General features: G+C 36.1%; 1 protein-coding gene across 1 annotated transcript; it reads left to right on the forward strand.

The window, feature by feature from the left end:
* Window positions 1-3,389: 3,389 nt before the first annotated feature.
* On the forward strand, window positions 3,390-20,524 carry LOC145093402 (ubiquitin carboxyl-terminal hydrolase 14-like). The gene is made up of 4 exons (XM_079031521.1): window positions 3,390-3,504; window positions 3,574-3,692; window positions 3,915-3,977; window positions 20,395-20,524. Exons 1-4 carry the CDS (start codon window positions 3,471-3,473, stop codon window positions 20,422-20,424), a joined length of 246 nt encoding a protein of 81 aa, XP_078887647.1. The 5' UTR covers window positions 3,390-3,470; the 3' UTR covers window positions 20,425-20,524.
* The last annotated feature ends 51,565 nt before the right edge of the window (window positions 20,525-72,089 follow it).

Below are 72,089 nucleotides of genomic sequence, written 5' to 3' on the forward strand. Positions count from 1 at the left end.
CCCGCACTAGACAAACATTACTGAAGATGAAGTTTTGGAAACAATAAGGAGTATGTGAAATTGGCAAAATAATGACTACATATGTCGATGACACATCTTGAACAGTAAAATGAAGACTACATATATTGTAGACACATCTTGAGCGGTGTGGCTCACTAATAGAAAAATACCCTTTAATGACACACGAACCATGACACTCGATGTTTTATGATACGTAAAAGTGTGTGCCCAAAAAATAATGTCAGTTCTCCTAAAATTTGAAGGATTTAGGATGCATATTTTTGCGTGCCCTAAAATTAGTGTTACAAAAAAAAACCACGGAGGGCACCTATCATAAAAACTGTGACGTGAAATCATGTCGTTTGATTTTAATGAAACGCGCACATCGTCATCTTTAGTAGCATCGGGAAAAGGAATTCCCAAAAAATTAGAAAAGTTGAAAACCTGTGATGGCGATTTAGGGTTGGTTCCGTCTCCATCTTTCGTTCACTTCCACCTCCACTTTCTCTTCCATCTACAATATCTCTTCCATCATCCACCTCGCCGGCGATGAAGGTTTCTCGTGATTTTTTGTTGTAGTTACAATCCCTAGGTCCGATTTCAACCAATATCTCGTTCGATTAACACAATTCATCAAACCTAAGAATCGTAAAGGAAACCTAGCCCCATAGCTTTCAGTTCACCTCCTCAAAGATCCTTGGTTTAAAAAAGCATGCCTTAAAAAAGAACATCTGCATTGTTGTGATGCGTGAGGCGCTCTAAGGTGTTTCAGAAAACACATCATGTAAGTGATGTGATGCGATTTCCAAGATGCACCCTAATGCAGTCCCTTTGCGTGATGCGTGTGTATCTTGCACCTGATGCGTTCTTTGGGTTTTTTTTAGGGAAATCTTCAGAAAAGTCCCAGTATTTGCGGAAAAGTTACATTTTAGTCCCAAGATTTTTTTTTTGAACGAAAAAGTCCCGAAAACCGGCAAAAATTTGCAGTTTGACCCTTTTTGACCGGTACCAAATTAATTTGGGACTATTTCATAAACTAATCCAAAATATTGGGATTTTTCTGTAAACGAAAAATATTAGGACTTTTCTATAAACAAAAATATTAGGACTTTTCTACAAACAGAACCCTTATTATTATTATTATTATTATTATTATTATTATTATTATTATTATTATTATATAAATAAGAATACTATTTTTTGAACTTGTTATTATTAATATTGTTATTAATACATATAAATGCATTAAATGAAAAACTAATATTAATGACATTGTTTAAGGGTTGAGGTGAAGGAGATGGTGATGCTTTTAGCATTGAAATCGTGAATGTCTACTTGTATATTTTTACTTTGTATATGGTCATTTCATATTTGTTATTATTGTTTTCAATTTAGAATATTAATACTTAACAATTTGAAAGAAGTTGCATATTAATAGTTTAATCTCACTTTGTATATAAAATTGTTTAAGGTAGAAGAATTACTTTCCAAATCCAACAAATCCACTACAAACATCTGCATAGGTTACCCATATCAAAATTCAAAAGTATTAATAACAATATTTTGTTTAATAAAAAGTAATAGGAATAATTCAAAAGTGTTAATCAAAATTCAAAAGTATTAATCCAAAAAACATGTCCTATTACTTTTTATTAAACAAGATATTGTAATTAATATTTTTGAATTTTGATATGGGCTACCTATGTAGATGTTTGTAGTGGATCTGTTGAATTTGAAAAATAATCCATCCACCTTAAACATTTTTATATACAAAGTGAGAAATCCTTCTAGCTTAAACTATTTATAAATAATTTTACAAATATGTAACTTCTTTTAAATTGTTACGTATTATTATTCTGAATTGAAAACAATAACAACAAATGTGAAATGACCATAACAAAGTAAAAATATACAAGCAAACATTTATGATTTCAATGCTAAAAGCATCAACATCTCCTCCACATTCACCCTTAAACAATGTCATTAATATTATTTTTTTTTCACTTAAATTCATTTATATGTATTAGTAATAATATTAATACTAACAAGTTCAAAAAATAGTATTCTTATTTATATTTCTTTAATAATAATAATAATAATAATAATAATAATAATAATAATAATAATAATAATGGTTCTGTTTGTAGAAAAGTCCTAATATTTTTTGTTTACAGAAAAGTCCCAATATTTTGGATTAGTTTACGAAATAGTCCCAAATTAATTTGGTACCGGTTTCAACCGGTCAAAAAGGGTCAAACTGTAAATTTTTGCCGGTTTTCGGGACTTTTTCGTTCAAAAAAAAATGTTAGGACTAAAGTGTAACTTTTCTGTAAATATTGGGACTTTTATGAAGATTTCCCTTTTTTTTAAGCAATTGTGATATAGAGAAAGAAGATTTTTTATTGGTAATTTTCGGCACAATTCAAAACAAAGGAGGCAGTCCTGTGTAAATTCTTCGTATCCACTCAGTAAGTTAAATATCCTTTTATTTAATTAGTGTAATCTCCAATCAAACAGATCTAATTAACTTTTTGATTGGGGAAAAAGTGCCTCAGCTTTCAATTTTCAGTAGATTGATTTAGGGTTTTGAAACTATCATTCGATTGGATTTATTGACTTTGTTAAATTCTATTTGATGTCGAGATTAAGAGATCCGAGTATTTCCAATATGAAATTATTGTTGCTTCTTTTGTTACAAAGGTTCAATTTTTATCACGCTTTCCGTTATTCGTTATTGCTATTTGTAGATTAACAGCAGTTCAATCACTGCTTCGTGTTTGTGTTTCCTCACCTACTTGATTTTATTATTTCCCAATACATCAATTTTGCGAATAAGAATCTCTATATGATTCATAACTTGGTAATATAATAATCATATTCCTACATGCGATTTCAGTTGAAAAAGTTTCTTACTTGGTGGTGATCAAAGAAGAAGAAGAATTCAAGAATCTTGATAATAGGGTTCATTCAGGGACACCCAAAAGTTTTCCATATCTTTTGGCTTTAATTCAAGAAGACATGTTGGAGGATCGATCTTTTTTTGTTTCAAGAACCTTCAAAAACGACTGTAACACCACCTGGGGTTTTATGAGTAATTTCACAATCAAAAACACCGATTAAAAATTTAGATGCCGACAAAGAATATCCTACCAACGACATCAATTGTAGAGCGCGACTCTTCCCTTCTTGTACAACGACCTGTCAACTCATCCATGCTTCCTCTTCATCGCTGCAACGAACCCAAATCCCCTTGTCTGCCAATGATTTCCCCATGGCGTTCTGTGTGCATTGATTAAGGTTTTCACATTCATCCCTTCTACTTTGATAGGTCTGATACATTCCTCGAAAAAAGGAAGCATGGGAGAGAGTAGTTAAGCCAACGACTTTTTTTTTTTCTGAAAAGATATGGCAAATAAAGACATTGCCAAAAGGCTGCAATTAATACTTCAAATGTTGGGGTGGAAGAGTCCATGGACTGGTTGCTCTCCCACATGGATGATCTAGGTTCTTACTTTTTCTTAGACAATTTCACCATCTTGGTATTTCTATAATTACCTTTTTGCCATTTTTCAGATATTGATGCCCCAATTCAGAAAGAGGCGGGAAACAATGATGTTGATCCATCAAAGATTGCTATGTTGGTTTTGTATGGATTTGAAGAAGTATCTAAGAAGTCTTTAAAGGCATCGGTGGTAAATATCTGACACATTAAAAAAATACTAATTTAGTTATAAGTTACAATTAATTTGGAAAAGGACCATGACATGATGTAACAAAATCATTGTGAAAAGGTGAAAATTATCATAAAATTTTATGGTTTGATTGGAAAAAGATAAAAACAATATTCTTGTATTTTCATTCATACAATATAAAAAAAGTTAGTCAATCTGATTTTTGTAATTCTTACCTGACAGGGTGGTGATATTGAGAAAGCAACATATTGGATTTTTAATCACCCTTCGGGCGTATACAAACTAGTAAGATTTCTGTGGGTAGCCTACTCTAGCATGCATAACACATCATATAATATCTGATAACACATAATATAAGAGTATTTTGGGAAATCACCGTTCGGGCGCTGGCTGATCGTACACGCTGCTCCTTTTTGCTTTACTCAAAATCTTTTACTCTTTTCAGAAAAATTGTTTCTTTTATGAAAGATTTTCTCAAATCCTCAGTTTGAGTTCACATACGCCCGAAGGTGCATCTGAATACCTCAAACCAAGGCTCTGATACCAACTTGTAATAACGTGAAAATTCAAAACAATTTGTCATTTTTCAAACATAACATGTCTCATACAAATCATCTCAAAACTCAAGTGTATCAAATGTTATCACGACAAAACATATCCCAGAATCTCAAATACAAAATCGTCTATCAGTGTGTACAAATCATGCCGACACCTTCCCGTGAACCCCGCTAGTACCGAAAACACATATCACATAACACGGTAAACATAAATGCTTAGTGAGTTCCCCAAAATACCACATACAACACATAAGCCACTCGAGGCTATAACTCGGTATGACCCTCCGGTCATTGTGTCTCAGCGGGACACTCCAGTCCCCTAGCTCGTTGAACCTTGCGGTTCGGTCTGACTCGTTGGACCCTTCGGTCCGGTCTGATCGAGGACCCTTAGGCCTCATCAGTCGTTGGACCCTCTAGTCCGGTCTATATAACACATAGCATACATATAACACAATGCACATAATTTTAAACATACACATACATATAAGATCCTCCGGTCTACACATAGATACCATTCAATGTAATGTATAGTGAGAAGACTCACCTCATATGATGTATAGTAACTCACGTGCTCGATATCCCCGAACTCGAAACAATGACCTAGCTCCCGCCTAATTACATAAAGTAATTATCTCAAATCAATAATGCCTCTCAAGGCAAGACCAATCCCTTCCTATGTTCTCTCAGAATGCTAAAAGACCATTTTACCCCTCTAATGGTCCAAAAGTCCACACGTTGACCAAACCCTAAAAGTCAACAAAAGTCAACTGTAGGGAGTTACGCTACGCGTACTGGCTCTGTACGCGGGGCGTACTCCGCGATCATCCAGAATCAGGGTACTCGACCCCCTACGCGACGCGTACTGGGATTACGCCCATCGTAAGTTCCAGTTTCATACTTTCGTGGTTTTTGGTCAGAATAGATTAATACATAAGCTCAAATCTCAGATCCAAGCACTCTGCCGTCTCTTAAGCCATAAAGTCGAAACCTTTAAGCCTTTGCATGGCTGTAAAGGTCACCAATCACATCAACACAAAGTACACTGAAATTGGGTAGATCAAGGTCCATGGAGTTCCTTTGCTCAAAAAGTCTCCACCATTGGGACTTAAACCCTAAAAATGCTCTTATATGAAGTTCATAACCAGAGAGTGGTAAACCTTGAAGCTTTTTACCTTTGTGAGAAGCTCCCTACTCAGTTTAGCTCAGATCTAGAAGCTTGAACTCCAAGATTTCCTCTTCAAGGCCCTCTCTTCTTCTTCACAAGCACACATAGACACTTCCAAGCTAAAAAAAACACACACACAAGCTTAGAACGAAGGTTTAGCTCTCTTAGGGTTTCACTTACTGGAAATGGTGGTTGGGATGGAGGCCGTAGCATTCCTTTTATACTGCTCAAGTCCCATTTAGGGTTTCATGTCTGAGCCCAGTACGCCCAGCGTACTGGGTAGTATCTGCATCAAGATCACGCTCATGAGTACGCGCAGTGTACTCTTCAGTACACCCAGCGAACTCATTTGCTACAATATTCTTCCATGGACTAGTTTTGACAACTTGGAAAAGAAGAGGGATTAAATAGTTATACCTGATTTCTGGATGTTAGATTTAATGGATTAAATAGTTACCAATTCCTAAGATGACTAGATTAATGTTCGCTAACCTAATCCTTTAGCAAATAAGTTCTTACATATGGTGCTCAAGCAGATAAACTAACAAATTTCCTAGTGTTCGGTTTGCGTTATGTTAGACTTATAATGGATTGATCTATTTGGTTAATTAAATCAATTTAGTATAAGATTAGTCCTCATATATTAGCTCCTACCTTTACATACCCACTTTTCTATATAACCCCAGGTTTTGGTCAAAACACTAGTCCTACATTTTTGCAATTCACAAGATCATAAGATTCAAGTTAATCAAGATTGAAAGGTCATGCAAACTTAATTAAAGTCAACAATAAGTAGAAAAGTAGTTATCATAAACATAGAGAGGTTCTTTGATAATCTAACATAACAAATAACCAACTTATCATAATCAAATTCATAAATCAACTCATAAATAAGTAAGTAATCTAGTCTAAACGGAAGTTAGGGTATTTAGCCCGTAACTTCAGCAAACAAACACGTAAAAACGGAATTCCACTTGTAATCCATGATTTAAACACAAGAAGAATAAGTAAATATAATAAGTTTTGCCTCAAACCTCTCAAAGTCAAGCTTCTAATCGATCTTCTACAACTCCAAGCTTCCAAGTAACGTTCTTGGCCTTCAAAAGTCAACTAAAGCTCTAGCAAAGTTAGTTTTTTGGAGGAATGTGCCTTATATATATATATATATATATATATATATATATATATATATATATATATATTTTCTCGAAGTCGGTTCACCACGTCATGCCAAGTCCACTACGACGTGATCTTTTGGTTTATCACCTAATCGGCAAGTCCTCGAGGTTCATCGTTAGAATTTAAAGCGCCACATTGTGGTAATGTCAACACGTCGTGGTAAGGATACTTTTCTTTATTTTAGCCTTGATCCAAATTCCTAGCTTCCAGCTTCTAGCTTGCTTTTTGCACCTAAACTTGTCTTTTGCTTCTACATCACAACATATAATAGATTAAGTGTCTTTTGTTTTAGAATTAGTATAAAAATGGATAAAAATAAAAAGATATGATGTAATATATATATATATATATATATATATATATATATATATATATATATGCACATATCAAAATACCCCACACTTAATCTTTGCTTGCCCCTAAGCAAACTAATTTTTAACTTACCAATATTGCATAAAAACAATCCATAAAAACAATCCATTTATAATTCTTAAAAACTTCTCATTCCTAAATACTCACAATCCTTATGAACATTCACCCCTTAGTTTATACGACACTCATTTATACAACCCTGAGAACCCATCCTCAGAAATCTTTCTTAACCTCAAGTTATTTTTGGTTAAACTAACCAAGCATACATATGATCTAGAAAGAATTACAACTTCGATACCACAAAGGTGCTCTTCGAATTCATCTCTTCTTGGGTATTTTCTTTTCGATTTATTTGAATTTAACAACTTCTTGTTTGATTTTTGGTATCTTCATTTTTTAATTCTTCGAAATTTTTGGTCTTTTGATTTTCATACTTTGATAGCTCCAAAATTCTTTCAACTTTTTCAATTTTTCTCTTTTTTTTATCTCACTCTTTTTTTTCACTTAAATCCTACATCATTAAGAAAGGATCTTAACTTCAATCTTTGTTGGTTAGAGGTATTAGTCTCAGTGCAATGACTTTCAGGTACATGCTACAAAACTTATTACATCGTACAAACTACTAGATTATCTTTCATATCTCATGACTTTTCACTGAGAATGGGAAGCCACAAATACACTGTAACATGTGTTGACTCAGGTAAACATTTGGGTTCTCATCGGATCATCCCACAGAATACTAGCAAAAATTTTCTGATTGGCTAGATTTTCCTAAATTAAACTATTATTTCAAGTTTATGTGAATTCATATTGTCAAAACTAGCAATTTTTATGATAATGGAATTTTTGTAAAAATCTAATGCTTGTACTCTAAAGCAATCAACCCACCACCCCACACTTATTTTATGCATTTTCCCCATTGCATACTATGCAAAACATAAAAGTAAATAGCTAGAAAAAGGAACAAACTCCCTTGGGATAGAAGTTGCGATCTCGTTCGTGTTTCTTGTGTGTTGAATAGCTCGCCAATATGTGGAAATATAGAAGTATTTGACTGCTATGGAATAGATATTTTATAGTTGAAAATAATGTACTTCATTAGGCTTAGGAAAAGTACTCGAAAATTGAACTCGAGACCATCACCACGTCGTGGTTATGTTGACCAGGTCATGGTATGCGTTAAAAGTGCAAAATTTCGTTCGGAAAGCAGATTTCTTCACTAAATTTTGGTCACTAATGAGTGTGATTCTTCAAATCTTGTGATCAAATAAACGCTCTCTAGGCTTAAATTTGTTTCTCTCACTGTGTTCCTAACCCCTCACTTAAGTTCATCAAAGCCTCACTAAATATGCTCCGCTCATCAAACTTGATATTTTGCGAAATCTAGAGACAATAAACAATAATAAAAGGAAACAAATCAAAAAAAAAAAATACTCAAATCCTAAATAATACCATAATCCTAGAAAACGAAAAATTAAACAAACCAAGCAAAAACAAATAGAAATAAAAATGTCTTAAAAACCACTCAAATAATCAAAATAAATGGATAAATCACTCCTCTTCAGCTCCACCTCCACTTCCTCCGGCCCCACCATGTTGTTCCGCACAAAGTTCATCCTAAGTTGGGATGGAGGGGGTATGAAACCGGATATGCACTTGAACGTTGAATATTCATATGTTGCATCAGTAGATCGCGGTGCATATTGGTGTAGTTGCCACCTCTTCCTAAATTATCAAGATATCGACGCATGGCAACATTATAGGGATTCATCGGTACCTTATCTTCAGTAGAAATAACATGGGGTTCTTCTTCGACATCGCCGGGTCTCTATCTCACTCTTTGCCCTGGTTGCTCTCTTGGTTTATCATTCGGATTGAGTAGTTACCAAACCTCTTATCAACCACTATATTGGCTCTTTTGAGAAGAAGGGGACTAAAAGCATTACCCCTTTCCATAGTAAGAATAATGGATTTGCTTTTTTGGAAAACCCCAAAGACCTGGACAATCTAGTGATCAACATGCCACCATACAAAGGCGTCCCTTAACGATCCTTACCTGCTCGGTTGCCTAGAAAATCGACAACATTACAAGGAATATCCACCAATACCCTAGATAAATAAGGCTCCAAAGATAGAAGACATCTAAAATCGGGACTTTATCTCCCTCTTGCCTTTGATTGATAGTGTTAGTGATTAGCCAATGCAAGAGGCGAAAGATTGGTGACCGAATGTCACTTTCTTGAGCAGTTTTCGATTGGTAGACCCTATTGGCAATAGTGGTCCAATAATTGGATTCTTTGAACTCTTCACTGGAATTGAGACAATGAGAAATAAATTCAGTGTAAGACTTAGTGTGCAGTTCTGATGGTAAGTAGAGCTCCGTCCTCAATGCAAAATCTGCCAAACTCAACTCTCTTTGCTCCCCTCTTAAACAAAAAGTGATATTTTGCCTATCATGAACTCCCTTCTTCTTGCGGATACAAATACTGGCCAGGAACTCCATGCATAACTCCTTATAAACAAGCTCTTGTATCCGAAAAAGTCTTCTCCAACCCGTGCGAACAAATCGCCATGCACCCCGTCAAAAGCCTTTGTTAGGTAGGGTTCCAACGCATCCGATAATCCAACTTCTTCCATCCAATCCCAATTAATTTCAGTTGGGATATGCACTCTTCTTCCTCTTAAGCAAGCCAACTTATCACTAAATTGTACCATGACTTCTGCTGTGACTATATTTGGAAAAGAATACCAAGGAAAATTGGTACGACTTCCTTGGGTTTGATTCCTTTGGTTTGTACCCCTCATGATCTGCACATGCAACAACCAATACAATACTAACAACCAGTTCGGGATTAGAAGGAAACTCAGTTGAAATAATATGAAGGAACGGTCACCATGACGAGGTCCACGACACATTGTCGCGGTCAAAGAACTGTCAAACATTAATTAACCACTAAAATTGAATTAACTCAGATAATTTCAACTAAAATCAAGTTCAGGGGTTTGCTTAGGCCATCAAAATACATGTTTTTGTGAATGATTGATGGAGAAAACGATGAAAACCCACCCCCAATCAAACCAAATTCGGAGTTTTAAGTTTCTGAAATCCGGAAAAACAGTTGAATCAGTAAATTGGTGCGATATACTCACTAGTCTATGAAATATACACAGTTTAGGACTAAAAATTCATACTCTTGTTCCTGTAAAACTAGAAATCGGAAGAAAAATCAGTGACAGAGGTCATGGAGGCGCAAAAACGTTGTGTCGGGAAGACGAAAGTGAAAAATAGTTTACTTTTAGGGTTAAAAACCTTAAAAAAATTTACTCCGTTTAAAACACCATGTCGCGATGAGGACCATCTTGTCGTGGTCATTGTTTGAAAATTATTCAGATGTTAACTGTGAAGTCGCCACGTCGTGGTTTCTTCCACCACGTTGTGGTAAATAAAAAAAATTAGAGTAAATTACACAAATAGTCCATATGGTTTGAGGTAATTTGCGCGTTTGGTACCTAACTTATTTTTTAACTCGGAAGGTCCTTACTATTTGTTTTTGTTATGCGTTTGGTCCCTATTGTTTGTTTTTCTTACGCGCTTGGTCCCTGCCTTACTTAAAAAGACTATTATTTAAATAGATAAAAATGGTGGGGTAGGTAAGGTAAGGTGAGGGAGGTGGGGTTGAGGTTGTGTTTATTTAAAGAAATTAACAAATCACGGGCAAAATAGTATTTTTAGGTAAGACAGGGACCAATCGCATAACAAAAACAAACAGTAAGGACCTTCTGAGTTAAAAAAAAATAAGTTAGGGACAAAACGCGCAAATTACCGTAAACCATAGGGACTATTCTTGTAATATACTCAAAAAATTGTTTGTGGGAAAATGTTCATGAAAACTTCCACTTCCACCGCACACTTATTCCATGCTTGTCCTGTCAACAAGATCCAAAAAAAATTAAGAGATGTGAAAAATCAACAAAACAAAACAAGATTAGAAAATAAAAGAAAAGGAAAGAAAAAAAACACAAATTCCAAATCACAGGTTGCCTCCTGCAAGCGCTTCTTTTTGGGGAGCCGTGAGCTGGGCTTCTTCCCGCTCTACATTGTGGTGGCGACCGCCAATTTCACGATTTCTCCTTTGTTTTCCTCATTTGGCATCCTCTCTTCATGATGTTTCACCTGATGACCATTAACTTTGAAAGTAGTTCCATATTTTGTGATTAACCCTATATCTCTGTGTGGAAATGCTTGCTTCACAATAAATAGACCGTTCCATTGTGTTTGCAATTTCCAGGGAAAAAGCTTCATTCTTGAGTTGAAAAGGAGAACCTTTTGCCATAATTGGAAGTCCTTACATCCTCTCAACCTAACATCATGTCATTTCTTTGTTTTACCTGAATTTGTAGATCAAAGATCTTGTAAAAGTTTCATTTCTTAACTCCTCTAGGGCATTCATTTACATTAGATGATTGGTTTGTAATTCGACTATCTCAAAATTGCATGTCTTCAAAGCCCAATACACATTGAGTTCAATTTCAACCGACAATGAAAATTCTTTCCATAGACTAACCTATAAGATGTATTGCCAATTGGTATTTTAAAGGCGGTTTGAAATGCCCACAACGCATCATCTAGTATTTCCGACCACTCCTTCTTGTGGCTACCGGCTGATCATTAAAGAATCCTTTTTAATGCCCGATTTGTGACTTTGGTTTGCCCAATTATTTGTGGATGGTAGGATGTTGCAAATATATGGTGTACACCATATATTTGTAACACTTTAGCTAGATTTTTATTTGCAAAGTGAGTTCCCCGATCACTTATTAGTGCCTTTGGTACACCGAAACGAGAAAACAATCTTTTTAAGAGCTTTACTACCATACGAGTATCGTTTATTGGTAAGACTTGTGCTTCTGCCCATTTTGAGACATAATCAACTGCTACTAGTGGGCATTTATTCCCTTAAGAAGCCGAAAATGGTTCCATAAAACTGATACCCCAAGTGTCAAATACTTCACAAACTTGGATGCTATTTTGGGGCATCTCGCTTCAGGAAGAAATGTTGCCCGATCATTATCGAGGTATTTGTTAACTTTTCTTTTAATAATTGAATGGATTCAAGACATTCATTTGAAAATTTGAATGTGGCACCTTTTAAAAGAAGTTGGGTTAATGGCCTAGTAATTTTTGAAAAATCTTTTATAAACTGGCGGTAAAATCCCACACAGCCTAGAAAACCTCTTACCTCTTTCACATTTGTTGGAGGTTGAAATTTAGCTATAGTGACAACCTTTTCATGGTCCACCTTTATCCCCGATTTGGATACTTTATGTCCCAAGACAATCTCTTCTTCAACCATGAAATGACACTTCTCACAATTTAATACCAAGTTGGTATTTTCACATCTAGCAAGCATGAAGTCGAGGTTGGACAAGAAATCATCAAAAGAAGACCCAAAAACAGAAAAATCGTCCATGAAAAGTTCCATAAAATTTTCAACCATATTGTGTTAAATAGCCATCATGTATCTTTGGAACGTGGCTGCTGCGTTGCATAACCCGAATCGCATCCGACGATAAGCAAAGGTCCCACTTGGGCAAGTGAACGTGGTCTTTTCTTGGTCTTGAGGATCAATAGCGATTTGAAAATATACAGAAAAACATCTAGAAAAAAGTAATAAAGGTGACCGGATAATCTTTCGAGTGTTTGATCAATAAAGGGTAAAGAAAAATGGTCTTTGCAAGTGGGATCATTTAATTTGTGATAATCGATGCACACTCGCCATCCGGTTACCGTTCTCGTAGGAATAAGCTTGTTCTCTTCACTTGTCACCACCGTCATACCTCCTTTTTTAGGTACCACGTGAACCAGCCTTACCCATTGGCTATCCGATATTGAGTAAATAATTTTGGCATCTAAAAGTTTCACAACCTCTTACTTGACTACTACTTTCATGTTCGGGTTTAATCTTCTTTGGAATTGTACCACTGGTTTAGCTCCCTCTTCCAAAATAATTTTATGTAATTAATATGAGGGGCTAATGACCCTGATATCGGTGATCTTCCATGCGATTGCATTCTTTCATTTCTTGAGTACTCCAACTAGGCTTTCCTTCTCTTTTTGTGTGAGATCAGCTGCCATGCTGACTGGCTTTTGCTCATTTTCTTCCAAGAATGCATAATCGAGTTGTTTGGGAAAATATGTTAACTCGATTTTTAGTTTTTGTTTAGAGACCACAACACGAGCATCTTTCCACGTCGTGGTGTCGTTACTTTTCTCGTCAAATCGAGTAAAATCAGAATGTCACGACGTGGTCTTATTACAACGTCGTGGTGGGTCTTCAATTGCCTTTTTCAGTTCACTATAATCACTTTCTTCTAGTAGCTTCTCTAGTTCTTAAGAATCATGTTCGCCAACAAAGTCACCTTCTTGTAGAACCATTTAACCCTCAGTTTCCATTTCCTTCCATCCTCCAAGCTCTTTTTCAAAACTTTCATCGAACACATCCTACCGAAAAAGCCATGTCATCACTTATTCTTGAATGTTTTATTTCCATATTAACCCTTAAAGTTACAACTTCTTCCCCAACTCGAAGAGTGAGTTTGGAATCTATTTTATCTACCAAGGTGTGGGCGGTGCTCAAAAAGGGCCTTCCAAGAACAATTGGCACTTGATCGTCTTCCTCTATATCTACAACAATGAAATCTGCAGGAAACTAAACAAACTTGTCAATTTTAACTAATAAATCTTCACAAATACCCCTTGTCAAGGTCACCATTTTGTTTGCTAAGTGGATGTCCATGTGAATTGGTCTTGGTTCTGGGAGGTCAAGCTTCTTGAATCTACTAGAGCATAACTTGTGGCTAGATTTCTGAATTGGATTGGAAGTGTTAAACTACATGGATTTCCCATCTTCTTTGGTAGCATGTTCAACATATCCGCTGATCAGGTTTCGTTTAGTACCACTTTAGATACCTCCTCCATCTTCTTTTAGAAGAGCCTTAAGGAAATTTGCGTATTTTGGCATTTGAGCTAAGGCTTCAATGAACGAGATATTGATGTGCTCTAGGAACTTCTGGTAGTCTTTAGCATTTTTATCTTGCTTTCCTCTACTGGGAAAAGGCAGCGGTAGACGTTATGGCTTAACTAGTTTAGTATTTTTATTTTCAGATCTTCTCCACGCCATTGTGTCCTCACCACATCGTGGTGACTGCTCAGTGCTTTTTTCTTGACCTGCTTCTCGCCCTTCCTGCACAACATCGATGTTATTATTAGTAATAGGAGTCAAATGGGTAACAAATTTTCCATTTCTCATTTTAATGGCCTTGATGTGAGCCCCTCTTGGGTTTTTTCGGTGCTGCATGGAAGTGTGCCTAGTAATCTTTCCTTGAATTGCTTCGATAGTTGCCTGATTTCTTGCTCAATGTTCATGATTGAAAATTAATAATTTCTAAGTACTACTTCAGTATCATCATGTCTCTTTTCTGATGCGACAACAAAACGAGCAGTCATTGCCTGAAAATCGAGTTTCTTCTCAGGGGCTGGTTCTTCTTTTTGGTAGAAGCCTTTGGCTTTCTTATACTCATCATAAGGTAACCACTTCTTTTGGGCTTTCTTGGGTCTTTGTCATAACGGTCAGCACTCAAATAACAAGCTTGGGCATTTCGGTTTCCATTTTCATCGAGATCACAATCTTTGGTTAAATGTGGCCTGTTAAAGTTTTCACACCCCACTTGTATTGCATGGACTGTTTGATCCAGTTTTGTCATCCTTTTATCCATATTATGCAATATTGCCAAGACTGTAGCCATGTCATCTAAATTGGAATTCACGATTCCTATAGTTACATCTTGTCGAGGGTTATAATATTCTCTTGAATGTTCAGAGAATTCCTCAGATAGCTGCTTGAATACGCCCGATATTTTCTTTGTGACTGACCCTTAAGAATCAAGTGTTTGCCTAGTTGTTACGTCTACCCTATCACAAAAGATGGTTACTTCTTGTTGGATATTTAGATCGTTTTAGAACAGTTTTTAAGAAATCCCTTATAACGGTCCCATGCCTCATACAAAGACTCTCCCATGTTTTGCTCGAAATTTTCAATGGCCTTTTTCAATTTAGAAACCTTTGAAAGCGGGAAAAATTGTTGTATAAACTCTTCACGTATTTGTGCCCTTGTTGTTGTTGTGCCAGGTGGGAGTGCCTTTAGCCAGTGCTTTGTTGCACCCTTAAGAATAATGGGGAATATTCTTAGTAAAACCGTCTCGCATGGTATGTTGAAGTAGTCGGCGATATCATTGACCACATCAATGTGCTTGTAAGCATCGTCGTGGTCTTTCTAATGGAATCGTATGTTTTTCAATTAAGCAAGTATGTGTCCTTTTAATTCAAAGCTACTTGTGTTGGGAATCCTGGGTTGCACAAGTCCTGGTCTGCTGTGTTCATGAATCCATCTCTTGTATGCTTCCATTGTCATGTCAACAATGTCTGCCATGTTGTTTTTGCGCTCGCTTTTGGGTTTGCTTACTTTGTGTGATTCGGGTTTGCTTTGTAGCTTGTAACCTGATTCCTTTTTGTTAGGAGTCTTCTCAAAACTTTCGAATTCGCTTTCTAGATTCCTTTTGCTTGATTCTCCAAGTTTGGTTGTTTTCTTCTTATGCTGACTCAGTATCGTCAAACGGTGGTATAATTGGTGTTTTTGATCCTCGGGTCATAAATCAATGAAACAAAAAAAATGAAATATGTCAAAAGAACAAAACAAAAAATAAAAAACTTAACTGCTTGATAACCACGACGTGGTGATTAACGACACGACATGGTTACTCCTAAGGTAGTGTACCTAGTCAAAACTAGAATAGCACAAATAGTCGGGTATCGAACATAGGGAACATAATTATTAGCTAATTTTATCTACTAAGTTACCCAAATTACTATTTAATAATAGAAAATGGGTTTTTGTCTAGTTTTGCAAGACTAGAAACCTAATTAATCAAACTAAAACTTAGAAAGAAACTATTTATCAACTAATTAAACAAAATGCAAAACCAAAAGCAAGAAACACAAAAGACGATTTTAATCATGATAAATGAGAGACTTTCGTTTAGATTCGATATACTTGCTATTATGGTTGATTTAATGGAAGTGAAATGGATTAATTCTTCATAGGTTACCGATTCGTAAGATGACCAGATTAATGTTAACTAACCTAATCCTTTAGCAAATAAGTTCTTTCCTATAGTGATCAAGCGAATAAACTAACAAATTTTCCAGTGTTCGGTTTGAGTTACATTAGACTTATAATGGATTGACATATTTGGTTAATTAAATCCATTCAGTATATGATTGGTCCTCATATATTAGCTCCTAAATTTACTTACCCACTTTTCTATTTAACCCTAGGTTTTGGTTAAAATATTAGTCCTACAATTTTGCAATTCACAAGATGATAAGATTCATGTTAATCAAGAGTAAAAGATTATGAAAACATAATTAAACTCATCAACAAACTTAAAATTATTTATCATAAACATTGAAGTTTTGTATTTGATCGAACACTTCAAGTGTGAATAAGAAACGTAAAACTAATCTAAGCAAAATTATCAACAGAAAGTAAACAACACAAGAGTTTTCCAGTTTTTTCCTTTCACCTAGAAAAGAGGTTTTGTCTTTAAAAAGAATATGTGTTTGTCACATAGACAATTGATACAAAGCCACAATCATAGTCACCACATTAGAGTTTTCCCTAATGTAGTATTTATATACTAATCTACACATGTATATTCCTTGATTAGAGGGATTGCGTCTAATCTATAATAAAGATCAGATCCTTGTCACAAAGATTACTAATACGATATCTATTCTCTATTTGTATTTAATAACTGCCTAATATACAAGAGATTAAAATCGAATAACTATACTAAGTACTGACGTTGTTGAACTTGAGACACTGGTGTTATTGACTTGTAGACACTGACACTAATTGATCTACGTGTCATGTGTTTGACTCATCAAATCATAAGGCGTGACATTACAATCTCCCTATCTGATAATGTCAAAACTAAATGTCTTCTCATTTATAAGCTGAATGTTGAAGGCTTTTGGATTGAGCTCCCCCTATAAATAATAATGTAATCTTGATTCTCTTTTTGACATCAGTAGCTAACTTCGAGCAGAATAGCACATCAACTTGTAGTCTAGTAAGATTGTAATGTCTCATGATAGTGTGGGCTTAAACTATAATTCACTGACATAGTATTTAGAGATCTCATCCGCATGTGGTGTCATACGTTGAATCATAAATCTCTTTTATTAGAAGAAAAATGGCAAGAGTTGATAGAGCAAAACAGCGGGTGGACTTGACATCATCTGGGTGATCGTCGACAGATTAACCAAATCCGCGCACTTCCTACCAATATCCATTATCTCCGACAGATAGATTGTACGACTGCATGGTGTACCAATATCCATTATCTCCGACAGAGATAGTAGATTCACCTCACAATTCTGGCAGTCACTACAAAAATTTATAGGGACGATACTAGACATAAGTACCTCTTACCATCCCCAAACCGACGGTCAGAGTGAGAGGACCATCTAGATTTTGGAAGATATGTTAAGAGCTTGTGTGATCGATATTGGTAAGGTCTAGGATACCCATTTACGACTAGTCGAGTTCTCATATAAAAATAGCTATCACACTAGCATCAAGCTTGCTCCATTCGAAGCTCTCTACGATCGCAAGTACATATGACCTTTGTGCTAGGCCGAAGTAGGTGACACGCAACTAGCTAAAGGACAAGTACCTGAAAGCACTCTCACCGGCCCAAAAATCATCAGAGAGACGACCGAGAGGATTCTCCAAATCCGGGAACGGCTAAAAGCTTCAAGAGACAGAAAAAAGAGTTATGCGGACAAAAGACGGAAGCCCTTGGAATTTCAGGTTGGAGACCGGGTTCTATTGAAGGTCTCACCATGGAAGGAGTTAATACATTTTGGAAAATGTGGGAAACTAAATCCAAGGTATATCTAACCATTTGAGATCCTTTCCAGGATCACCCCAGTAGTATATAGGCTTCGATTACCACAAGAACTCAATAACATACACCCTACATTTCATGTGTCAAACTTAAAGAAATTCTTGTTCGATGAGACCCTCGTCTTCCCTATGGACGAAATCGAAATCAATGAGAGTCTCCACTTTCTAGAAGAACCAGTAGAAATCATGGATAGGGAAGTTAAAAGAACAAAACAAAGTCGCATACCCATTGTGAAGGTCCGCTGGAATGCAAAGCGAGGACCTGAATACACCTGAGAGCGAGAAGGTCAGATGAAACAAAAATACCCACATCTTTTCCCTAGTCCATAAATACTTGTCTTAAAATAAATTCCGGGATGAAATTCTCCTTAATAGGGGGATGATGTGACAATCCGATATTTCAAGTCAATGTAATGACATAAGTCAAGTACTGTAATCTATTTTGAATTAATAAATAAATAAAAATAGAATCAGAAATGAAATGTTCAAAAGTCTCAATTAGGATACATAAATTAATAGATATTGTAACTAGGTTTTCAGAAATAAAAAGAACACAAAAATCCAAATTTTAACAAAGAAGTTATGATCAATCGAAAATCCGCAGCAAAACCGGTAAAACACTATTAAGCGTAAAACACTACTAAACGAATGTCGTGGTCATCATTAAACCGTGAAACATACATAAAAAGAACGTCCAAATCTTACTTCGTATGAGGAAGCTAGGATTTTTCTAACTTTTGGAGTAGCGGTAGACAGCTAAAAGCTCGAAATAGAGAACGAGCGATAGTTAGCCGACACAACCTAAACGAGAGTTGAAGATCTTGACAATAGTAATACAACAGACAGACGAAAACGGACATCGGATGAAGAAGTTGTTGATTTGTAACGGACTTTTCGTGTCCTGACTATTAAAAATATATAATTAAAAATAAAGTCAAAATTAGCCGACGAAGTCTAAACAAGAGTTGTAGAGTATATTTTCAACTACGCGTGGATGTAAAGAACATCAAAAACGGAGCTCGTATGCGAAAGTTACGCATTTTAGAAGTTTGTGGCACACAAACCGAGGAGGGTTACGCCCCGCGTAACTTCGGAGTACGCCCAACAAAGCCATACAGGGCCTCGGATCAGCCACGTCTCCCCTACGCCCCTCTACGCCTGTCCCATCGAAAGTCCGACAGACGAGGAAGGCGTCAAGCATGACGTACGCCTCGCGTACGAGGGTACGCCCAACGTACGGGCTGCGGAGGCGTTACTCCCTGCGTAACTCCGGAGTACACCCAACATACGAAGCCTTTCACACCCCTATAAAAGGGATGTGCGGGTGCCGACCATTTTTGCTATTTTACCTCCTTTCTCTCCCACTTTTTCACTTCCGAGCCCCTTCATACTACCCCGACGCCCCTGTTACGAATCTAAGTCCCGATGAAGGTTCAAAGCTCCGAAATACCCGAGAAACTCACTTTCTTCCGGTCGAAGTGCTGCCCGCGAAAAGTCTCGTTTTCTTTAAATCATCAATCCTTCCAGCTGAGTTCATGCCCCCATATTTTCACGCTTTTACTATATTTTTAGTGGGAGAAATACAAGTGAAATGCAAGAAAATCTTATGTTAGAATGCAAATCGTTACATATAGTTTCAAATACTTTATCCATATTTGGTGTATCAATGTTAAATACATAGTATAACATTTTTACAAATGTTATACTTTACAAACAAAGTTAGTCACACATTAAGGTTTATCATGAAATTGAAATACATTTTTTTGGAAAACTATAATAGCTATAGTTTATGAGATGTTCATGATATTTTACACTCTATAAACACTATAGAAAGGAAATACTTACATATACAAGAACAATAGACTTTTCATACGTAACTTTATTTGATACAAACTTTGTGAGACATTTTACTTCATGTACTTTAACTTACGCATTTCAAGTCTTGTATTATATACTATAATCTCTTGTAGGGAGAACGTGATAGTTGTGTATAGATCTATATGGGATTGACAATCCCGCACATAAATTGTTAGCTACCGTTGGACCGACAGGTCTGGGGTGACAAATGTCATATCATTCCAATGCCTGAAGAACGTTGTAACAGGCAGTCTGGTCAATAGTACGGTTATAAAACTCACATGAAGTATTAAAACATTTGATTTATGAGGCTATCAAACGCCTTAGTGATTATATCTACATATATAAAGCTACTTACACTATTTTAGGCATGGAAAATACTTATGCATTTCGTTTTCAAATCATTTAAAAACTACTATTCATTTATGGAAAATATTGGATTTTCTAGATACAAACACAGTCACTTTATACAAAAAGGCATACATTTCTTATACAAATATGCTTATGAACTCACCAACTTAATTGTTGACATTTTTTTTCAGAACTACTTGTGTTTCTCAAGGATTCAGTAATACAGGTAACAACTGCTTTTGGGAAGGGACGCTAATGCGTCAATTTCAAACATATTATATCATCATAATGTAATTTCTTTTGAAATATTTAATACAATCAACAATGTAACTTTTTAAATTATATTTATGATGGTTGCGTTTGCTTTCTTTACTATCTATTCAACTGTTATGATACTATTGAGAATTACCAATGTCTTGCAGAGACGATGTCTTTCGTAGATTCTGACCCTAAAACTACAAATATCCGACTCAAAATATCTAATGGGAGACCATCTAACGAACGGCGACTTATAGTATTCGACATTCTACTTACAAAATCGACATTGGAGTAGTTGTTTTCAATTCTTTTTTAATAAATAAGCGTAACTATGAAAAACAGTGTAACAGGGTATGGAAAAAAAACTTACTTTATGATGATCTAGTCGCGAGGAGTACAGGAGTGTCTATTATTGGAGAAAATTGATTTTAAGAACGATTACCCTTTGACGATTTGGGGGTTTTAGTGTGTGACAACCCGTAATTTATTCTGTCACTTTAAACTGTTCCCGTTAATAAAACCGTTCGTATTCGAATTATTCCGTTAACTTTAGTTTAAATTAATTAAATTGCGACTTTTTATTATGACTAAGTCATAATTACGGCAAATTAATCGGGTAAAATTTTAAACTCCGTTTAACGTCAATATCGGGTAGATTTCCACCAGGTCTAAAACCCAACCCTTATATAAAGGTTGAGTGGTCATCTTTTAAAGACTTTTTACCCACCTCATAAATTTTCTCTCTCTACTCTCTCTCTAAAACTCGAATTTGAGCCAAAAACACCCCTTTCAAGCTTCAAAGTGGTAAGTAATCTATCCTAGCATGTTTCTAAGCTTGTTTATCATGCAAATCTATGTTTAAATCACCCAAAACCATCAAGAACTTGTGTTTACGGTTTGGGAACACCTCCCAAAACCGTAAAGTCCCTTAAAGGGGTTTTGAAGCCCCAAAACCCTTCCAAGTCCCTTCTAGTGCTTAGATATGGCTTAAGGACTTGCATGTACGGGATTTGAGCACCAAAATCACATCATTTGGGTAGTAAACATGAGTTTACGGCCCAAGAACATTTTTGGACCGTAAACACATCTTCAAAGACCATAAACACCTTTTAAGGTGTTAAGTTGCCCCTTAAACACCTCCAAAAGCTTCCATGAGTGCCTAGAACCTTATATTCCTTCATGAGATGCACCAAAACATATACAAATGTGTCACACTTGAGTTTACGGTTTGGGAAGGTCTCCCAAAATCGTAAACATGTTAAATGGGGTGTTTGAGTACCCTTACACCTTGTATGACTTAGATTTGGGTCTAGAACCTTGTATGCTTAACCTACAACCACCAAATCACATGATTCATGGACAAGCATGAGTTTACGGCCATAAACTCATGTGTTTATGGTAGTAAAATCCCCAAGTGTCCTTCAAGAACCGTAAACTCCTTTTCCAAGGTCAATTCAAGTCCCGATCACTTCCTAAGCCATGGAATCAACCCTAGTACCTTCCTTTGTGCATTGTAAGACCTTTAAACATCCAAAAGCACACCACCCATGAGTTTACAGCCGTAAACTCATGGGGATATGGTATTTAGACCGTAAACACCCCTAAGGGCTTACTCTTGAAGAGTAAACTCCTTATCTAGGCCCTACATATCCTTAGATGCTACCTGGGTCACTCTTAACACTTGAAATAGAGTGTTTTCGCGTCTCGGAGTGTATTGTCTTACTTATTTGGTATTTCAAAGTCTAATTAGATACAATTATGTATCTCTTCATATTACATAGGAACCTCGCATGTACTCAAGCCCCGAACTGACACTTAGCATCCAACCGACACATTTCTCGTCCGGTGAGTTCATATCCCTACCCTTTTTCCGTGTTTTCAATGTTTTCAGGGAGATACAAGCAAAAGTACAGGACTATCTTGTACTCAAACTTATTATTTCGTATGAAATGTTTCTTATTTTGTATGCTTTTAACACAGGAAACCGTATTAACCAACCGTTTAACTTGCAGAGTTAGTTTTCACGCTAATTGTGAAACTCATTATAAAATGCTATATTTTATATTTCACAAATGATTTCCACATTATTACTGTTAAAAGCATTAACCTCAGAACTTCTGATACATCCTCGGTAACACTCCCCTTGATACGAGAGTGAAGGACTAATAAACAGGATTTTCTAACGTCCTTGGTAACACTCCCCTTGATACGAGAGTGAAGGACTAATAAACAGGATTTTCTAGCGTCCTTGGTAACACTCCCCTTGATACGAGAGTGAAGGACTAATAAACAGGATTTTCTAACGTCCTTGGTAACACTACCCCTAGATACGAGAGTGAAGGACCAATAAAAAAATTCATTAATCTTAAGATTGGAGACACGTCCTTGGTAACACTCCCCCTAGATATGAGAGTGTAGGACTACCCCTGTAACGAGAATCTCCTGAAGGGAGAGCGTGACTTGAGTGTATAGATCTATATGGGATTGACAACCCCACACCTGGCTGCTAGCTACAGTTGGACCGAAAGGTCCAAGGGTGAAAAAAGTCATAAAATGATATTGGCCCCGTTCTGAGCCTTATCTAGTCTATTGTATGGTTATGGAAGTCGCAACTTAGATTACGAAAACTTTTCTACTTACTTATTAGTTTTATATACGTGGTAAAACTAATGTACTTTTCAAGGATAACCAGGTTTTCAGGAAACTTTTCACAAACACTTTAAGTATGCTAGATACTTGTACACTGCATTCCGGATCGATAACCAACTTTTAGCAAAATAAGGGTTTTTCCTGGGATAACTTAATTGTTCTTAACCAAATTGTGTAACATTGGATAACTAGACTTTTCTTATAAGAAAATATTGGATTTTCTTGGATAACAACTGTTTTCAGAAAACTAAAGCAAAACTCGTTCATTTCCAGAAAACAAACCGCTTATGAACTCACCAGCTTTATGCTGATTTTCAAACTGCTTGTATTCTCAGGTCCACAATCAACAGGTACCCCGCGATCTTTTGGAAAAGACGGAGCGTGTCGAAGTCATGTCTTTACTTTTGTTCATTTTGGATGTATATATCTATAATCATGTATAACTTGCTTTCAAACAAATGTAAATACTTCTATGTAATGTAATGGTTATGTTTACTATGCTTACTATGTACATTGGTTGTGATACTACATGACGTCCTCCGCCCCGGAATGTTTCCGCCATCGGTTTCGGGGTGTGACATAGTGTGTGTGTATGGAGATTTATCGTCCGGAAAAGTTGAGACGTTCTGAATGGCTGAAGAACTGATAACGCCAGTGTGACGTCAGAGGTATGATGGCGCCTTAACGCTTTAGAGTGCAAAAAGACCAAAGTGCCATTGAAATCATTCCAAATATGTGAATACTAAGGATATTTGTGTCAAAACACATTATTCAAATATTATAACCTATTATAGGTAATAGTGGAATTTTGATTCTGGAAATGGAAAAGAAAAAATAACATATATATATATATATATATATATATATATATATATATATATATATATATATATATATATATATATATATAAGCACAAAAGAGTTAGCAATACAAACTTTTTAGGCATTAAGATTTTTGCCATATTGGTTGGTAACTATGACACTTTTGGCTCTTGGAAACAATACTTTTACATTTTGGTAAAAAAAACACAAAAAAAAACTGTAGATTTTTGCCACAATTTTTTAGCCACATTGACACTTTTAGTCCTTATTGTAAAAAATTATACATTTGGCACAATATACTCGAAAAACATTTAGGTTTTTTCCACAATTCTTTAGCCACTTTGATACTCTTGGGCTTTACAGTCAATAGTTTTACATTTTGACATAAAAAACACAAAAAAACATCCCGGGGCGAAGCCCGAGCTTTTTTCCTAGTTTACATTTATGTATTGATATTAAACCAAATTACAAATTAACTTCATCAAAAAATGATTAAACACAAAAACAACTAGTCATTATCTTCTTCCTCCTATTCTTCTTCATCCTCTTCTCTCTTCATTGCTCGATATACTATACTCATAAGTACCCTCGTTGTCAGGAATACCATCATCATCATCCTCATAAATTTCACCTTCTTCATCAATATTATTTTCATTATCTGAACCGTTGCTTGACATTTCGTAATCATCATAATTGTCTGTATCGGCTGGACTTGGTATAATGATTTCATTTTATTCAACTTCATCTTCTTAGAAAACAACATCTTTCTGAGGATGATTTTCATCAGTCCAACCATGAAGTTTAACTTAAAAGACAACCCACCATACAAACATCGGAAAGGTACCTTAACAACGACTCGTTTCACAAAGCTAATGACTGAATGCTGAACAAATCTATAAGTTTTCTAATTTGAATGGTTAGCTTTTATAATTGGATAAAGGCTTATAATATTAGTAGAATCCTTTAATTGAGATCGACACATGCAAAACACATATTCAAATAAAGTGTGTATCGATTAAGGAAGCTTCGACAACCCTTGATTTTAATGTGTCGGATGGATACTAGGTCATATTATTGGGTCGATATTATTCAATACCAGGTTAAAACACATGTATTATATGAGTAATTATAAATTTAAATAACATTCATAATAAATATAGACTTAGATCTACTTAAAATATAAATTCTATATATATATAGTATTTTCCTTAATAATGACTTGATTAAACACTTTTTTTATTTCCATAGCAAAAATGGCGCCTTCACTTTAGAGATTGCAAATAGACCAAAGTGCCCTTGAAATCTATCAAACTAGGTCACAATGAACTTTTGGTTAGTAAAATGAAAAAGATAAAAATAACATACATATCAAAACTAACATATATATATATATATATATATGTATATATATATATGTATATATATATATATATATATATATATATATATATCCAAACTTATGTCAAACATCCAAGCAAACTTAACAAAACATGCATCCCACAAACAAATTTCACAATTGAACAACGAACTGTATTTGTACATAAAAGTTGTTGCATAACTGCTCACAGAATGATGCTTTGCACAACTTCTATGTAAGCCATGGAATTTTATCTGCTTTGATCTCCTTACCAAGTGGTTTTGAACCTTGTTACATGTATGTCTTAGATTCCAACTTCTTCTAGTATTAACGTAGGCATTATTTACCATGATCAGAGCTTCATGCTTCCTTTCAATTCCTTCGGCCATCAATATCATTCCCAAAACGAAGATCGCATCCAGCTGCCCCTGATCGGCTGCATCATGAAGCAACTGTTTCCCTGCTATTTCTTCACCTATTGTAAAATACTTCACATGACATACAATAAGTAATCATACAATTTTAAAAATACAAATATAGAGAACTAATTGAATTCACAATTATCTAATTGCTTAAAAAAAGAGTACCATTCCATCGTTGAAGAGTACGTGTGGGTTGTTCAACGTTCTACATTTGCTTATGACTTCATACTATTGAATACTTAATGGACGAAACCTTAATCGATTCGTGTCTACGATTTAATATATTGCGTCTGATGTTATAGAATCCATAAAGAGTTTGCAACTATAATTCACAAATCAACAAAATTAATCCATTAAACACTAAATTAAATATGTATATAAGTATAATATAAGTATTGCACATCATACTTACACTAACTGGCACTTAAAAGCGTCGATTGGTGAATTTCCTCCAACCGTAGTTACTATTTTTTTCGATCAAGTGCGACGGAAAAGCGGTAATTCTTGTTCCTTGTTGTCTTGTTTGTATTATTTCTGATGAACAACTCACTGCCATTATGTTGAACTGCGTCGAGTGTAATTCAAATTATATAACAACAACAAATTTAGGTTTTATTGATCAACGTGCCAGAATTTTGATTGTTGGGAATGGAATGTAGATGATCACTCGCCGATAAACTAAAACGACAGGATAAGTCTGACTACAAATTATGGCGCCTATGTGTTTAGACTATGAATTGACATAATTGCCCTTTAACGTATAAAGGTTACTATGTAAATGGTTACGGTATTTTTTCAATACCTACGGGTATTTTTGTAACTAAAGTGATATTTTAAACTTAAAAAGACGAAGTTAAATAAAATTATTTATTAAATTTACAGAGACAAACTTAAATAAAATTATTGAAATAAGTAGGATTCGAACTTGTGACTTCGGGTAGGAAGTAAGACACGTTTGCGAGCTAAACTAAATTAACTTCCATTTCTTCTAATTGAAAAACCATAATATTATGTTCATTAATATTGTAGCCCATATGTCATCCATGGACACCATAAGCCACTACCATGTTGACCAATGACCCATATGTCATCCATGGATACCATAAGCCACTACCATAGTGTCCAATGACCCATAAGTGATCCATATACACCATAATCCACTACCATGTTAACCAATGACCCATATGCCATCCATATGTCATCCATGGACACTATAAGCCACTACCATGTTGACCAATGGCCCATATGTCATCCATATACACCATAAGCCAATACCATGTTGACCAATGACCCATATGTCATCCATGGACACCATAAGTCACTACCATGTTGACCAATGGCCCATATGTCATCCATATACACCATAAGCAACTACCATGTTGACCAATGACCTATATGTCATCCATGGGTGACACCATGACACCATAGGTAACTACCATATATATTGACATGATCCGTACATCTTTTGTATATAAATTTTTTGTTTAAACATAAAAGCATAAAGATTAATAGTTTATTAATGTTTAATCATCGTTTATAATTTTAAATTAAAATTATACTATGAACACCTCGTTAGTGTATGTTCTTTCTTGATGTTAGGTAGATGTATATACCCTATCTATCAATCTGGAACTACTTTAATAAATTTGAATTACTAAATATTTAGCGGTAATTAGAACAGTTCGAATTTTTTATTAGCGGAGGTTCAAAATATTTTGCAATTCCTTTCCCTCCAACCTACACATGTTTAGGCTGCATTAGGGTAATTTTATTGTTTAGAAATAGGGTTTACGTTTTCTATAATCATCATCCCCGGCAGCTCATCGATCAAAATATTTGTTCATTATATGTTTGTGCACTGACTTTGGCGATATAGGTTGTCACTCATCTAAAATTAATTTTTATTTAATTTACAGTTATCGTGATGATCGTTTATTTTTCGTTGATCATCTTCATGTATATTATCATCTTAAATTACAAGTAAATTGGTTTTGATTGTATTCAATACTTTGCATGTGTATTAATGCCTTCATATATAATTTCTTTTTATTGTTTGTTTCTCTTTTCTCGTCAATAGTTTATCATATTTAATACATTGGTATTGACTACAATTTTTTGTTACTTTTTAAGCAAGAAAGATGTCGAACTCGAAAGCAAAAGGTGCATCCGGTGTAAAGCCAACTAAATTCATTGCACCGTAGGCTATGAAAACGCAACAGGATATCAATGCAAAATTCATAAACAAACAATTACAAGATGAAGAAATCGAAATCCCAATACCAACAACCACATCCAAAGCACCTATAACATCTACCAATATAACCCCTAAACCTATATCATTAACATCATCGATGACTACCACTTCCTCGGCATCACTTACAACATCCACACCGTCCTTAGAAAATACATCTAAAACTTCAGAAACTCGAACAATACAATCCTCAACACTTACATCAATAACCAAAACTTCAGCACCTACATCATCTAAACCACCATCAACACCGACACCCACTACCACAACCTCAAAACCTGCATCTACACTACCATCCTCCACAACTACAGTAACTACCACACCCTCCTTAAGTAAAGGAACTACCACAACCTCAACATATACATCTATCCTAACACCTACCCCATAATATACCCCATCAACAACACCTATCCCAAAATCTACCACATTACCAACATAACCAACCGTGAATGGATCTGTAGTGGAAAGTGTAGAATGTGAAAAAAAATTCCTCGAAAGATTGTGGACTAGATGGACGTTTAAATGTTCATGTTTGGAAAAAAAACGTGAGTTACCAATCAAATCTTAATGACAACTTTTTCTATTGGTTTACAAGTGCATATCAATTCATAACTTAACACATCACATGATTAATTACTTGCAGGCTAATGCCACCAGGCCCTTGTGCACACTTTATTAGTCGGTCAATTTTTCAAAGAGTAGATCCATAAGGGTACACTTAGTGGAAATAAGCAAAGACATGCGCGAATTATATTGGGAGGAGCTTCAGGTAATTAACTATATGTCATAAATTGTTGTTTGGTTAACATTTACACTTAAACTTATGTTCATATTGTTAATGTGTAGAAAAAATGTTGTTGGGATGAAACAATCGACTCGCTGGTGAGGCAAGCTTGGGCAAGAAAAATGGCACAAAGTTATGGTCAATATCTCTTAAACATGCGGAGCCCAAAAAGAAGCAAACATGGCTTTAAACCTACTCATATTCCACCCGGAAGTTTGGAACTCCTGGAATTTAAAATGGAATATAGAATAATACAAGATAAAATATGAGCAGAACAAGAAAAATAGGTGTAATGGTGTGGCTGATGGAGTAGCAAAACCAACACATAACGCTGGATCCGCAAGTCATTTGAAGATATCTTCTGATTTGGTAATTTTTTTAATGGTACATCGTATCAATGTTTATATATATTTATTTGTATATTTGGCATTTTATATGGTATTTATGTAGAAGAGGAAATTAGGACATGATCCACCCCATAGTGAATTGTTCCTGTATACACACACGAAGAATCACGATGGAGTCACTTTTACAAATGAAAAAGATAGACAGATTCATTTAATATTCACTTCAGTGTTAAACTTTTATATTGTACCTACTCCATAATATCATTCGTAAATTTGATATATTTTAACTTATATAGTTTTATTTTGTAGGCGGCCTATACAGAAAAACAGGAAGAGTTGGAAGCTAAAGGTGTTGAATTTTAGGAGGATAAGCAATTTTATGTTGTTGTTGGTGGTCATGATAAAAAAAGAAGACTTTATGGATTAGTCTCTTTTGCAAAGGCGGTTCCCAATACCGTAAAACGGATGTATCTTACATTCCGGAAAAAATGATGAAATAGAAGAAATAAGGGAGCTTGTTGATAAACAAAAACAACAAAACGAAGAGCTTAAAGAAATGATGAACGTCCAACAAGAGGAAAACAAAGCAAGGGTCAGGCATCTTGAAAAACAACTTCAAACTTCATTGGATCTTATTAATGTCTTTACAAAACAACAATAGTAGTAGGTTGATATATGTTTATTGCAGATTATGTATTTTAGAGTAGCAACTTTCTTTTTTCCATGTAATAAATAATTATTGTATTATTTTATGATATAATGGTTTTGAATTTTTTTTTTTATGTTTTTTTTGTTTTTCATTTATTACTACAAAATAATTTGGATATAATTTATAAATCAATTATCCATCGGTCCATATGGAATCTGGTATATAATATACACCACTAAAATTGCTAGGGATTCATGACCACGGAATTTGCTAGGAAGTCTTCAAACGGAATTTACTAGGGAATCATGACCACAGAATTTGCTAGGAAATCATCAAACGGAATTTGCTAGGGATTCAGCATGACAGAATTTGTTACGAAATCACCACCACAAAATTTACTAGGGAATGACCACCATGAAATTTACTAGGGAATGACCACCACAAAATTTACTAGGGAATCACCACCACGGAATTTGCTAAGGATTCATCACCACAAAATTTTCTATGGAATCACAACCACGGAATTTGCTACGGAATCACCACCACGAAATTTGCTAGGGAATCACCACCACATAATTTGTGATAGAATAACTACCACGGATTGTGCGATGGAATCCTACTACGAAATACACGACGGAATACTACCTACCACAGATTTCATTCCCTTGTCACATTTGTGACGAAATTATATTTTATGTTGCAAACCGTCGCCACGACGTTTTTAGGGATGGAAATAGTCGTTGCAAATTTCATCGCTATTCGTCTTTTGCAATGGAATTTTAGCTTTTCGCAACGGATTCTTTCCGTAGCAAAAACACTTTTTTCTTGTAGTGAGAATTAATTATAACCATAGAGGTTCCTGTCAAAGACAAAGTAATTCCAATTATCAATAATCAATCAAGGAACTATGAAGTATCTAATGAATCAGATGATGATGTTGAAGATGTAGAAACCGATGAAGTTCCCGAAGTTCCCATAAATCCTATTGCTTTAGTCTAAGGGGAACCATCAACTTTGCATGTGGAACCTTCACCTTCAGCAGAGCAATCTAATTAAGATCAATCCACAAGATGTTCTCAGATTGAGGCAGAACAAGTTCAAGATGTTGAAAGAGTATCTTCTCCCAAAATTCAAAATATTCCATCCAATGTAGCTGTTGAGCATCATTTATCACTCCTACACATCTGGACAAGAGATCATCTAGCCGGTCAAATTACAGGAATTCCTTATGTAGGTATACACACTTGATCTTCTGATGCTTTATCTAAACATTATCATTATGCAGCTTTCATGTCATCTACGAAGCCTAGAACTATTAAAGATGAACTTCTGGATCATGATTGTATCATTGCAATGTAAGAAGAGGTTGTCGACTTTGAAAGAAACAAAGTGTAGAAATTAGTCCCCAAACCAAAGGGACATACCGTAGTTGGAACACATTGGATATTTCACAACAAATTGGATGACTCTAGTGTGGCAATCAAAAACAAAGTCCGAGTTGTAGCTAAAGGTTACAGCCAATTGGAAAGAATTGACTATAATGAAATATACGTTCCAGTTGCAAGGTTAGAGGCCATGCACATCTTCCTAGGGTATGCGGTGCACAAGAATGTCAAAGTAAATCAAATGGATGTAAAAAGTGACTTCCTCAATGGAAAATTGAAAGAAGTGGTATACTTACAATAACCTCAAAGTTTTGAGAATCTTTATCTTCCTCATCACTGTTACAAATTAGAGAAACTTGTGTATGGCTTGAAGTAGGCACCAAGAGCTTGGTATACTCTCTCGTTGTTTCTTATCGAGTCTGAATACAAGTATGGGGCCATTTATCATACCCTATTACTTCGTTCAAATGAAAAGCATCTAATGCTTGTACAAATCTATGTTTATGACATAATTTTTGGTTCAGTTGATCAACTATGGTAAACGAATTCGCCAAGCTCATGACCAGTAAGTTTCAAATGAGCATAAACAAAGAAATTAACTTCTTTCTTGGTCTTCAAATCAAGCAAGTCCCACAAGGAATCTTCTTTCATCAAGAAAAGTATACGACAAAATAGTTAAAGAAATACTCCATGGATAAGTGCTCCTCGGCAAAGGTTCCAATGGCCATTGGATATAAAATCACCACAAATCCTACTAGAGAGTTACTTGATCAAAAGGTGTACCATGGAATGATTGGTTCTCTACTATATTTCATTGTACTTAAACCGAATATCATCTTCACAACGGGTTTGTGTGCTAGATATGAAGCTGATCCCAAGGTTACACATCTGAATGCACTCAAACATATTTTCAAATACATCAAAGGTAGAGCTGGTAAAAATTTACCCAACCCTCTAACACAACCCAAAATTAGCGCGTTGGGTTGAGATTTTTTACCCATTTAACTTAAATTAGTCAATCTGTCTAACTTATTTAATTAAATAGGTTGGGTTGAGTAAAAATTATCAACTAGTTTTTAACTCGTCCACCCATTTAACTTTAATATATATATATATATATATATATAATTTAATAATTATTTGAAATTTATCATGTATTAATCAAACAATTAATTTGTAAATTACAAATTTGCATTATTATTATCTATGTTTAATAAAATTCAATCCTAATTTCCATCGTTTTTTTAGCGCCGATAATAATGGTCACCTCCAAAATCACTGTGAAACTAAACATTTTTAATGTTATTTGAACAATTTATTTGTATTTATGAATTAGGATTGTGCTTTTGTCATAATTATGAAGTTTTTTTAACGTTTTATAATTTAAGTGGTACAATATTTAATTATATAATGTATTTAATTAATTTTAAATGGCTCAACCCAAGTTTAACCCATTTATTTAATAGGTTAGGTCGGGAACTATATAAACATGTCAACCTAGTGACAACCAATTTATCTAAAAGGTTGGGTTGGGTTGAAATATCAACCCAATTACTAAATGGGTTGAACCCGAACGCAACTCAGGTCGACCCATTGCCACCTCCAATCAAAGGTACTAAAGCTTTAGGTCTTTGGTACCCAGAAGGAAACGACTTTAGTCTGCAAGCCTTTACATAGTCAAACCATACATGTTATCAATCAAACTGCAAGAGCACTTCCAAAGGATGGCAATTCCTTGGTGGAAGATTGGTGAGTTGGTCTTCAAGAAAAAATATAGTGTCTCACTCTCCACCGTAGAGGCAAAATACGTTGCCGCAACAAGCTGTTGTTCTCAAGTCCTCTGGATGAAAACTCAACTCATGGATTAGGGCTATAGAATGTTACAAATACCTATTTACTATGACTCGGAGAGTGTAATTTCCATTTATCACAATCCAATTCAGCACTAAAAAATGAAGCACATTGAACTACAATATAACTTTCTCAAAGATCACATCGTGAAAGGTAACATCAAACTTATTTTTATTCCATCCGATGAAGAAATAGCAGATGTTTTCACAAAAGCACTTGATTCAACCAAACTTAATTGATTCTTAGAAATGTTAGGAATGATGAATCCTGATCTTGAGTTTTTATTGAAAGGATAAATTGTGAAGACTTCAAGTCTTCACATCTAACAAATAGATATTCTTCACTCATCTTGTCATATGATCTTTGAAGAACATATATTTATGGATGGTGTAAAATTTATTTCTTTTTATGTTTACCTGGTGAGCATAGATTTCATAAACGTCTCCTTGTTATCCTCTTGTTACTGAAGATTATTTATGATTTATGTACACTCAATGTCAATTTATTGTTTTTATGTCTAACCTCGTGATCAAGTCACTTTGTAGTCCTCAAGATTCCACAGTCTCAATCATTCGTCATACTGCAGTTCTTTCTTGAAGAACATGAATTCTGGTTTTCTTATTTGGCAATAAATAAAGTGTTTCAAAGGTGTGCCATTTAATGAATTGGAAAACCTTTCGAATGTTTCTATTCCTTTCATTAAATTTGTTTGCAACTTTAAAGAGTATCTTTTCAAAAGATGTACCTTTTTTTATTAATAGAGTAAATTACACAAACAGTCCCTATAGTTTGAGGTAATTTGCACGTTTAGTACCTAACTTAATTTTTTTTAACTCGGATAGTTTTTACTATTCGTTTTTGTTACGCATTTGGTCCCTATTGTTTGTTTTTCTTACGCGCTTGGTCCCTGCCTTACTTAAAAAGACTATTATTTAAATAGAGAAAAACGGTGGGGTAGGTAAGGTAAGGTGAGGGAGGTGGGGTTGAGGTTGTGTTTATTTAAAGAAATTAACAAATCAAGGGCAAAGTAGTATTTTTAGGTAAGACACAGACCAATCATGTAAATTACCCTAAACCATAGGGACTATTCATGTAATTTACTCTTATTAATAATAAAGTGAAGATTTGTATTCCAATAAAAATTCTTATTAAAAATTATTGAGAGGTGACTGATCAAAAAAATCAACCAATAGACGAAAAGTGATCACTTAACCGATGATTTCTGACAGTTATTTCAATCATCACCCCCACGTTTACCCACGTAATCAACGTTTTCTTTAATGTTCCCCTTAACTACATTTAATGCTCATTAATTTCGAAAAAGTCTCTTCGATTAAAATAAACCAAACGGTAGAAACCTTTAGTTTTTGCAACTGTTAAAATTTTTCTCGTTTGGATTCCATTTCACATCCGGAGTTATCAACCCCCCCCCCCCTCATTTATCCCCAAGAAAACTTTACGCTTTCTGAACCCTAGACGATCTTCTTCTTCCTCATCTTGTTAAAACTATTTTTACAATTTCTTCAAAACCTTTATACAAATCAAACATTGTGAAATCCAGTGTCTCAAAGATACAATCCAACCCAACTGGTTCAACCTCAACCGGTAAAAACACAAGTCCTTCAATCGCAACAATCAACTTGTCTCAACTAGAAATTTTTATGCCTTGTAACTACAACACTTAAGCCAAATTATGAATCAAAGACATGAGAGCATGTATGATGCATACTCTATAACAACAGAATTTCAGTCAAACACCTCATACAAGCATTTCAATGTAGTCATTAAGCAATTGGAAACCCTAGAAGTTCTTGTTTAAGTCCATTATGGACTAGGACTTCCTTATTTGGCCCAATGGACCAGTAAGCTTCCAATTCGACTACCCTGGGCTTAGAACTCTTAAATCGGCTCTAATTGGACCCACTTTCATTCATTTTAACATTTTTGGCCATATTGGGCCTAGAATGAAATAAAACACCTTAATGGACCTCATTGGACCATAATTAACCTACTCTAACCTAATAAAGCATAAAAATCACATTTCTATTTTTATAGGCCCAAAAATCATTCAACCTAACGATAACATGGGCTTAAGGGCAAAAAGCCCAAAAACCTCCTCTCACCCTCCCCATTCTCGGCCCAAGCCCAAGAGAAAGAGGAGTTGACTTTGTGAGTGACACCTCACCATTATTCATGGGACATCCATGCATGGGAACTCAAACATCCATGCACTCACATACTTCCAAGCTTAGCCACTCTTTTCTCCTTCTCTCTCTCTCTCTTGCTCTCGGCTGATTTCAAGCAAACACACACACACACATTTCACTCATTTTCTCTCAAGAAAACTCCCTCATATCTCCTCCATATTTTTGAGATCTAAGGAGCTTTCAAGAAGATATCTCCACAAATTCTTCATCTAAGGTAAGATCTAATTTGGATCTATGATCTGGGTTCTTTTTTTTTTTTTTTTTTTTTATCAAAAATCTCCTTCTAATCCATGTAAAAATCATTATCACTCTCTTAGAAACCCTCTAAGTTCGAGATCTCCAAGGAAGGTTGCTAAGGCCGAATTTTCTTCTCATTTTCTTCCAAAAACCGAAACCACACCCAAAGGTGAGCTTCATACCCCCTCTTTTTCGTTTTTTATAAGTTTTGTGGGGGAGAATACAAGCAAAGGTGTAGATCTATGAGTATATGTATGCCTTGTATGATTTTTATGCTTATATGTATGATCTTATGTGATTGTGATGTTTATACTAGCCAAAAAGAACCTAAAAATAGAGATCTACAATATAATGAATGAAATAAGTATAACTTATACCATTTCACACTAATCAAGTCGAGAAAAATAACCAAGTTGGTTAATATGAACATTTTTGGACTTAAAACCCATTTTTGGGCTCAAAATGCTAAAAATACAAAACTAAAGGGCCCAAAACGACAATATATGAATTCTGAAGGTTGAGATGAGTCTAAACAGTTTCTAATGTGTATTTTCTGAACATCAACACTTTTGAGGTGTTAAAAATATGAATTTTAAACATAATGGGCCAAAATGGGCTTTTCGGCCCAATAAAGCCCCAAATTGCGAAAATTTTGATTTGGAGGGGCTGAAACTGCACATTTCTATAAAACAGGGGATTTCTAGTGTACCAAGTCCATTTCAAGGGTCAAAAATGCTTTTCAAATTAAAAAGGGACCACAGATGCAAAAAATTTCCTTTTTGGGCCAAAATTGTAAAAGTTGCGAATATAGAGGTTTCAACCGAGAAAATATCATTTTTGAAGGACTTAAGCTGTTTATCAAGTAAATTTTTGCTAAAAATGTCTTTCCAACAAGTTTTGATACTAAAGTGTCAAGAAAAATAGTTTAAGGACTAAAATGGAAATTCTTTTATACACAAAGGGTTAAAAGTGTAAATTTTATCCAAGAAAGGGCTTAAAAAGATAAACTCTAATTCTTAAAACAACAAATCCCTTAAGATAAAAAAATACTAGTACTACGTCTACTGGCGAAACGTAATAATAAATACACTTTCAACACCAATATCGTTACTAAACGAATTGATTCGGTCTCGAATCAATAATGAATCAAAAATCAATAAACAATGATACTTCAATACACACACGGGAATTTGCGAGAAGTCAATACACCATTTTTGGGCTCAAAAGTTTCAAATCGTGCTTGTTGGGCCTAGCTAGCCCAGTGACATGATCTTTAGGCCCGAAGGGAACGCGCTTACATGTTATTGGGCCTTATATGACCTAGTTTCGTGTAAAAGGACTTTCAATAGCTTTATTGTGCTGTTGGCCCCCAAGGGTCCTTTGGTACTGCTAGCAAAGTCAAGAAGTCAGATGCGAGTCGGGCCAAGGGCCTTTCGCATTCACGATAGCCTTGAACGACTCATGGAAATAACGGGGGCTTCGTACCTTCTTTTCTCGTCGGTTGTGGGGCTATGAGAAGTCAGGGTGGTTGGATTTAGTGAGTAGTACGGACGACGCCTAAGGGATCGTTTATAGTTGTAAACTAGTCATTTTCATTAATGCATGATTATAACGACTCACAACCCATAATTAATCCAATGTCACCTGGAATTATCGAATACAACGTCGTATCGGAATAATACTAACTCAGCTACGTAATTTAATGTATTGGGAAAACATCGGGTTTTCTTGGGAAATTCAACGCTCTTAACTACGTGATATATACAAAGTTTAACAGTTATTCACATTCATAATAATCAACAAGCATACTTACGGATCTTCACACTTTTTCCTATATACAACATTTCTTTTTAGAAAATATCGGATTTTCTGTGGTTTTCAAAATTATACAAATCATTTCTTTTCAAACCTTACTTATGAACTCACCAACATTTCATATGTTGACATTTTTCCAAAATACTTGTATTCTCAGGTAACAGGTAAATTCGAAGGAAAAATGTACCCAGTGATGTCATGTTGTTTGTTTAATTAGTATCGAACAATTTACGTTTTGGAAATGTAATGTTTTGAAACAATGTAGTAAATGTAAACAATACCGGTTGTAATATTTCAATGCATGGTGATGAATGATGTTATGTTTCATGTATATTCATTGTGATGGTATTCAATTGAGTCACAATTCCCTCGGATGTTTCCGCCGTCTGGTTCGGGGGTGTGACAGGTTGGTATCAGAGCTCTGTTTATAGTGAACTAGCATATCTAGCCACACATTGATATGCAACTATAAACCAAAAGAGGGACTAACACAACTCTGAACAAAACAAGTGAAACATAACAATAAAACACCCTTGCTTGTATTAGGAATGAGAACCTAACACCGAATCAAACAAGATAATACTAGTATCTCGGTTAATCCAGGACTGTTCTTAATTGTATCAAGGAACAGATGTAGCATGATCAACTACATTCTTACCAAGGTATCACTACCACACGTCCTGAGGAGATCGTGATAGCTAGAGAACCTAAAAACATACCCCTTTATCACCAAAAAGAGAAGGTTTGTTTAGTCTATACCATAGTTGTAGAGTTGTAGGAGTAACGATAGTTTATACCTTCCCCCAGTCTTCATGGAGGGAGAGCAACAGGGTATCCAGTTTCATCAAGTCCGAGTGGCTCATGGAATGCTTGAAGATGAACCAGAAGGGAATCAAGAGGAAGGGGCGTCAAGGCCCCGAGACGTCTAAGAAGCAGCAGACAGTGGCAGTTAATGCTACCACCGCACAAGTTCCGGCCACACCACATGCTCTAGCCTCAGCTGCTTCGAATGCTCCTAGACCTTATTCCGGTAATCTTCCCAAGTGCAACAAGTGCGGTTTCCATCATAATGGAGAGTGCAAGGAGCTGCAGTGCACAAGTTGCAATCGGAAGGGGCACACGCAAGGTATTGCAGGACTTACCCTCGTCAGAATCAACAACAGGGAAACAGCAACAACAACAACAACCGCAACAGCAACAACATCAACACCGGCGACAACAATGCAGAGCCTAGCCACACCTGCTATGGGTGTGGTAGGACTGGGCATTTCCGCCGAGATTGCCCTAACAACAACAATCCCGGAAATGGAGGAGCAGGAAGGGTGCTGACTATGGGTCAGGGGGAGGCGATTCAGGATCCCGCTGTTGTTAACGGTACGTTTCCCCTAAACCACACTTATTCATGCATCCTATTTGACACCAGAGCCGAGCGAAGTTTTGTGAGCAATAAGTTTAAACATTTATTAAAACAACAACCCCAAAAGCTCAAATAAACTTTTACGGTGGAAATGGCCAATGGGAAAACCGAATCCACTGGGGAAATCTACACCGGATGTACCCTAACCTTAAATCAACACGTCTTTCGAATAGACTTAATGCCTGTTTCCATTAGGAGTTTCGATGTGATTATTGGCATGGACTGGTTAAGCCCCCACCATGCTGAAATTATGTGTCACGAGAAGGCCGTTCGCCTTCACTTCTCCAATCACGAAACACTAGTTATTTACGTAGACAAACCTAGCACGAACCTTCGCCTCATCTCGTGCATCCAGGCACAGAAGCATCTACGAAAGAACAATTTGACGTTTCTGGCTCACATAGTGGATAAAACCAAGGAAGAGGTTAACATTCAAGACATTCTCGTAGCACGTGAATTCCCAGACATATTTCCTGAAGATCTTCCTGGAGTACCCCCAGAGTGACAAGTTGAGTTCCGAATCGACCTCGTTCCAGGAGCAACCCCTCTCGCTAAATCACCCTACCGGCTAGCCCCTGCTGAAATGCAGGAATTGTCCAATCAACTCAGCAAACTCCTGGGCAAGGGATTCATCAGACCCAGCTACTCGCCATGGGGAGCTCTGGTCCTCTTTGTCAAAAAGAAGGACAGATCTTTTAGAATGTGCATCGATTACAGAGAGTTAAATAAACTCACTGTCAAAAATCGCTATCCACTCCCACGAATCGACGATCTATTTGACCAGCTCCAAGGAGCTAGTTACTTCTCTAAGATAGATCTACGGTCTGGATACCATCAAGTCAACGTCCGGGAAGAGGATATTCCTTAAACCGCTTTCCGAACTCGTTACGGACATTATGAATTTGTCGTAATGTCCTTCGGTCTAACAAATGCCCCTGCCGCATTTATGGATCTGATGAACCAAATCTGTCGACCATTCCTCAACAACTTTGTCATCGTCTTCATAGACGACATTCTCGTTTATTCCCGAAGCGAGGAAGAGCATGGCCAAGATCTCTGACAAATCCTAGAAACCCTGCGAACGGAAAAGCTATACGCAAAACTCTCCAAGTGTGAGTTCTGGCTCCGTAGCGTGAACTTCCTAGGTCATGTTGTTAGCCAAGATGGAATTCATGTGGATCCCTCTAAGGTCAAAGCCGTTGAAGGATGGGCCGTTTCGACAACACCCACAAAAATTCGTCAATTCTTAGGCCTGGCGGGCTACTATAGGAGGTTCATTCAAAACTTCTCTAAGATCGCCAAGCCACTTACCTCACTTACACAAAAGGGCGTCCATTCAAATGGATGGACAAACAAGAAGTTGCATTCCGAACCCTGAAGCAGATGCTCTGCAGCGCCCCGGTACTATCTCTACCAGAGGGAACGGAAGATTTCGTGGTCTACTGTGACGCGTCAAATCAGGTTTTAGGTTGCGTTCTCATGCAGCGTGGAAGGGTGATAGCTTACGCATCCCGCCAACTAAAGACACACAATGTGAATTATAGAACCCATGATCTGGAATTAGGAGCGGTGGTCTTTGCTGTGAAAATTTGGAGGCATTACCTTTATGGTACGAAGTGCACCATCTTCACGGACCAGAAAAGTCTCCAGCATATCTTGAATCAGAAAGAGCTGAATATGAGGCAACGAAGATGGGTTGAATTATTAAACGATTACGAGTGTGAAATCAAGTACCACCCGGGCAAGGCCAACGTGGTAGATGATGCATTGAGTCGGAAGGAGTACTCTAATCGTCGTGCAAAAACTCTCTCAATAACCATCCAATCTCACCTAAACACTCAGATCGGGGTAGTACAGTCAGAGGCCATGAAAAGGGAAAAAGAGCAAGCGAAGCATTACGCGGGATGGAGAAGAATCTAGAGGTAAAGGAGAACGGAGTATACTATTTCATGAACCGTATTTGGGTCCCTAAACTCAGAGGATTTAGGGAGGTAGTCATGGATGAAGCTCACAAGACGCGATACTCTATCCATCCTGGTTCGGACAAGATGTATTTGGATATTAAACAACACTATTGGTGGCCTAACATGAAGGCAGAAATTGCCACCTATGTCAGTAAATGCCTTACTTGTGCCAAAGTAAAGGTGGAGTACCAGAAGCCCTCGGGGTTACTACAGCAACCGGTAATTCCCGAGTGGAAATGGGAAGGGATTTCTATGGATTTTGTGACCAAACTACCTAAGACGTCAAATGGACTAGACACCATATGGGTAATAGTCGACCGACTGACGAAATCCGCTCATTTCCTACCAATAAAGGAATCCTACAAGATGGAGAGATTGACAAGAATATACATTCGAGAAATCGTGAGACTTCATGGAATACCTGTGTCTATCATCTCAGATAGAGACAGTAGATTCACTTCACGTTTTTGGCAATCACTTCAGAAAGCACTTGGAACCCATCTCGACATGAGCACCGCTTACACCCACAAACGGACGGTCAAAGTGAACGAACCATTCAGACGCTCGAAGACATGCTTCGCGCATGTGTGATAGACTTTGGGAAGTCTTGGGACATCCACTTACCCTTAATTGAATTCTCTTATAACAACAGTTACCATTCGAGCATCAATGTCGCTCCTTTCGAAGCACTATATGGACGTAAGTGTAGATCACCGTTGTGTTGGGCTGAGGTGGGCGACACCCAGCTAGCAAAGGCACTAGCATCGTACAAGGCGCTAACGGGACCGGAGATCATTCGTGAAACCACGGAAAAGATAGTTCAAATTAGAGCTCGATTACAAGCATCACGCGACCGACAGAAGAGCTACGCCGATAAACGACGAAAGCCCTTAGAGTTTCAGGTCGGGGATCAATTGTTGTTAAAAGTCTCACCTTGGAAAGGAGTCATTCGTTTCAGAAAACGGGGAAAACTGAACCCACGATACATTGGACCTTTTGAGATCGTTGCCCGAATAGGTTCAGTGGCGTACAAACTGCAGCTACCCGCGGAGCTAAACAGTGTACACCCCGTGTTCCATGTCTCCAATCTAAAGAAGTGCCTATCAGATGAAACACTCGTCATTCCCCTTGACGAGAGTGAAATCAACGAGAATCTTCTGTTCGTTGAAGAACCAGTCGAAATCATGGACAGGGAGGTGAAGCGTACTAAGCAAAGTCGCATCCCGATCGTGAAAGTACGGTCGAACGCGAAGCGTGGGCCAGAATTCACGTGGGAACGCGAAGACCAAATGAAGCAAAAGTACCCTCATCTATTCTAGCATTCTCCAATCTAGCTTTCAAACAGAATTTCGGGACGAAATTCCCTCTAACAGGGGGATGATGTCACAACTATAAAATTTTGTGCCTTGTAACTACAACACTTAAGCCAGATTATGAATCAAAGACATGAGAGCATGTATGATGCATACTCTATAACAACAAAATTTCAATCAAGCACCTCATACAAGCATTTCAATGTAGTCATTAAGCAATTGGAAACCCTAGAAGTTCTTGTTTAAGTCCATTATGGACTAGGACTTCCTTATTGGGCCCAATGGACCAGTAAGCTTCCAATTCGACTACCTTAGGCTTAGAACTCTTAAATGGGCTCTAATTGGACCCACTTTCATTCATTTTAACATTTTGGGCCATATTGGGCCTAAAATGAAATAAAACACCTTAATGGACCTCATTGGACCATAATTAACCTAATCTAACCTAATAAAGCATAAAAATCACATTTCTATTTTTATAGGGCCAAAAATCATTCAACCTAACGATAACATGGGCTTAAGGGCAAAAAGCCCAAAAACCTCCTCTCACCCTCCCCATTCTCGGCCCAAGCCCAAGAGAAAGAGGAGTTGACTTTGTGAGTGACACCTCACCATTATTCATGGGACATCCATGCATGAGAACTCAAACATCCATGCACTCACATACTTCCAAGCTTAGCCACTCTTTTCTCCTTCTCTCTCTCTCTTGCTCTCGGCCGATTTCAAGCACACACACACATACACACATTTTACTCATTTTTCTCTCAAGAAAACTCCCTCATATCTCCTCCATATTTTTGAGATCTAAGGAGCTTTCAAGAAGATATCTCCACAAATTCTTCATCTAAGGTAAGATCAAGTTTGGATCTATTATCTAGGTTCTTTGTTTTATCAAAAATCTCCTTCTAATCCATGTAAAAATCATTATCACTCTCTTAGAAACCCTCGAAGTTTGAGATCTCAAAGGAAGATTGCTAAGGCCGAATTTTCTTCTCATTTTCTTCCAAAAACCGAAACCACACCCAAAGGTGAGCTTCATACCCCCTCTTTTTCGGTTTTTATAAGTTTTGTGGGGGAGAATACAAGCAAAGGTGTAGATCTATGAGTATATGTATGCCTTGTATGATTTTTATGCTTATATGTATGATCTTATGTGATTGTGATGTTTATACTAGCCAAAAAGAACCTAAAAATCGAGATCTACAATATGATGAATGAAATAAGTATAACTTATACCATTTCACACTAATCAAGTCTAGAAAAATAACCAACTTGGTTAATATGAACATTTTTGGACTTAAAACCCATTTTTGGGCTCAAAATGCTAAAAATACAAAACTAAAGGGCCCAAAACGACAATATATGAATTATGAAGGTGGAGAAGAGTCTAAACAGTTTCTAATGTGTATTTTCTGAATATCAACACTTTTGAGGGGTTAAAAATATGAATTTTAAACATAACGGGCCAAAATGGGCTTTTCGTCCCAATAAAGCCCCAAATTGCGAAATTTTTGATTTGGAGGGGCTGAAACTGCACATTTCTGTAAAACAGGGGATTTCTAGTGTACCAAGTCCATTTCAAGGGTCAAAAATGCTTTTCAAATTAAAAAGGGACCAAAGATGCAAAAATTTTCCTTTTTGGGCCAAAATTGTAAAAGTTGCGAAAATGGAGGTTTCAACCGAGAAAATTTCATTTTTGAAGGACTTAAGCTGTTTATCAAGTAAATTTGTGCTAAAAATGTCTTTCCAATAAGTTTTGATACTAAAGTGTCAAGAAAAATAGTTTAAGGACTAAAATGGAAATTCTTTTATACACAAAGGGTTAAAAGTGTAAATTTTATCCAAGAAAGGGCTTAAAAAGATAAACTCTAATTCTTAAAACAACAAATCCCTTAAGATAAAAATACTAATACTACGTCTACCGGCGAAACGTAATAATAAATACACTTTCAACACCAATATCGTTACTAAACGAATTGATTCGGTCTCGAATCAATAACGAATCAAAAATCAATAAACAATGATACTTCAATACACACGCGAGAATTTGCGAAAAGTCAATACACCATCTTTGGGCTCAAAAGTTTCAAATCGTGCTTGTTGGGCCTAGCTAGTCCAGTGACATGATCTTTATGCCCGAAGGGAACGCGCTTACATGTTATTGGGCCTTATAGGACCTAGTTTCGTGTAAAAGGACTTTTAATAGCTTTATTGTGCTGTTGGGCCCCAAGGGTCCTTTGGTAGTGCTAGAAAAGTCAAGAAGTCAAATGCGAGTCGGGCCAAGGGCCTTTCTCATTCACGATTGCCTTGAACGACTCATGGAAATAACGGGGGCTTCGTACCCTCTTTTCTCCTCGGTTGTGGGGCTATGAGAAGTCAGGGTGGTTGGATTTAGTGAGTAGTACGGACGACGCCTAAGGGATCGTTTGTATAGTTGTAAACTAGTCATTTTCATTAATGCATGATTATAACGACTCACAACCCGTAATTAATCCAATGTCACCTAGAATTATCGAATACAACGTCGTATCGAAATAATACTAACTCAGCTACGTAATTTAATGTATTGGGAAAACATCGGGTTTTCCTGGGAAATTCAACGCTCTTAACTACGTGATATATACAAAGTTTAACAGTTATTCACATTCATAATAATCAACAAGCATACTTACGGATGTTCACACTTTTTCCTATATACAACATTTCTTTTTAGAAAATATCGGATTTTCTGTGGTTTTCAAAATTATACAAATCATTTCTTTTCAAACCTTACTTATGAACTAACCAACATTTCATATGTTGACATTTTTCCAAAATACTTGTATTCTCAGGTAACAGGTAAATTCGAAGGAAAAATGTACCCAGTGATGTCATGTTGTTTGTTTAATTAGTATCGAACAATTTACGTTTTGGAAATGTAATGTTTTGAAACAATGTACTAAATGTAAACAATACCGGTTGTAATATTTCAATGCATGGTGATGAATGATGTTATGTTTTATGTATATTCATTGTGATGGTATTCAATTGAGTCACAATAGCCCTCGGACGTTTCCGCCGTCTGGTTCGGGGGTGTGACACAACTATAGAGCAATCTTTAATGATCATGAGCTCTATGATGATGCAATTAAGTTGATGATTCGATTCTTGCCCAAACACCCATTGTTTGGACCTTTTGATGCATTCACAGAAGTTCTTCCTCAATCCGTGTTGTTCACTTTTGCTTTTTCTGCTTTCAGACCCTTAGAGAAACTTGATTAAGTTCATATCAAGCTTGAAAATGAATCCATGGCGGTCCTAACAAAACCTATTTTTTTTAAGAAATTAATCACAGATTCCCTCCTTCAACCACTTTCAAGAACCCTAGCAATTCTGACATCTTTAAATCACTTTACAAGATGGGTTATCACGCTAAACTCAAAGGAATTGCTGAATTGCAAATAAGGAAAACTTCCAGCTGTATGACAACATGTCTGTCATTACGTAATTTGATGCTTATCTAGAAGAACTAGTTGAACACACAACATGCCGAAGCAACTATGAGATATCATTCAGAGCATCTTCACCAGAGAGGTTGTTGACTATGGAACCATCCATTGGGTTGATTTCATTCAATATGTTGGAAACGGATCACCAAAAGATAGATACACGAAGCTCACTTCTGCAAGGTTCTGGTCACTTGGCCTAGTGAATCTTTTCAAGGAAGCCGACATTATCCTAGGAGACGAACTCAACAGCTTTTCATGATGAGATCTCAAGAGGTATTCTTTTCCTAAAGACCAATCTATCTTCGATCCTATTAGACAGTTGTGAATGCATATATTGACCTCACTTGGTCTTTTTAACTTTGTGTTCAATGATTATATCAAGGCTACAAATGATATAGCACCATATTGTTCTACCCCGCCTAGCCCCATACCGCAGACCTGAGGTCCACTCCCTGAACTCAAATTTAAAAGAGTCAATATTGTTTCCAGAAGAAAAGCTATAACATAGTCTACATCCAAAGGAGTCGGTGTCTCCAAGAAAAGGAAAATATTCACTGAAAAACCCAAAGTGACTGAAGACCCAATTCAAACCAAAGAGCCAGTGAAGCTCATTAAAGAAGAAGCTGAAGTGTATGAGGACTTGATCTGCAAAAAGAAGCTAAAACTCCATATCCTTCCTAGCCAAAAGCATCCCACATTAAATACTGGAGACTCTCAAAAGTCTCTAGTAGATATTTGATTTAACGTCGAATCACCCGTTAGAACCCCATCTATCCACTCCGCTACAAAAAGTGTAATGGATTTAGATCATAATCATGGAGACATAGCCCAATCAGGAATCCAACTCAATCCTAATGTCGACAAAACTCCTATGGTCTCCAGTAGAACGCACTTGCATGTTTTTACACTCGATGAGTTGCACTCCATATTTCTTTCATTAACACATACAATGTAAACACATCATGCACCACAGGGTCTTTCTTCAGAGACCTTAGCCAGAACAAGGTTGAAGCAAAACTTGGTTATAGACTAAGGACACCGAGGAAGCCTTGGAAATCCTTCATTCTCGACATTACTACCATGCGACATTGGCATGGTGAGCACAAATGTGCAAGGATCCATGAAACCAGGAGACACCCCGGTGGTGACTTAACCATTTTTTCATGTTGATGATAGCTAGGAAAACTACCAACCCTATTCAAAATCTATAAAGAAAATATTTTTAGCTTTCAAGAAGGCATTAGGAGCTAGAAAGGAAAGACAAACCATGCTTCAGCAGAAGAAGGAAGAAAAGCTCAGATACGTTGCGACATACTAGTCCGATTGGATCATTAATTTGAAGACCATCTATGATCTTCAAACTGCTCAAAAATGGATGGATTGGAAGAATCTTTGCAAAGGGGTCAGCAAGACATAAGAAACTTAGCCGGAGGATCAAAACCCATTCCTTCTCCAATCGATATCGGCGACTCCAACGATGGCAAAACCAAAGTTCAAATCTGCCAGGTACTAGGATTCAATTTTACGTTCACGGATGAAGAGGAAGTTCAGAAACAAGTTGAATTTGAAGACTTTGATATGTTTTTTGAAGATGAATAATCTAGTGGATCTCAGCACTCAACCTCCAAACCAAAATAGAAGAAGAAGAAAAAGGATGCAGTCTCAAGAAGAGAATTTTTCCATCTTCTAAACAAGCTCAATCAAATTCTTGTTGTTGTAACCTATCAACAAGGTCACACCCCCGAACCAGGACGCCGGAAATGTCCGGGAGCAGATGACGTCATTGTATAGCAACCAAACAATTGAATATTAATGAAACATAGCAACCAAACAATATACATTAAGAGATTCCAACATACATTGTTTACATATTGTATTTGCTCAGCAATTACAAAAAGGTGACATAAAGTATGAAATTTCCAAAATGCAGCAAATACGATTCTTAGGTACCTGCTTACTGGTTCACTGAGAATACAATTCATTTTGAAAATCGTCAACATTGAATTTTGGTGAGTTCATAAGCATATTTGTATGAAAAGAATTCTAACATCCTCGTTTTTAATAGTTTGTATAACTCCATAAAATCTGATATTTTCTATAAAAATGGTTTGTATGTCTAGTTCCAATATTGTGAATATGTTCAATGCATATCCTTTGTATTCCTTTGTTTGTAATTGTAAAGAGTATGTTCCCAGAAAAACAATATTTTCTATTGTATGAAAACTATGGTCTTAAACCCTAGACCAATAGTGTAAAAAATCTTATACTGAGAGTAAAATATAGTTCTATATTTTATAAAACCAATGAAGTATAAGCTTCCCGTAAATCAAGATAATATTCTTAATCCTAAGTGAGTTATTATAACTATGCTTGATTTGACGGTTATGCCTGTAAGACGTTGTTTAGTCATCGAAGTAGGTAAGATGTTTATCGCCCTAGAATGGCCCGTCTAGCTGTAGCGAACAACTCAGGTGCGGGGGTGTCAATCCTCGTATAGATCTATACACAACTATCTCGCTCTCCCTCCAGGAGACTTTGGTTATCATGCAGGACTTAGAATGTACACTAGATAGGTACGATGAAGACCATTTCTCACTAGATCCTTAACGGATTTACTCAAACTTTGACTCCCATTATTGAATAATGAAAATGACATTCTAGTCTGAATTTATGACTGAAGTTTTATGACACGTGTTTTACAGCTTTTATGACATACAATTTATTACCCATTCTTTAAAAGCGTTATGATAGACAGATTATGTTACGCAAATTTTTCTTTCACAAATTCTGTTTTGTATACCATTTTGGTTAAATTATTTTTAACACTTTTTATAAATAATCTTTAGTGAACACGTCTATTCGTAACATAGGTCGTGAAAATAGCATAATAGCTCCAGTTTTAAGCCATCAAAATAGTGACAACATAGTTACGACTATTTTACTAATAAAATCATTTTAGCAAAATATCAAGCTTAGTAGTTTACTTAACAAGCCATAACCGGTTTGAAATTTTTGTAACACAAAATATCGTATTTTTTTAATCTAATAAGTCACGATTTTTACAAAACACATATAATAACTTTGACATCTATATCTTCAAATATTTGTGTAAAGTATAAGAGTTGAAATTGCATTTGTCCAAGAGTTAAAAATGTTTGAGCATAACACTCATATTTTCGCCATTTTGAGTGTACAATCATGACTACAAAATTTATTATATCACAAAGATGTTATCAACATTTACTTCGTGATTTGAACACATGTTAAGAGCCTTTTAATTCAAGAACTTGTTCCGTTTTAAAGCCATAACTATTATGCATGCAATTATCCAAAGGGTAACCGAGACTTGACTTGTATTCTCCCCCCTAAAATTATAAAAAAAAACATGAAAAGATGGGGGTATGAAGCTCACCTTGGTATTTTTCGTGTGATTGGAAGAAGAAGAAAGAAGTTGTTAAGATTAGCCATGTGTAGCTTGAAGCGATTCTCGAAAAATGGGTGTTGTTCTAAGAATCATACACATGAAAATGGGTGTGTAAATGGAATGATCTCAACACAAGCATGTAATAAAACACTTTGAGTTTCACAAGGAACTTACCAAAATGCCTAGGACCGATTTTGTGGTGATGATACTCGAAATTTTGAGAGAAGGGATGAGAGGAATTTCTTGAGAGCAAAGTGAGTGAAATGAATTTATGAGGTGTGTGTATGTGTGTGTGTGTGTCTTCGGCCGCAAACATAAGAAGTGGGGGGAATGGGTTGACTTTCTGATGCTTGATGGGAAGTTTCCCTAGAAATTTGATGGTCAATAGCTTTGGTGTTTGTGGGAGAAAAATGAGGTGGCTAGCTTTTTTTGCATTGTTTTTTGTTTTACTCATCCGAACCGAAAACCATAGGGTTTTCGGCCATAAAAGCTCCTCAAGGGGTTTTTGGTTTTAGGGTGGCCGAAAACACCCTAAATCCATAAAGGCTTTGTGATTTTGATGTGTGTATGGGCCTTTGAGCTTGATTTAGCCTAACAAAAGGGTTTTCGGTCCATTTAAGGCCCAAAGAAAAGGGTTTTCGGCTTAGGGTATATTGGACCGAGAGTTCTTGGATCAAGGCCCACAATTGATGGGGTTTAGCTACTGAGTTAAGTTTGGGCTTGCACGAGGCTATTTAAACTTGATTCACAATGTACGCTTATAAGTGTGCAAATAGCACTGTAGTTTGAATTTCACTAATTTGATGTTGCAAGGTTACATAGAGGAAATTTTTGTACATGAATCACCAACTCAACCCTAAATTTGCTAGTTGTGACATCATCCCTCCGTTAGAGGGAATTTCGTCCTGAAATTCGTTCTAAAGTAGCCTTCAAGAACTAGGGAAAACATGGGGTACTTCTGCATCATTTGGTCTTCATGTTTCCAGGTGAACTCAGGTCCTTGCTTGGCACTCCATCGGACCTTTACAATGGGAATGCGGGTTTGATTTGTTCGTTTCACTTCTCTATCCATAACTTCAACTGGTTCCTCAACGAAATGGAGATTTTCATTCACCTCAATTTCATCGAGCGAGACAACGAGTGTCTCGTCAGATAAGCATTTCTTCAGGTTTAACACTTGAAAGACTGGGTGTACATTGTTGATTTCTGATGTATCTTGGGTTTAGTTTCTCACGCTTCCCAAGGCGTCTCATCCATTTCCAAGGAGAAACATTTAACAGTATGTGATCACCCACTTGAAATTCCAAAGCCTTTCGTCTTTTATCCGCATATCTCTTTTGTTTGTCCCTGGATGCTTTTAATCGTTCCCTAATCTGGACAATATTCTCAGTTGTTTCTCTGATGATTTCAGGACCGATTAGAGTGTTGTTGGGTACTATTCCCTTTGCCAATTGTGTGTCTCCTACCTCCTTCCAACAGAGAGGTGATATGCATTCTCATCTATATAGGGCCTAGAAGGGGCGACCTTAATGATCGTGTGATAGCTATTGTTGTATGAGAAATCCACCAGCGGCAAGTGGGCGTCCCATGCCTTGCCGAAGTCTATCACATAGGCCCTCAGCATATCTTCCAATTTTTGGAGGGTCCTCTTACTCTGACCATCTGTTTGGGGATGGTAGGCAGTGCTCATATCGACCTGGTTTCCCGCTGATCTCTGAAGTAATTGCCAAAATAACAATGTAAGTCTGCTATCTCTATCAGAGATAATAGATTTTAGCACACCATGCAGTCTCACGACCTCCTTTATGTAGATGCGGGTCAACTTCTCCATCTTGTACGCTTCCTTTATTGGCAGGAAATGGGCGGATTTGGTCAACCGATCGACAATCACCCAGATGGCATCCAGCGTATCTGCCATCTTGGGCAATTTAGTTATAAAATCCATTGTTATTCGCTCTCATTTCTACTCGGGTATCTCTGGTTGTTATAGTAGACCTGAGGGCTTCTGATACTCTACCTGAACGTTGGCGCAAGTCAGACACTTGCTCATATAGGTAACAATTTCAACTTTCATATTTGGCCACCAATGATGTTGATTGAGATCCAAATACATTTTGTCAGAACCCGGATGGACGGAGTACCTTGTCGTGTGCGCTTCATTCATGACACGTCTCTGAACCCACCAAATTTTGGGGTCCAGATCCGGTCCGTGAGGTAGTAAGCTTCGTCCTCTTTGATTGTAAGATTCTTGTCCATCCCATGCAAGGCATCATTTGTGATGTTTTCCGGCTTCAAGGCTTCCAACTGAGCCTCTTTGATTTGCAAAGAAAAGTGGGAATGGATGGTCATTGTTAGTGTTCTGGCTCGGCGAACCGAATATTCTTTCCTACTTAGGGCCTCAGCCACCACGTTGGCTTGACTAGATGGTAACGGATCTCATATTCATTATCATTCAATAGCTCAACCCATCGTCGCTGCCTCATGTTTAGTTCCTTCTGGTTTAGAATATGTTGGAGGCTTTTTTTTGATCCGTGAAGATGGTGCACTTTGTACTGTAGAGGTAGTGCCTCCAAATCTGCAGCGCAAACACGATTGCTCCAAAATCCAATTCATGTGAGGTATAAGTCACCTCAAGGGTCTTTAGTTGCCTTGACGCATAGACTACAACTTTTCCACACTGCATATGTACACAGCCTAATCCTTGATTGGATGCGTCACAATACACCACAATGTCTTCTTTCCCTTCTAGAAGAGACAAGACAGGGGCGTTGCATAAATCTTGTTTCAAAATTTGCAAAACATCCTCTTCTTTCTTCTCCCAGGTGAAGGGTACACCCTTCTGGGTTAAGGTTGTGAGTGGCTTAGTAATCTTGGAGAAATTATGTATGAACCTCTTAAAGTAACCTACGAGGCCTAAGAATTTTTTTATCTCCGTTGGGGTTCTTGGTGTTTCCTAACCTTCAATTGCTTTGATCTTAGATGGGTCTAGATGAATTCTCTCCTCACTAACCACATGGCCTAGAAAATCCGCCCTTTGAATCCAAAACTTGCATTTGGAGAACTACGCATACAACTTTTCTTCCCTCAATGTCTCCAGAATTTGCTGCAGTTGTTGACTATGTTCTTCTTTACTTCGAGAATAGACAAGTATATCATCGATAAATACAATCACGAAGTTTTCAAGGAAAGGTTGGCAAACTAGGTTCATCAAGTCCATAAAAGATGCGAGTGTATTTGTCAGACCAAAGGGCATTACCACAAATTCATAATGCCCGTAACGAATTTGGAAGGCGTTCTTGGGAATATCTTCTTCTCGGACCCATAACTGGTGATATCTGGACCTCAAATCTATCTTGGAAAAGTAACTTGCTCCTTGTAGCTGGTCAAATAGATCTTCAATTAGGGGAAGAGGGTATCGGTTCTTGACGGTGAGCTTGTTGAGCTCACGGTAATCGATACACATGCAAAACGACCCATCCTTCTTTTTGACAAGCAAGATTTGAGCTCCCCAAGGAGAGAAACTTGGCCTTATAAACCCCTTGTCCAGTAATTCACTCAATTGACTGAAAACTTCTTGCATCTTCAAAAGAGCTAATCTATATGGTGACTTAGCAATTGGTGTGGCTCCAGGAATCAAGTCGATCCGAAATTCGACTTGTTGATCGAAAGGTATTCTCGGAAATGCTTCAGGAAACACATCGGGAAAATCATGTACCTCCAGGATGTCTTAAATGTTATTTTCTTCTTTCTTCTTATCAACCACATGAGCTAAGAAGGAATGGTTCTTTTTGTGCAAGAACTTTTGTGCCTTGATGCATGAGATGAGGCGAAGGTTTGCACCAGGTTTATCACCGTAGATAATCAGAGTTTCATCGTTAGGTATGTGAAGGCGAACGACCTTCTCATAACACATAATATTGACATGGTGGGGGCTTAACCAGTCTATGCCAATGATCACTTTAAAACTCCTAATAGTAACCGACAGTATGTTGATTTGAAATGAGTGATCATTTAACGTGCACCCTATGAATATGTAATAGGTTGTTTCTGTTTTCCTGTTAGCTATTTCCACCATGAAGGTTTCATTTAACTTTTGAGGATTTTGCTTGAGTAAATGGTTAAACTTATGACTAACAAAACGTATTTCTGCCCCACTATCAAAAAAGATGCATGCATAGGTGCTGTTGAGGGGGAAATTACCAATAACTACCGTCGGATCCTTTACAACCTCCTCATGTCCTATCGCCAGGACTCTGCATGTCCCCCCTGAATTCCGATTGTTAGCCTTGGGGAAGTTTCTTTTGAAGTGGCCAGTCTCTCCGCACCAATAACACGCTTGACTTGCCTCAGTGTTGTTGGGTTGGTTGTTCTGTTGCGCCGGTGACTTGTAGTATCGGGCAGTGTGCCATTTCTTCTTGCAGGTCGTGCATTGCATATCCCTATCGGCTTTGTACTGGTATAAGGGGCATTTTTCGCACTTTAGCTGATTACCAGCGTATTTCTTTGTGGGAGCTGATGTGGCAGTAGTAGTAGCGGCGTGAACCGCCACTATTTGTTGCTTTTTGGAGGATTCATGAGTTGGTTGTCCTCTCTTCTTTTTCCCAAACTTCCTCTTCTTCTCGTTTCCCTTGTTCGGTTCCGTTGCAGGAGTCATCGTGCTCTTTTGTACCCCATGATCTATAAGTTTTTGGGCGTGGCGCTTGGCGTTGTCGAACGTCGTGGGGTTTGCAGCAATCACATTCCCTTGAATTAGGGGAGATAGGCCCCAAATTAATCGTTCTATGTTTTTGCCTTCCGATGTGATCATTTTGGGGCACAAGATCGCTAGGTCGCTAAATTTGGCTATGTATGCTTCGATGTCCGAACCTTTCAGAGTAAGATTCCAAAGTTCATTCTCTAACTTCTGGACTTCACCCCTGGGGCAGTACTCGGCGAGCATCAGAAACTTGAGGTCCTCCCAACTCATTGAATTGGCTACTGGGAAGGTAAGGGACCTATCCGCAAAGGTGCAAGCTACAAATTTCACCTTGCTCTCTTCGGGGAAAGCGCATATTTCGAACACCTATTCAATTTTCCCAAACCATCTCGTTAGGATGATAACACCCCCGCTAATGTTGAAAGTCTTAGGCTTGCAGTTAGCAAAATCTTTGTACGTGCATTGTTTTGGTTGACCTCGTTTATCTCCCTGGTTGGAGCTACCTGTATCATTCCCGCTTCTACCTCCATTGGCATCATTGTTGTTGATATGTGTCAGAGCCGTAGTGATTGTAGCTAAAACTACCACCTGGAATGCGGCCGAATCCATTGGTGGTGGAGGCAGCAACGGTGGTAGTGTTCTCTCGTTGTTCCTTTGTCAGATATATCTCCTGGGCGGCATTCTACTGCCGCAAGTGGAATTTGATAAGTTTTTGATAGGCTATGTGGTAGATAATGGAACATCGTATTCAGATATGTCAAGTCTAGTGATTATCGAGCATGATTTTGTACATATAACTGAAATATTGTTTTTACCAAATAAAATGAATAGATAAGACATAGCAGATAACAACATCATAAATAAAAAAACATGTTTGTTTCATTAATAATTAAGTTTTGGTACATAACTTTTTGGAAGATTGACCTACATAAGGTCTACAATACATCAAAATATAATTTGACAGCATAACGACCCTCTGAATAGTGTAATCACTTAGACGTAGGGTCGGTCCTACAAAACAAAATAAAAGCGGCAACACTAACACATACCCAAACATCTAGTCTATCAATGCTGGTGAGTAGTATAGATCCTACTCATTTCGAGTCTTCCCCTGTAGTGTCTGGGATGATGTATAGGCACCCTGCAACTCGGGCAAACGACGCTCAGCCACCCGCACCCTTTCCTCCAAGGCAGCATGCCTCTCCTGATATTCCCTCACTTCTGCTTGCACGATAGCATGGTCCTCGACGAGCTGATCCATGGGGTAATAGTCCTTCTCGAGGTCGCGATTGCGTGTAGTCGTGACCACTATAGCAACCCTCATCTCCAAGACTCAGTGAGATATCGTCTGAGCCTAATCTCTGTTGTCTGAAACCCTCCAAACCATAACTGGAAGTGATCGGGACGCTGGCCCTCCATGGCGAAGGTCATAAAACCCTCGCTCCATCCCGAATGGTGGACGTTGTCCTTGGTGCCAAATCTACCTCTCCAGATTGTAAGCCCAGGGGGCGTAGGGCTATTGTAGCCCCATAGATGCGCTAGTGCCATCGCCATGTAGGGAGGGTCGATGACTTCAGACTCTGCATCCAAATCATCATCCTCCTCCTCCTCGTCTACTTCCTCCTCTTATTCGTCCTACGGAATCTCCTCAGGACCATCTACTATCCACCCCGCATTCCCCTGGTTGGGGAAGTAAGGGTCTTCTGGGTGATGGAAGCCTTCCATGGTGGCTGTACGAGAATATATGAGCACGAGAGAGCATATGAAAGATTCATAAAATGTTAAATACTCCTATAGTATTTTATGTCTTCATGTTTTGTTCTTAAACCCTTTTGCTTTTACAGTTGATGAGTTTTAGATTTGTTGCCCATCTTGACCACCCTTAAACACATGTTGGTCATATATCGAATAAATATAGTTGATCAGACTATATTTACCTTAGATATGTTGACATAACTACCTATCTTTAGTCGCGATGTCCAACTCTTCTTATTATTTTCTAAAATGCATGTGTGTGTACACATTTTTAAAATACTTGTATTTTAAATTATTCTTTTAGTCTGAGTGTTTTAGTCCCATTGTATTTATAGTTGTATATCTTGTGTGGTTAGATATACCAATTCACTATAAACAATGCTCTGATACCAATCTGTCACACCCCCGAACCAGGACGATGGAAAGGTCTGGGGGGGATGACGTCAACCAAACTACATACATTATTTACATATTGTATTTATTCATCAATTACACAAAAGTGACGTAAAGTATGAAATTCCAAAATGCAACAAATTCGTTTCATTGGTACCTTCTTACTATTTCCCTGAGAATACAAGTCATTTTGAAAACCGTCAACATTAAATGTTGGTGAGTTCATATGCATATTTGCATGAAAAGATTTGTAACATCCTTGTTTGTATTAGTTTGTATGACTCCAGAAAATCTGATATTTTCTATAAAAATGGTTTGTAAGTCTCGTTCCAAAACTGTGAATATGTGTAATCAATGTCCTTTGTATTACTTTGTTTGTAATTGTAAAGAGTATGTTCCTAGAAAATCCAATATTTTCTATTGTATGAAAACAATGGTCTTAAACCCTAGTCCAGTAGTGGAAGCAATCATGTACCGAGAGTAATAATGCAGTTCTATATTTTATAAAATCGGTGAAGTATAAGCTTCCTGTAAATCAAGATCGTATTGTTAATCCCTAAGTGAGTTATTATAACCATGCTTGATGTGACTGCTATGTATGTACGACGTTCTTCAGGCGTCGGAATAGGTAAGACGTTTGTCACCCTAGACTGGCTCGTCTAGCTATAGAAAACAGCTCAGGTGTGGGGATGTCAATCCCTATATAGATCTATACACAACCATATCGCTCTCCTTCTAGGAGACTCTAGTTATAATGAAGGACATAGAATGTACACTAGATTGGTAAGATGAAGACAGTGTCTCACTAGAGCCTTAATGGATTAAGCAAACTTTGATTCCCATTACTGAATAATGAAAATGACATTAATAGTGTGAATTTATGACGAAGTTTTATTATACGCATTTTACAGCTTTTATGACATACTGATGTGTGTAAAACCAACTAGTTTTAATCCTACTAACTCAGACACAAAATAAACACACGAAAGGCAGTGTACCTATCGATTAGTAATATAGTTCAAGCAAGTAGGGTATCGAACACAGGGAACGGTAAACAATTAAAATAAATGCTAATATTATCTAAATAAAACAAATAACAAAAAGGGGGTTTTCTCTAGTTTTACAAGACTAGGAACGTAATTAGAATAACCAACACACAAATTAACTAACTAGCAACTAAAACAATTAATTATCAACTAAATTCAATAGTAAAGAGGACTTCTGTTTAGGTACGACTCATTTGTTCCCATGGATGATTTTAATGTATCAGATTAATTCTTCATTGGCTACCGATTAAGATAATTAGGTTCACGTTCGCTATTCCTAATTCTTAGAAAACAAATTAACTCAAGCAATGGCCAGTTGTCTAAATTAACGGGTTTCCTAGATTATTGATTCGGGTTAAGTAAGACTTGTAATGGTTAATTAAATTGACCCTTCAATTAAACTATTGCTGATGTTCATCAAACAATCTCACACATTAACTTACCTATCTTCTAGTTAACTCTAGTTTCACATTCGTTATTCCTAGACATACAACTATGTGGTCACAATAAATCATATGAAATTAATAACTAAGTGATGTTCATACAACTTAATTACTAATTTATTAACAGAAGAATAGTTATTGTCAACACATAAGGTTCTTTAACAAGCTTAACAAAACATAATTACCAATTAAAAATAATCCTACTCAAATAATCAATCCATGTTCACAAAATTGTCTACCCTAACAGAAGAATAAGTTTTTAGCTCATGATTGCAGTAAACATAAACTCAAAAACAAAATCAAAGTATGTAAACATGATTCAAATCAAAAAGTTACTAAGAATAAACCAAAATTGTCTTGATTCTCTTCACAATTGAATGTAGGGTTGATTCTTTAGTTCCTCACGACCTAGCAGCACTTCCAATCGTTTCTCAGCCTCCTAGGGCTTCTCTCCATGCTAGGGTATCGATCTGAAAGTCCCTTTATATAGATTTTCACAAAACAGAGGCTACTCGGCGAGTCCAGTGACCTACTCGCCGAGTACATCACTTAAAACCCGTGTACGGCAAGTCAGCGCGTCCAGAATCGCGAATGTTCGATACAACTCGCCGAGTAATCGACCCTACTCGCCGAGTACGTTTCGAATCAGCATTTTCTCAAAACACGAAAGTCGTCCGAAATTGTGTCTACTTTTCAGAACATTTTGAATCTCGTCAATCGGAGTTACGGTTCATGAGATATGGCGAAAACACTGACGAGGGGTCAAGCTGTCCAGCAACATCCTTCTTTCTTCAAAATCCAAGATCCAAGCGTCCAATCGCCAATTCCGCTTCCTTTTCCATCCGAGCATGTAATTGTTGCTGAAAAATGAAATTATAAACTAATTAAGTACCTTTTGTTCATTAAATGAGATAAAATCAACATAAAGTATTAAGATAATGCATGAATTTTATAACTAAATATGCCCATATCAAAATACCCCACACTTGACTTTTGCTTGCCCCCAAGCAAAACTGAATTTTAGTACACTAATATTACATAAGACAATCCCAATCGAACCCAGCCATTATGCCAAGACCGCAACGCATGCATTTGTGTCTATAATTTTCCTAATAACCCCCCATACTCCAAATACTCACAATCCTCATAAACATTCGCCCACTTTTTTCCGAACAATGCTCATTTTATGCATCCCTCCGAATCCATCCTCAGAAAACCTCTTAACCTCAAGGTATTTTTGGTTGAGCAACCCAAGCATACATAATCTAGACAATTACAATTTATGATACCACTATGGAGCTCTTTTGGAATTCTACACTTCTTTGATAATTTGATCTTTGATATCTTTGAATTCACCAACTTGTATTGAATTTTGGCATCTTCAACTTTTTTAGATTTCTTGGAATTTTGATCTTTTGATCTTCACTTTATTTGCTCCAAAATTCTTATAACTTTTCTTGTAATTCTCTCTCTCTTTTTTACATGTATACCTCACTCTTTTTTCACTCAAAACCCTACATGCTTAAGCAAGGGCGCTCAATCTCAACCTTTATTGGCTAATGATAAAAATTTTCCTGGATACATTTCAGGTTTAGGCTGCTAAACATATTGCATCCCTCAGGCTGAGCGAGGTCGTGTTTTTGTCCCATGATTTCACTAGAATAAGGAAGCCACAAATGCACTAGAACGTATATAGGCTCAACTAAACATTTGAGTTTTCATGCAATCATCAAATATAATACTAGCATGATCCCTAATTGCTTTACCAAAATTTTCTAAATTAATCCTAGCAAATTTTATGCAAAATTTTAAAATTTATCAAATATTAACTAAAATTTTAACTAATTTAACCAACCCCCTACCCCACACTTAATTTTTGCAATGTCCTCATTGCATATTATGCATGATAAAGAACAATAAAAATAAGAAGAGAATTGGAACAAACTCCCCTGGGATAGTAGTGGCGGGGTTGATATTTCTTCTCTTCAGCTCCATCTTCAATTGACTTTAGACATGGGAACAGCTCATCCATGTCTTGGGTGTCAAAGTCTCGTGTGGTATAGCCTTTATAAAAGCTCCAAATATAAGGGAAAAACTCTTGGTAATGCTCGGAAAATGATCTTCAAAGAATAGAACCAATGCCCATATCAAATGTCATCAAATCTTCAGCTCAAAAGTAAGAAGAATGAGCGACTCATCGAGTAAGTATGTAGACTCGCCGAGTTGAAGCGTAAATGGCAGAAGAATCATGAATTTTCACATGGACTCGGCGAGTCCATAAGATGCACTCGGCGAGTAGACCGCTGTGTGACAAAAATTTTATTCTGCCCAAGTCCGTTTCTGATGTATGGGGGTTATATAAACTAATAATTTCCCTCATTTTTCTTCAGGGAATAAACACTCTTTAACCCTTCTATCAGTTGGACTCATATCTTGACTCAAAACTTCGTTTCCTCTCTCGCCTATACTCGATTTCTTGCTTCGTCAGCCTTGACTCTAGACCCTCACATGCATCCTTACACTCAAACTGAAAAGATCAAAAACAAAAACCAAGTAATAAAAAAAAACATTAAAAAAAAATCCTAAATTATCCTTAAACACTAGAAGTTTAGAAAGAAAAAGAAAAGAAAACTCTAATGACGGGTTGCCTCCCGCAAGCGCTTCTTTTTGTGCGAGTCTTTAGCTGGACTCCCAACTTAATAGACTTCCAATAAAATCAATGTCATTCCATCCATTGCATTAAATATTTTCTTTTGACCAATGTGTAAAATTTGGCTCGTTTCTTCTAAAATTGGCCAAACAAGCTCGAATTCATGAAACCCAACAATCTTGACAAGGGTTGGAACCGGTTGGATACTAATAAAAAACGGATCATGCCTCAGAACTTTCTCCAAAGTTGGAGTCGTCACCCCATGCTTCGAAACACAAACCGGAAGAACATGGGACCATGTCGTGGTAATGGTCAAACCACAACTTGGTTCCTGCAATTCAGCTTGTTCTTGTTCTTCGTCTGACCTCTCTGCTAGCAACCTTTGCAGCTCCTCCAAGTCTCTTTTTGGATTAAATTCATCATCTTGTAAATCTAGCTCCTGTGACTCAGATTGTTCTTGATCGTTAGACAAGATGATATCTAACCATCTATCAAATTTCTTCAAATCTTCATCCGAGTCATAATCCTCATCTTCCTGCACTACTTCCTTAAGAAAAGCATCAAAAGCATCGAGATTTGGAAAATACATAATAAAAAATAAAGATAAAAATTAAACTAAATAAAAAAATAATCAATAAAATAAAACCGATAACAATTAGCAAATAAAATTAACTATTTGAACCGTTCCCCGGCAACGGCGCCAAAAACTTGATGTGTGTAAAACCAACTAGTTTTAATCCTACTAACTCAGACACAAAATAAACACACGAAAGGCAGTGTACCTATCGATTAGTAATATAGTTCAAGCAAGTAGGGTATCGAACACAGGGAACGGTAAACAATTAAAATAAATGCTAATATTATCTAAATAAAACAAATAACAAAAAGGGGGTTTTCTCTAGTTTTACAAGACTAGGAACGTAATTAGAATAACCAACACACAAATTAACTAACTAGCAACTAAAACAATTAATTATCAACTAAATTCAATAGTAAAGAGGACTTCTGTTTAGGTACGACTCATTTGTTCCCATGGATGATTTTAATGTATCAGATTAATTCTTCATTGGCTACCGATTAAGATAATTAGGTTCACGTTCGCTATTCCTAATTCTTAGAAAACAAATTAACTCAAGCAATGGCCAGTTGTCTAAATTAACGGGTTTCCTAGATTATTGATTCGGGTTAAGTAAGACTTATAACGGTTAATTAAATTGACCCTTCAATTAAACTATTGCTGATGTTCATCAAACAATCTCACACATTAACTTACCTATCTTCTAGTTAATTCTAGTTTCACATTCGTTATTCCTAGACATACAACTATGTGGTCACAATAAATCATATGAAATTAATAACTAAGTGATGTTCATACAACTTAATTACTAATTTATTAACAGAAGAATAGTTATTGTCAACACATAAGGTTCTTTAACAAGCTTAACAAAACATAATTACCAATTAAAAATAATCCTACTCAAATAATCAATCCATGTTCACAAAATTGTCTACCCTAACAGAAGAATAAGTTTTTAGCTCATGATTGCAGTAAACATAAACTCAAAAACGAAATCAAAGTATGTAAACATGATTCAAATCAAAAAGTTACTAAGAATAAACCAAAATTGTCTTGATTCTTTTCACAATTGAATGTAGGGTTGATTCTTTAGTTCCTCACGACCTAGCAGCACTTCCAATCGTTTCTCAGCCTCCTAGGGTTTCTCTCCATGCTAGGGTATCGATCTGAAAGTCCCTTTATATAGATTTTCACAAAACAGAGGCTACTCGGCGAGTCCAGTGACCTACTCGCCGAGTACATCACTTAAAACCCGTGTACGGCAAGTCAGCGCGTCCAGAATCGTGAAAGTTCGATACAACTCGCCGAGTAATCGACCCTACTCGCCGAGTACGTTTCGAATTAGCATTTTCTCAAAACACGAAAGTCGTCCGAAATTGTGTCTACTTTTCAGAACATTTTGAATCTCGTCAATCGGAGTTACGGTTCATGAGATATGGTGAAAACACTGACGAGGGGTCAAGCTGTCCAGCAACATCCTTCTTTCTTCAAAATCTAAGATCCAAGCGTCCAATCGCCAATTCCGCTTCCTTTTCCATCCGAGCATGTAATTGTTGCTGAAAAATGAAATTATAAACTAATTAAGTACCTTTTTTTCATTAAATGAGATAAAATCAACATAAAGTATTAAGATAATGCATGAATTTTATAACTAAATATGCCCATATCACATACAGTTTATTACCCATGTTCTAAAAGCCTTATTATAGGCAGATTATGACAACCAAAATTTTCTGTCACAAGCTCTGTTTTTTATACCATTTTAGTTAAATTATTTATAACACTTTTTATAAATAATCTTTAGTGAACATGTCTATTCGTAACATAGGTCGTGAAAATAGTATAATAGCTCCAGTTTTAAGCCATCAAAATAGTGAAAACATAGTTACGACTATTTTACTAATAAAGTCATTTTTAGCAAAATATCAAGCTTTGTAGTTTGATTAACTCACCATAACCGGTTTGAAAGTTTTGTAACACAAAATATCTTATTTTGTTTTGACTCTAATAAGTCACAATTTTTACAAAACACATATAATAACTTTGACATCTATATCTTCAAATATTTGTGTAAAGTATAAGAGTTGAAAATGCATATGTCCAAGAGTTAAAAATGTTTGAGCATAACACTCATATTTTCGCCATTTTGAGTGTACAATCATGACTACAAAACTTATTATATCACAAAGATGTTATAAACATTTACTTCATGATTTGAACATATGTTAAGAGCCTTTTAATTCAAGAACTTGTTCCGTTTTAAAGCCATAACTATTATGCATGCAATTATCCAAAGGGTAACCGAGACTTGACTTGTATTCTCCCCCCGAAAAGTATAAAAAACATGAAAAGATGGGGGTATGAAGCTCACCTTGGTATTTTTTGTGTGATTGGAAGAAGAAGAAGAAAAAAGTTGTTGAGATTAGCCTTGTGTAGCTTGAAGCGATTCTCGAAAAATGGGTGGTGTTCTAAGAATCATACACATGAAAATGGGAGTGTAAATGGAATGATCTAAACACAAACATGTAATAAAACACTCTGAGTTTCAGAAGGAACTTAACAAAATGCCTAGGACCGATTTTTTGGTGATGATACTCGAAATTTTGAGAGAAGTGATGAGAGGAATTTCTTGAGAGCAAAGTGAGTGAAATGAATTTGTGAGATGTGTGTGTATGTGTGTTTGGCTGCAAACATAAGACGTGTGTGTGTTCGGCCACAAACATAAGAGGTTTTCATTTTTAGGGTGGCCAAAAACACCCTAGCTCCATAAAGGGTTTGCGATTTTGATGTGTGTATGGGCTTTTGAGCTTGATTTAGCTCAACAAAAGGGTTTTCGGTCCAATTAAGGCCCAAAGAAAAGGGTTTTCGGCCTAGGCTAAATTGGTCCGAGAGTTCTTGTACCAAGGCCCATAATTGATTGGGTTTAGCTATTGTGTCATGTTTGGGCTTGCACGATGCTATTTCAACTTGATTCTCAGTGTACACTCATAAGTATGCGAATAACATTGTAGTTTGAATTTCACTAAATTGATGTTGCAAGGTTACATAGAGGAAATTTATGTACATGAATCACCAACTAAACCCTAATTTTTCTAGTTATGACAAACAACCACCGCATACACCATCCACTCAAAATCTTCAGCCCTTTGAATAAAGGTTTAAGAGCATTGAAGAACGTGAAAAGTGGACTGCACAAAGAATAGTGTTGGAAGTTGAGATGGGGATCCAAAAGCTTGATCAGCAAAGAAAAGAAAACCACAAAGAATTCATCAAGAAGCCTGAAGACTTTCTCTCTGAATTTATGAAATTAATGGATCAATTGGTGAAAATTACCAATGAACTAGAGACGAAGAAAAAATTCCTGATCAACGAGACCTACAAGGCGTACAAACTTAGTTACTATGAACTTCAAGAAACTATACACAGTGTCCAAGAATTAGTGTCTTCCAACAAAACCATCGATGAAATCGTCACCATCTCAAAAAGCATATATGGTCATCTCATCCGACCTCAAATGCCTACTAATAATGACCACAGTGGCCAAATGTAGATCCAATTTGCCAAACCTTTGAGAAGCTAAATAGGCTGAAAGCATTATTTGAGAAGAAATTAAATCCTTATTCTTCAATTGGGGAAAAGATATGGTCGTACAAGTAAGCGAGAGTAAAAGCTCCTCCTCAGAATCAGAAATACCAAAGTCTCCTCCAAAAAAAAACTCTAACTCGTCCTCACTCTCTAAAAAATAAAATTCCACCTCATTCTCCTTCAAGATCTCCTCCCAAAAACAAAACTCCAACTCCTCCTTCCTCACATAACATTCCTCTCCCATTCAAGAAGAAGAACCATATCCATCCATGTTTGATGATAACTCATATGACTCATAACAAAAATTAGGCATATTGGAGAGCAGCCAAGCTGGTTGAGTATATCTATCAAACTCAAGGTTTTGACATGATAATGGATGAATCCCTTATCAATTATTGGGTAAATCCGATGCGCAGACTTATGGACTCTGATTACGTCCCATGTCTCACCCACTCTAAACCCTCAGGAGCATATTGGGATATTCCTCTCTCACCTAACGCTAAATACTATCTTTAAGCCATTTGATCAAAACATTCCCGATGAGAAGAGGATGCCCATGGAGTTTGAAAGGCTATACTTGTTTCACAACAAGTATCGAAAGAAATTGGGGAAACCTGGTCGTGTGACATACTGGATGCAATGACAACTTACAAACCAAGGTCGTTCAAAGGAGAAACACATTACCAATAAACTATTTCATTCAACGACAAGGAATATCATAGGACTCAAGCAGACCTCATCTACATGAACCCTAAAGATTTTTTTCTTATCACAAGGGTCTTCCAACTCAAAGTGCTAAAATACCCGAAGATGGAAGATGCTCATATTAGGGTTGCTGATTTCCTCAGAGCTTATGTATATGATTTTGGAAAAAATGACTTTGAAATCCATTCCACCCTATCTGAAAAGGTGAAATTCCCTCCATTTGAACACTCAAATTACATCACCAAAGGGATTCAAGATTTGAGCCTCGGAGCAACATCTTTTCCTGCACTTTGCATTATTTTCAAGCCTTCTAGAGATAGTGAAAAGTTCTTTCGGCCAGCCACCGCATTTGATTGATGTTCTCCCAAGAAACTGGAAGGAACTCTCTCCATGCCTCAGAAAATTGAAAGCACCACTGAAGTTGTGAAGTATGAAATAGCCCGGAGGATCGAAAGGATAATGGAAGTCAGAAAGTTCTGCTGGCTCATTATCATGTTTCTCAAACTTGATAGATGAAAGAGATAGTTGTGAGCTTACATAGGGGGAATTGTTGAAACGTGAAGTGACCCTCGACAGCTAAAAAGTGTGTTCATGTACTGAAGACTTGTCTTTGCGATAGAAGATTGTTTTAAGAAGACTTGGAAGATCACACTGAAGACTTGTTACTAGAGTGGAGAAGGCTGACCCGAAGAATAGATTGTTTTGTCCTATTTGTCAAAAAGTAATGTTCACCTTTTTCTGACATTGTATGTTAAGTGAGCTATGCCAGTCAAAGCATGACAAGCATGGTTACCTTACTTTGGAGTATTTTATTGTGTATCATGTAATTTGTTCAACTATTTATGGATGATCATGTCGATCGATCTAATCACCACTTCACATACTTTCATTGTATTACTCTTTATTGAATACAAGTCTTCATCTATTACATATTTTTTCATCACTTATTAACTTGTGTTTGAATCCAAAACCTTGTTACGATTCCACTAACTATTTCTACTTGCTTATGTTTATTGCTTAATCTTGTTGTTATATCTTTGCTTACTATTCAGCATAAGATCCGTTTAGATTAACTTACATTTCAACAAATCAATCCTCAAGTTCTTCTCTCAACAGTTAGATATGGGAGACCATAATAAATCTTTCATTGTTGGTTGTGCTTTTGTGTCTTTAAAATGTACTTCTGAAAAAAGTCTTCGTCTTGGAGATAATATACATGTTCCTAAGATCAGAAAAGATTAGTTTATAGTGGTGTATTAAATACGTGTGATTAGAAAAAATTATATGAGTCTGATAATTGTATCTTATCGAAGTGTGGCACATTTTTTTAGGATTTGGTTATTATACCAATGGTATGTTTATATTGAATGTAAATAAAAGTTTTATAGATTCTATCTATACAAATTTCTCAAAATTAGTTAATTCTTCTATTAATATGCACAATAAGTATATGTTCATTATAAATAATTGCTTGAAATATATAAACACGGATTAATACCACTTTTTACGTAAATATATAGAACTATAAAACTAGTATGTTAACCAAGATTACTAAACAACCTTCTTCCAAATGTAAAAATAAATTTTGTTGTGCTTGAATTGATACGTAATGGTTTATGTGATTTGCATGAAATTCCATCTTAAGGTAGTAAGAAATACATTTTCACATTCATAAATTATTGCATTCGTTTTTTCTATGTATACTTATTACATTCTAAGGATGAAGCATTATGTAGATTTAAAATTTATAAAATTGAAGTTGAGTTGTAACAAAATGACTTAATTAAAAGACTTTATACCAAGTGGTGAGTATTATGATCCTAGTTATTTCCAATATGTAGGAATTATAATTGAAACTACAACTTCGTATACCCCTTTACAAAATGGTTTACTAGAAATTAAAAATAGGATTATGAGGAAATGGTGAATTCTATATTGTCATATTCGAGATTACCTGATGAATTATGGAGAAAAGTTATCTTAAGAACTTGTTATCTATTGAATAGACTTCCAAACAAGAGGAACAAAGTAACTCTTTATGAAGTAATCTTTATGTTTCAGTTAATTTTGTTAAAGAATCAAGAGAAGAAATATTTGATGATATTCATTTTTCATCACCACCTATAAGAAAGGATATAGCTCCTAGTTCTAGTGGAACTAGTAAGCAAGATGAAGCTTATTTTCAATTATCTGTGGTTGAGAGTTCTAGGGATGAGATTTAATTTCAATAACGTTATTGCCTCACTAATGAAGAAGATCATTATAAAACATTTTAAGTTGCAATGAAATCTCAAGATGTTGCTTTCTAGAAAGAAGTAATAAATAATAAGATGGAAAACATCATGGGAAATAATGTGGGTCAGATATGTTCTTCCCCCATGCTAGCAAACCATTATGTTACACATGGGTTTTCCATAGGAACATAGAGATCTATGGATCAATTTACAAGTTTAAGGATGAATTTGTAATTTATTTAGACAAAAACCAAGAATTAGCTACTTTGCTACTTTTGCACATGTAGCTCGTCTTTCTATTATAAGATTGTTAATTTCCTTAGCTGATATTCATAATCTATTCATTCACAAAATTGATGTTAAAACAACATTTTGATGGGTTTTGATAAGCTACAAATAATTTTTCTTTAATAAAACTCTTATTAACGACAAATATAAGTAATTTTTAATATTATTATAAGACCATTTTAGAACAAAACCACCAAGGATACATTTACATGTAATAGAAAGATTATAAACAACCATGGGATTTTAAGATGACAACCTTTGAGACTTTGACCCCACTTGGCAATTCGGGAGTTGATGAAGATGGAAAAAGACCAAAGTAGAGCTTATCTATAATGTATCCACTAACAAATGCATGTCACCAAGAATCCTAGTTATATTATTTTATAAAGTACTTCTTAGTCTTTAATAACATATCACAAATAAATATTGAAGGATAAGAACTTCCAAAACACCAAACTATTAACTAGCTTCAAAAGAGAGAAATGGATGGAGATGGAAAACCCACAACTTTGTGGAAGAAATGGAAGAGATCAATGACTAGCTTGTAAATTAAAGCATTACTCGCCTTTATATACTAACATATGAGATCTAAATCCCATACCCTTACACAATTCAAATGTATTAGTTATAAGGGCATGTACGTCTATGTATAAGAGCCATCAAGCAACCTAAACCCATCACTAAATGGATTCGACAAATAGTGAGGAATAAGAGCCATCAAGCAACCCAAACCCATCACTAAATGGATTCGACAAATAGTGAGGAAGATAGTGGGTGTGAAGTGTCTTACACTTCATCCCATTAAATTAAACTAATATACATAATTAGTCTACTAGAATCCAAGGTATCTGAAAACTTCTACATGAATTATTAAGTCATACCATATGATATAATAACTAGTTATAGTCTCTTAAAATACTATATTTATAAGATAATAATTATTCCCTTATTAAATACAATAGTTAAATATGATTATTAATAATCAATTTCTTTTTAAATATTCACTAAGTGACAACGTGCTAAAGATGTGACTAATGGTGTATGGGGGTCAGCCTACACACAAAGATGATACAGCACTACCTAAAGTAGCCCAACCACATATAAAAAACTCATAGCTTACAAGGAAGGTACAATTAAACAAAAGAAATCCAATTACTTAAACCACGAATCATATATTAGTTGGGTTTTTATTCAAAAAATGTTTCAAAAACATAAAGATGGCAACGAAAGATTTTGATTTTTGAACAAAATAAAACTAATTTTATTCCCACCAAAAGATCATTTTGCAAGACTTACAAAGATTAAATAAAACCAAAAAAAAAAGAAAAAAAACCAACCTTTGAATACCTATTGGCAATTAGGAAGTTTAAGAAGATTCCTTTAAGCTCCAAGGAAGAACCCCTCTAGAAGTATCCAGCTACAAGTTGTCAACTTGAAAAAATGCTAGTATTGGATATTCCTATAATAATATAACACTCTTAAGCTTTCAGTTAAGACCCAAGTATTAAATTTAAAGAGAATTACAAGTATAAAAGAGTTATATATCCTTAAACACTTAATACATAAAGAGAATGAAGAAAGCTAGCTAAAACATATCCTCTAACCCTTTGAATCAATTAGATGCAATCTCTTTTAAACACATTTAAAAGATGTATTTATCCATTGAGTTCTTTAGATTTAAGGCCCCATGTCCAAATAATCAAAGGGATATAAGATAAATAGCACCGGTTTAATATCTGTCACACCCCCGGCCGGCGGCGAAACACTAGGTTGCGCGACATTAGAATGTTGGGTCACAAATATTAAATGTACACTGAATAATACAAAACAACATATAACATAAATATCACTTTCATTATGGGTACAAATATTACATTAGAATATGTTTATGCAATACTAGACTTTATTATACAAAAGGTGCCTTAACAGCTAGGCATAACAATAAACGATGACAGTCTTCTAACAGCTCCATCAATCAACGGCTACTTCAGGAAGTGTAACATTCCATCTCTTTGTTTTCTAGGAATACATGTGGTTTTAAAAAGTTCAACATCATGTTTGTGAGTTCACAGGTTTTTATACTTTGAAAATACCTTTTTATACATAACTTCTTAGTTTGTATAAGTATTTTGATTCTTTGATTTAAAAATATTATGCTACTATTTATAGGTACTATGTCTAACGTAATTATCATTCATCCTATGTATTATTTGTTTATCCTTGTCTTATGAGTATACTTAACGCAAGGAATGCTTTTATGAGTAGGCTAACCAAAAGTGAACTTAATGTAGGTTAGATGGATACCATCCAATCTTAACCTAAATAACTATGTATTTATGAAATAAATAGAGTTTTAGTGTCTTATTGTTATAATTAATATATAATTATTTTGAATAGATATATTTAGCAAAGCCAAACTAGCAGAATGACAATATAATCATCATTCGAGTTAAGTGACGACATAACATACTACAATTATTCGTTTAAATAAAGTGTTATGACGACATAAGGTACTACTGGTATTCGTTAAAATTGAGGGCAATGATGGCATAATATACTACTATTATCTGTTTGAATCGGTCGTATTGACAATATAATATACTACTATTATCCATTTGAATCGAGCATAGTGACAACATAATATACTACTATTATCTGTTTAAATCGAGCATAGTGATGGCATAATATACTACTATTAACCATTTGAATCAAGCGTAGTGGTGGCATAATATACTAATATTATCTATCAGAATCAAGCGTAGTAACGTCATAATATACTACTATTATCTGTTTGAAATCGAGCTTAGTGACAGCATAATATACCAGTATTATATGTTTTAATCGAGCGCAGTGGCGGCATAACATACTACTGTTATCCCTTTGAATATTTGGCGGAGTAACAACCATTTACAATGCTTATTTGAGAGGCTTGGTTAACGAAACGACTAGGTACTATGTTACCCTAGAGAATTGACTAAATTAACGAATAGCTATAATTTTATTCCTTAGATTTGGCCAACACTTGGTACCATGTTACCCTAGAGAAATGGCCTAGCATAACGACTAAGTGCTATGTTACACTAGTGATTCTATCAAGATAGTGACTCGGTATAATATTATTATAAAGTTTGTGCAAAGTATCTACCAGGCATAATATTATCCAAAGGCTTTGTGCAGTATAATGACTAGGCTTAATATTAATCCCCTAAATATTTGGCAGGGTATCTCTAGGGTATAATATTATCCTAACGCTACAAGGTATAATTATATCACTAACGTTATACAATTTGTACTTAAAAAAGTAGCATAGTTACATTTTATGCATTTGGAAATACCGACATAATACAAATTTAATAACATGTATCCCCCACTATAAAACTTTTTAAAATCATAAAATTGGGGTCATAAACTCACCCTTGTAACGTGCTTTTATCGATATTTTCCTCTAGCCATAAAATTAGCCAGGGGCTCGCAACGGCTAGGGTTCGAGGGAAATTAATTAACTAAAATAAAATATTTAAAAGGGAGTTTCTTTAGAGAATTTAGGAATTTGAGAATCTTCATAGAATGTTTGAAGTTTAGGGTGTGAGAAAATGATGGACTCGAGATTGTTCTTATAGGAAGAGAATAGGAAAAATGTGTAGCACCCTTCAAGATGCGTGCTACACACATGTGGCCTGGCTCCAATCAATGTAAGACACATATCCTTCTTTCTCTTGTCTGCAATTCCCATTCTAGAAGGCGTGTACACCGTGCTCCAAAAACGTTGGTTTTTGTAAATTATCTAACTTCTTCATACGAGCTCTGTTTCGACATTCTTCGTCAAATTGTTCTTATCTTGAGGTTTAGTATGACTTTCCTTTTGGTGACATTTGTTAAAGCATAACCATTCTCTTCTTAGATTTCTATGTCACACATTCCTTGTGGACGGTTGATTTTTATATTTTTATAAAATTCATATGAACTTGGATTTTTACAAATTTTATATTTTTTGGATCAGGATGACGTGTAGTTTCGGAATATGTTATTATTTCTTCAAAATGTCATAAATTTCCATGCATTTATTTTTATAAGTTGTGTACAGTTTGGCTGATTTTTCTTATTTTAATACGTAATCTTGTATTGATAAATATTATGTGTTAACTCTATTATACTTGATGTTTTTTCATCTTTAATGGTTAACAACCGGTGACAATTTGCAAATTTGTCACATTCTACCCCCGTTAAGGGAACTTCATCCCTGAAATTCCACTTGGAGTGCCTGGTGTGAAGGTACTATGGGGAGAATCTTAGTTAAATAGAATTTTTAGAGCTTACTCTTATTTACTATAACATTATAGGTTACTTTTATAAGGCGTGAACTGACTTCCTAGGTTTCTTTTTTCTAAGTGAAGTTTAGAACCAAATTGGTTTACGCTATGAGAAGTAGTGATAATTTCATTTAGAACAACTTTTTGTGATTCATAGGGTGGTAGTGATAGTGCCCTTAGACAAGTACTTTCTGATTTTCATAGTGGTAGTGATAGTGCCATCAGATAAGTACTTTCTGATATCCATAATGGTAGTGATAGTTCCATTAGACAAGTACATTTCGATATTGATAGTGGTAGTGACAGTGTCATCAGACAAGTATTTTCCAATATTCATAGTGGTAGTGATAGTGTCGTCGGACAAGTACTTTCTAATAATCACAGTGGTAGTGATAGTGTCGTCATAAAAGTACTTTCTGATATTCATAGTGGTATTGATAGTACTATCAAACAAGTATTTTGTGCTATTCATAATGGTAGTGATAATGGCATCCAAGAAGTACTTTCTGATATTCATAGTGGTAATGATGGTGCGATCAGACAAGTACTTTCGAATATTTACAC

This window comes from Lactuca serriola, chromosome 3 (genome assembly GCF_051521515.1).
Source record: "Lactuca serriola cultivar US96UC23 chromosome 3, Lser_US96UC23_V15, whole genome shotgun sequence".
Taxonomy (NCBI): domain Eukaryota; kingdom Viridiplantae; phylum Streptophyta; class Magnoliopsida; order Asterales; family Asteraceae; genus Lactuca; species Lactuca serriola.

Excerpts from the sequence above, each read along its gene's own strand:
- LOC145093402 (XM_079031521.1), top strand. The coding sequence starts at position 3,471 with ATGGACTGGTTGCTCTCCCACATGGATGATCTAG. Across the intron at positions 3,505-3,573 it reads CTCCCACATGGATGATCTAG|ATATTGATGCCCCAATTCAG; the intron begins GTTCTTACTTTT and ends GCCATTTTTCAG. Across the intron at positions 3,978-20,394 it reads CTTCGGGCGTATACAAACTA|AACTACTTGTGTTTCTCAAG; the intron begins GTAAGATTTCTG and ends ATTTTTTTTCAG.